At 36.3% G+C, this 70,849-nt stretch overlaps 5 protein-coding genes, 1 long non-coding RNA gene, 1 other non-coding gene and 1 pseudogene across 8 annotated transcripts; 2 read left to right on the top strand and 6 right to left on the bottom strand.

Annotated features, from left to right (window-relative positions):
• Positions 1–14,591: 14,591 nt before the first annotated feature.
• Positions 14,592–14,695, bottom strand: LOC130942361 (small nucleolar RNA R71). Its single transcript, XR_009070934.1, has one exon. It is a non-coding gene; the product is annotated as a small nucleolar RNA R71 (small nucleolar RNA).
• A 27,975-nt stretch (positions 14,696–42,670) lies between these two features.
• Positions 42,671–45,482, bottom strand: LOC130939860 (SNF1-related protein kinase regulatory subunit gamma-1-like). Its single transcript, XM_057867925.1, has 7 exons — positions 45,228–45,482; positions 44,540–44,771; positions 44,278–44,462; positions 43,783–44,052; positions 43,610–43,692; positions 43,327–43,521; positions 42,671–43,245 (listed from the first exon to the last, which is right to left on the bottom strand). The coding sequence occupies exons 1-7, from the start codon at positions 45,480–45,482 to the stop codon at positions 42,930–42,932; spliced, it is 1,536 nt and encodes a 511-aa protein (XP_057723908.1). The 3' UTR covers positions 42,671–42,929.
• A 1,341-nt stretch (positions 45,483–46,823) lies between these two features.
• Positions 46,824–49,979, bottom strand: LOC130941455 (glucose-1-phosphate adenylyltransferase large subunit 1-like). Its single transcript, XM_057869962.1, has 13 exons — positions 49,552–49,979; positions 49,305–49,439; positions 49,068–49,238; positions 48,846–48,938; positions 48,687–48,770; positions 48,545–48,600; positions 48,297–48,390; positions 47,995–48,180; positions 47,817–47,897; positions 47,594–47,680; positions 47,397–47,501; positions 47,146–47,313; positions 46,824–47,033 (listed from the first exon to the last, which is right to left on the bottom strand). Exons 1-13 carry the CDS (start codon positions 49,762–49,764, stop codon positions 46,932–46,934), a joined length of 1,575 nt encoding a protein of 524 aa, XP_057725945.1. The 5' UTR covers positions 49,765–49,979; the 3' UTR covers positions 46,824–46,931.
• A 3,585-nt stretch (positions 49,980–53,564) lies between these two features.
• On the top strand, positions 53,565–57,434 carry LOC130941435 (phosphatidylinositol/phosphatidylcholine transfer protein SFH3-like). The gene is made up of 15 exons (XM_057869939.1): positions 53,565–53,632; positions 53,719–53,873; positions 54,124–54,373; positions 54,454–54,553; positions 54,651–54,917; positions 55,000–55,077; positions 55,184–55,285; positions 55,567–55,616; positions 55,782–55,881; positions 55,979–56,071; positions 56,177–56,287; positions 56,420–56,510; positions 56,606–56,940; positions 57,046–57,132; positions 57,235–57,434. Exons 2-15 carry the CDS (start codon positions 53,828–53,830, stop codon positions 57,250–57,252), a joined length of 1,728 nt encoding a protein of 575 aa, XP_057725922.1. The 5' UTR covers positions 53,565–53,632; positions 53,719–53,827; the 3' UTR covers positions 57,253–57,434.
• Positions 57,435–59,059: 1,625 nt separating this feature from the next.
• On the bottom strand, positions 59,060–63,529 carry LOC130941377 (phosphatidylinositol/phosphatidylcholine transfer protein SFH6-like). 2 transcript variants are annotated; one of them, XM_057869855.1, is made up of 12 exons: positions 63,297–63,529; positions 62,940–63,194; positions 62,669–62,746; positions 62,487–62,544; positions 62,365–62,414; positions 62,119–62,218; positions 61,928–62,032; positions 61,680–61,799; positions 60,746–60,881; positions 60,248–60,621; positions 60,069–60,143; positions 59,060–59,321 (listed from the first exon to the last, which is right to left on the bottom strand). In XM_057869855.1, exons 1-12 carry the CDS (start codon positions 63,521–63,523, stop codon positions 59,298–59,300), a joined length of 1,602 nt encoding a protein of 533 aa, XP_057725838.1. In that variant the 5' UTR covers positions 63,524–63,529; the 3' UTR covers positions 59,060–59,297. The 2 variants fall into 2 exon arrangements, with proteins under 2 accessions (XP_057725838.1, XP_057725837.1); XM_057869854.1 differs by having other exon boundaries at positions 62,487–62,588; positions 62,828–63,194; positions 63,297–63,523.
• A 547-nt stretch (positions 63,530–64,076) lies between these two features.
• On the top strand, positions 64,077–66,607 carry LOC130939859 (profilin-1-like; annotated as a pseudogene).
• A 1,092-nt stretch (positions 66,608–67,699) lies between these two features.
• LOC130939858 (vacuolar-sorting protein BRO1-like) lies at positions 67,700–68,173 on the bottom strand. Its single transcript, XM_057867923.1, has one exon. The coding sequence runs from the start codon at positions 68,171–68,173 to the stop codon at positions 67,700–67,702; it is 474 nt and encodes a 157-aa protein (XP_057723906.1).
• A 101-nt stretch (positions 68,174–68,274) lies between these two features.
• On the bottom strand, positions 68,275–69,257 carry LOC130942055 (uncharacterized). The gene is made up of 4 exons (XR_009070764.1): positions 69,191–69,257; positions 68,936–69,075; positions 68,685–68,733; positions 68,275–68,411 (listed from the first exon to the last, which is right to left on the bottom strand). It is a non-coding gene; the product is annotated as an uncharacterized LOC130942055 (long non-coding RNA).
• Between the last annotated feature and the right edge of the window lie 1,592 nt (positions 69,258–70,849).

Below are 70,849 nucleotides of genomic sequence, written 5' to 3'. Positions count from 1 at the left end.
TTTCTATTCTTGGCTTGGGTTGGTAACTTGGGTGACCTTGAGTTGCTAATACCCAAGTGATTGATGGTTGATGTCCATTGACACTAGCTTTCACTAATTCGATTAGTGAGTGGCTAGGACTTATGGATTGGGATTGATGAAGCTCATTTGACCTTCCTTCAATTGTTAGAGGATGACTAAATGAGATTGATCCCTACAACTATCATATTGTGGTTAATGACAAGGATAGAGATCCTTAACCACTAACCCTTACCAAAACCTTTTACCATTTGAGTTTTTTTTTTACTTTCTTGCTATTTACATTTCTTGTTCCTTTTTTCAAAACCCCAAAAAGAAGTACATCATAACCAATAATAAACACTTCCCTGGAATTCCTTGAGAGACGACCCCAAGTTTGAATAATTTGGTTTATTTTTATTGGGGTTTGTACTTGTGACAACCTAATTAAACGTTGACCAAGGATTGCTTGTCGGTTTAGAACTATACTTGCAACACGATATTTTTGTGAAAATCTTTACCGATAACTTTTCTCTGTCAAAGATACCAAAAATCTATGATCTTTCACGTAGGAAATATACCCACGTCATTCTAGTATAATCATCAATGAAAAGAATGAAGTACCTGTTGTTATTGAGTGATAGGGTTTTCATTAGACCACAAACATCAGTGTGAACTAATTTAAGCATCTCATTGGCTTGCCAGGCTCTTTCAGAAGGAAATGGTTGATGATGTTGCTTGCCATGTAAGCATCTTCGCAAGGTTGATTAATCTTTGTAATGCTTGGTAGATCTCTCATTAGTTGCTTTTGGTGTAGCAGCTTTAGTCCATGAAAGTGAAAATGGCCAAATCTTTAATGCCACAACCATGAATTATCTTCTTGTGCCTTTAATGCAGTTTCTATGTTATAACTCCATTTGAGTGGAAAGCTCTTGTTTTTCATTTTGACGATTGCTAAAAGTCTTTTAGTTTTTCTTTCACTTATGGTGCATGAGTCTTTTTCAAAGTGTAATATGTAGCCTTTCTCCATCATTTGGTCAATACTAAGTAGATTCTGTGCTAGTTTAGGAACTAATAGAATATGATGAATATTCTTAGTTCCTATCTTGGTGTGGACGGTGATTGTACCTTTGTCATTCGCCTACACGATCGTTGATGAGAGGATAATTTATACGCTTTTTGGCATTGTTTTTATGTAATTTTTAGTCTATTTTATTCACTTTTTATTATGTTTTCATTAGTTTTTATGCAAAAATCACATTTCTGGACTTTACTATGAGTTTGTGTGTTTTTTTCTATGATTTCTATATTTTGTGGCTGAAATTGAGGGACCTGAGCAAAAATCTGATTCAGAGGCTGAAAAAGAATTGCAGATGCTGTTGGATTCTGACCTCCCTTCACTCGAAATGGATTTTCTGGAGCTACAGAAGCCCAATTGGCGCGCTCCGAATTGCATTGGAAAGTAAACATCCAGAGCTTTCCAGCAATATATAATAGTCCATACTTTACCCAAGATGAGATCACGCAAACTGGCGTTTAACGCCAGCTTTCTACCCTATTCTGGTGTTAAACGCCAGAACTGGCATAAAAACTAGAGTTAAACGCTAGAAACAGGCAGTTACCTGGCGTTTAACTCCAAGAAAACTCTCTACACATGGAAGCTTCAATGTTCAGCCCAAGCACGCACCAAGTGGGCCCCAGAAGTGGATTTCTGCACTATCTATCTTAATTTACCCATTTTCTGTAAACTTAGGTTATTAGTTTAGTATAAAAACTACTTTTAGATATTGTTTTCAGGATCTCATGACATTTTACATCTGACTTTGTATCTTCTACAGCATGAGTCTCTAAACCCCATGGTTGGGGGTGAGGAGCTCTACTGTGTCTCGATGGATTAATGCAATTACTTCTGTTTTCTATTCAATCACGCTTGTTTCGATTCTAAGATATTCATTCGTACTTCAACATGATGAATGTGATGATCTGTGACACTCATCACCATTCTCAACTTATGAACGCATGCCTGACAACCACCTCCGTTCTACCTTAGATTGAGTGTGTATCTCTTGGGTTCCTGGTTCACGAGTTTGGTTGATTCTCTTGACAACAGAATGTTCAAATCCGTGAAACCAGAATCTTCGTGGTATAAGCTAGAATTAATTGGCAGCACTCTTGAGATCTGAAAAGTCTAAACCTTGTCTGTGGTATTCTGAGTAGGATCTAGGAAGGGGTATCTGTGACGAGCTTCAAACTCACAAATGCCGGGCGCAGTGACAGTGTGCAAAATGATCAATGGATCCTATTCCAGTACGAGTAAGAACCGACAAATGATTAGCCATGCGGGAAATCGTAGAGGACCATTTTCACTGAGAAGATGGATGTTAGCCATTGACAACGGTGATCCACCTACATACAGCTTGCCATGGAAGGAGCCTTGCGTGCGTGAAGAAGACAACAGTAGGAAAGCATAGATTCAGAAGACAGGGCATCTCCAAAACCTCAACATGTTCCTCATTACTGAATCACAAGTACTTTTTATTTCATCTTATTTAGTCTTCTTAAACAAAATCATTTTTATCATTAATCTCCTGACTAAGAGTTACAAGATAACCATAGCTTGCTTCAAGCCGACAATCTCCGTGGGATCGACCCTTACTCACGTAAGGTATTACTTGGACGACCCAGTGCACTTGCTGGTTAGTGGCACCGGAGTTGTGAAAAGTGTGAATCACAATTCCGTGCACCAAGTTTTTGGCGCTGTTGCCGGGGATTGTTCGAGTTTGGACAACTGACGGTCTATCTTGTTACTTAGACTAGAAAAAATTTATCTTTTTGGTTTAGAGTCACTAGGATTGCATCTTATATTATTCCTTTCAAAAATATTATTTTTCTTCATTAATTTTTAATTTTTCTTTGAGTCTTTTGTTTGAGTCTAGTTTCATGTTTTAAGTTTGGTGTCAATTGCATGTCCTCATTTGTTCTTCATATTTTTGAATTTGTGTTCATTGTTCTTTCTTGATCTTCAAGTTGTTCTTGTTTATTTTTTCTTGTTTGATCTTTAGTTTTTCTTATTTTGTGTCTTTCCTTGTTTTTCTTGTGATTTTTGAAAAGTTCAAAAAGATTTTTCAAGAAAATACTTTTTCTTTCATAACTCAGTTGGTTAGAGTGTTGGCTTATGTTTTTGGTATCTTCTTTTCAAAAATAATTTTTCTTTGATTAAATCTTGTGTCAAATTTTAAGTTTGGTGTTCTCTTGTTAATTTTTCTTTAATTTTTGAAAATTTTATTTTGGTTTTCTAAAAATTTTAAGTTTGGTGTTCTTTCTTTTTATGTTCTTGAGTCTTTTAATTTTGTTCTTCTTGTTCTTGTGAGTCTTTAAAGTGTTCTTGAGTCTTCTTTGTGTTTTGATCTTAAAATTTTTAAGTTTGGTGTTCCTTGGTGTTTTCCGTCCAAATTTTCGAAACCAAGGAGCATTAGATCTAAAAATTTTTAAGTCTTGTGTCCTTTGTATGTTTTTCTCTTTCCTCATTAAATTCAAAAATATCTTTTCTCTTAATTTTTATTGAATTTTCGAAATTACCTTTAAAAATTCAGATTTTTATTTTAAAATTTTTATTCTATCTTATCTTAGTTTTTAAAATTTCAAAATTTAAATCTTTTTCAAAAATCATATCTTTTTCAAAACCTTATCTTATCTTTTCTAATCTCAAATTTTAAAATCATACCTTTATCAAATCTTTTATTTTATTTTATTTTATTTTATTTTATTTTATTTTATTTTATTTTTTACAAGTATCTTTAATTTTAAGACATATCTTTTTCAAAACTTCCTAACCATTTTCTCTCTCCTCAATTTTCGAAAATCATATCCAAATTTTTTCAAATCTTTTTAATTAATTAATCATTTCAGTTTTCGAATTTATTTTCCTTTTCTTTTAGTTTTTGAAACTTATATTCTATTTTTCAATTATTTTATTTTATTTTCTTTTAATTTGGTTTATCCTTAAAAAATCATAATAATAATAATAATAATAATAATAATAATAATAATAATAATAATAATAATAATAATAATAATAATAATAAAATAAAAAACAAAAATATATTTTATTTGCAATCCACATCATCTCCCTTCTCCATCATGGACCTAAGTGGAAATGAACAGTCCAGAAGGACTCTGGGGTCATATGCTAACCTCACTACTGTTTCATATGGGAGTAGTATCTGTATACCCTCCATCAGAGCCAGTAGTTTTGACTTAAATCCTCAGCTCATTATCATGGTGCAACAAAATTGCCAGTATTCCGGTCTTCCATAGGAAGAACCTACTAAGTTTCTGGCACAGTTCTTACAGATTGCTGACACAGTACGTGATAAGGAAGTAGATCAGGATGTCTACAAATTATTACTATTTTCATTTTCTGTAAAAGATCAAGCAAAAAGGTGGTTAAATAACCAACCTACAACAAGCAAAAAACATGGAAACAGTTGTGAGAAAAATTCCTGAATCAATATTTCCCTCCAAAAAGGATGACACAGTTAAAGCTGGACATCCAAGGCTTTAAACAAGAGGATAATGAATCTCTTTATGATGCCTGGGAGAGGTACAGAGAGATGCTAAGGAAGTGCCCCTCTGAAATGTTTTCAGAATGGGTGCAGTTAGACATCTTCTACTATGGGCTCACAGAAAAAGCTCAGATATCTCTAGACCACTCAGCTGGTAGATCTATACACATGAAAAAAACAATTGAAGAGGCTCAAGAGCTCATAGATACAGTTGCTAGAAATAAGGATATGTACTTAAGTAATGAGTCCTCCATAAAAGAAGAGGCTAAAGCAGTATCCACTGACCTTAGTCCTCTAGAACAAGTTGCGAAACTCAACCAGCAAATACTTCTTCTAACAGAACAATTAGCCGAATTCAAAGAAATGTTACAAGATACTAAAAATGCTAACAAAAATATAGAAGCACAGAATGAGTGCCAAGCTATTCATTTGAGGTGTGGAAAGGCATTGAATGCCTCAACTCAAAGCAGCAGAAAGCCAAAAAAAGAACAACTGACAGAGGATGACCAAGCCACTGCCCAAAATCCCTCTGAGGACAGTAAGAGCCCAGAGAGGAATGATTCTGGCATTCAAACGCCAGAAAATAATACAAAATTGGTGTTAAACGCCCGGTGGACAGCCAACTCTGGCGTTCAAACGCCAGAAAAGAGTGGAAAAGTGGCATTAAACGCCCAAAAAGCACTCAGTTCTGGCGTTCAAACACCAATAAGGGATCAGACACCTGCAAGTGCTGATAACAACCCCCTTAAGCAGGCTTCTCCAACCACTTCTGTAGGTAATAAACCTGTAGCAACTAAAGTTGAAGAATATAAAGCCAAGATGCCTTATCCTCAAAAACTCCGCCAAGCAAAACAGGATAAATAATTTACCCGCTTTGCAGACTATCTCAGGACTCTAGAAATAAAGATTCCGTTTGCAGAGACACTTGAGCAAATACCCTCTTATGCTAAGTTCTTGAAAGAGATCTTAAGTCATAAGAAAGATTGGAGGGAAACTGAAAAAGTCTTCCTCACTGAAGAATGCAGTGTAGTCATTTTAAAGAGCTTACCAGAGAAGCTTAAAGATCTTGGAAGCTTTATGATACCATGCACATTAGAGGGTACTTGTACCAAGACAGCTCTATGTGATCTTGGGGCAAGTATCAACCTAATCCCTATATCCACTATCAGAAAGCTTGGCTTGATTGAAGAGGTCAAACCAACCCGGATCTGTCTTCAACTTGCTGATGGCTCCATTAAATATCCATCAGGCGTAATTGAGGACATGATTGTCAAAGTTGGGCCATTTGCCTTTTCCACTAACTTTGTAGGGCTGGAAATGGAGGAGCACAAGAGTACAATTTTCATTCTAGGAAGACCTTTCCTAGCAAGTGGATGAACTCTCATTAACGTTCAAAAAGGGGAATTAACCCATAGAGTCAATGAGGATGAGTTTAAGTTGAATGTTGTCAAAGCTATGCAGCATCCATACACCTCAAAAGATTGCATGAGCCTTCATATTATTGACTCCTTGGTAGAGGAGATCAATATGGCTGAGCGTCTCGAATCAGAGCTAGAGGACATCTTTAAAGATGTTCAGCCTGATCTGGAGGAACCAGAAGAAACAGAAAAGACTCTGAAAACTCTTCAGGAAGAAGATAAGCCTCCTAAACCTGAGCTCAAACCACTACCACCATCCTTGAAATATGTGTTTCTGGAAGAGGATGGCACTTTTCCTGTGATCATAAGCTCTGCCTTGGAGCCACAGGAAGAGAAAGTACTACTTCAGGTGCTAAGGACACACAAGACAGCTCTTGGGTGGTCCATAAGTGACCTTAAGGGAATTAGCCTAGCCAGATGCATGCACAAGATCCTATTGGAGGATGATGCTAAGCCAGTGGTCTAACTACAAAGGCGGCTGAATCCAGCCATAAAGGAGGTGGTGCAGAAAGAGGTCACTAAATTACTAGAGGCAGGGATTATTTATCCTATCTCTGATAGCCGTTGTGTGAACCCTGTCTAAGTTGTACCCAAAAAGGGAGGCATGATAGTGGTTCATATGAAAAGAATGAACTGGTTCCTACAAGAACAGTTACAGGGTGGCGTATGTGTATTGACTAAAGAAGGATCAATACAGCCACCAGAAAGGATCATTTTCCTTTACCATTCATAGATCATATGCTAGAAAGACTAGCAGGTCATGACTATTACTACTTTTTTGATGGCTATTCGGGCTATAACCAAATTGCAGTAGATCCTCAAGATCAAGAGAAAATAGCATTCACATGTCCATCTGGAGTATTTGCCTACAGAAGGATGCCTTTTGGTCTGTGCAATGCACCTGCAACCTTTCAGAGGTGCATGCTCTCTATCTTCTTTGATATGGTAGAAAAATTTCTGGAAGTCTTCATGGATGACTTCTCAGTATTTGGAGACTCATTTAGCTCCTGTCTTGACCATCTAGCACTTGTTCTAAAAAGGTGCCAAGAGACTAACCTGGTTTTAAACTGGGAGAAATGTCACTTTATGGTGACTGAAGGAATTGTCCTTGGGCACAAAATTTTGAACAAGGGAATAAAGGTGGATCAAGCTAAAGTAGAAGTAATTGAAAAATTACCACCACCTGCCAATGTTAAGGCAATCAGAAGCTTTTTGGGGCATGCCGGATTCTATAGGAGGTTTATAAAGGATTTTTCAAAAATTGCAAAACCTCTAAGTAATCTGCTAGCTGCTGGCACGCCATTTGTCTTTGACACAAAGTGTCTGCAGGCGTTTGAGACTCTGAAAGCTAAGCTGGTCACAGCACCAGTCATTTTTGCACCAGACTGGACATTACCATTTGAACTAATGTGTGATGCCAGTGACCATGCCATTGGTACAATATTGGGACAGAGGCGTGACAAGCTTCTGCACGTCATTTATTATGCCAGTCGTATTTTAAATGACGCACAGAAGAATTACACAACCACAGAAAACGAGTTGCTCGCAGTGGTCTACGCCATTGACAAGTTCAGATCCTATTTAGTAGGATCAAAAGTGATTGTGTACACTGACCATGCTACTCTTAAATATCTACTCACAAAGCAGGATTTAAAACCCAGGCTCATAAGATGGGTGTTGCTAGTTTGATATAAAAATAAGAGATAAAAAAGGGACAGAGAACCAAGTAGCTGATCACCTGTCCCGGATAGAACCAGTAGCAAGAGCGTCCATCCCTCCTACTGAGATCTCTGAAACCTTCCCGGATGAGCAATTGTTTGCCATTCAGGAAGCTCCGTGGTTTGTAGACATTGCAAACTATAAGGCTATTGATAGTAAAGAAGCGCTTATTAGGAGGCAACCCAATCTTAATTATCTATGTTAATTATTTTTTCATTTTATTTTCCATTATTATTTTATGTTTTCTTTAGGTTGATGATCATGTGAAGTCATAAAAATAGCTGCAGAATTAAAGCAGAATCAAAACCAGCATAAAAAATAGCACACCGTGGAAGACAGACTTACTAGCATTTAAACGCCAGTAAGAGTAGCAGAATGGGCGTTAAACGCCCAGTCTGGCACCATTCCAGGCGTTTAATGCCAGAAAGAATAAAAAAGCTGGCATTTAACGCCAGAACAGAGCACCAAGTTGGCGTTAAACGCCAGAAAGGGAAGAAGAGTTGGCGTTAAATGCTAAAAACAAGCTGCAACCTGGCGTTTAACGCTAAAATTGCACTCTAAGGGCGTTTTGCACGCCTAAATGGAGCAGGGATGAGAAGCCCTTGACCATTCAGGATCTGTGGACCCCACAGGATCCCCACCAACCTCAACTCATTCTCTCTCTCCCTCACACCTTTTCATAACACTCTTCCCTAAATACCCTTCACCAATCACCTCATTCTCTCTTCCCCAGGATCCCCACCTACCTCACTATTCAAATTCAAACCATTCACTTCCCAAACACACCCATTCACAAACCTCTATCTCCTCCACTTTTCCTTCTACTCCCTTCTTTCTTCTTTTGCACGAGGACGAGCAAACCTTTTAAGTTTGGTGTGGAAAAAGCGTTGCTTTCTATTTTTCTATAACCATTTATGGCACCTAAGGCCAGAGAAACCTCTAGAAAGAGAAAAAGGAAGGCAGTTGCTTCCACCCCTATAGTCCAGTGGTAGAGCATTTGACTGCAGATCAAAGAGCCATGAGGGAGGAGCAACAAAGGCAAGGAAGAGACGCAGAGGAGCTCAAGAGCACCATTGGTTCTTCAAGAGAAAGAAGACGCCACCCTCACTAAGGTGGACACGTTCCTTAATCTCCTTGTCTATTTGTTTTTCTATTTTTAGTTTTGAGCTTTATGTTTGACTATGTTTTCTGTCTTTACTACATGATCATTAGTGTCTAGTGTCTATGCCTTAAAGTTATGAATGTCCCATAAATCCTTCACCTTTCTTAAATGAAAAATGTTTCTAATTACAAAACAACAAGAAGTACATAAATTTCAATTTTTATCTTGAAATTAGTTTAATTATATTGATGTGGTGGCAATACTTTTTGTTTTCTAAATGAATGCTTGAACAGTGCATATTTTTTATAGTGGTGATTATGAATGTTAATTTTGTTGGCTCTTGAAAGAATGATGAAAAAGAGAAATGTTATTGATAATCTAAAAAATCATAAAATTGATTCTTGAAGTAAGAAAAAATAGTGAATAACAAAGCTTGCAAAAAAAAGGGAGTGGCAAAAATTAAAAGAAAAAAAGAAAAAGAAAAAGCAAGCAGGAAAAGCCAATAGCCCTTAAAACCAAAAGGCAAGGGTAAAAAGGATCCAAGGCTTTGAGCATTAATGGATAGGAGGGCCCAAGGAAATAAAATCTAGGCCTAACCATGTGCTTGTGGCATGAAGGTACAAGTGAAAAGCTTGAGACTGAGTGGTTAAAGTCATGATCCAAAACAAAAAGAGTATGCTTAAGAACTCTGGACACCTCTAACTTGGGACTTCAGCAAAGCTAAGTCACAATCTGAAAAGGTTCACCTAGTTATGTGTCTGTGGCATTTATGTAACCAGTGGTAATACTGGAAAATAAAGTGCTTAGGGCCACGGCCAAGACTCATAACGTAGCTGTGTTCAAGAATCAGCATACTAAACTAAGAGAATTAATAACACTATTTTAATTCTAAGTTCCTATAGATGCCAATCATTCTGAACTTCAAAGGAAAAAGTGAGATACCAAAACTGTTCAGAAGCAAAAAACTACAAGCCTCGCTCATCTAATTAGAACTAAGCTTCATTAATATTATGGGATTTATAGTATATTCTCTTCTTTTTATCCTATTTTGTTTTCAGTTGCTTGGGGACAAGCAATAATTTAAGTTTAGTGTTGTGATGAGAGGATAATTTATACGCTTTTTGGCATTATTTTTAGGTAATTTTTAGTATATTTTATTCACTTTTTATTATGTTTTCATTAGTTTTTATGCAAAAATCACATTTCTGGACTTTACTTTGAGTTTGTGTGTTTTTCTGTGATTTCAGTTATTTTCTGGCTGAAATTGAGGGACCTGAGCAAAAATCTGATTCAGAGGGTGAAAAAGGACTGCAGGAGCTGTTGGATTCTGACCTCCCTGCACTCGAAATGGATTTTCTGGAGCTACAGAAACCTAATTGGCGCGCTCCCAATTGCGTTGGAAAGTAGACATTCAGGACGTTCCAGCAATATATAATAGTCCATACTTTACCCGGGATGAGATCACGCAAACTGGATTTTAACACCAGAACTGGCATAAAAACTAGAGTTAAACACCAGAAACAGGCAGTTACCTGGCGTTTAACTCCAAGAGAACTCTCTACACATGGAAGCTTCAATGCTCAGCCCAAGCACGCACCAAGTGGACCCCAGAAGTGGATTTCTGCACTATCTATCTTAGTTTATCCATTTTCTGTAAACCTAGGTTATTAGTTTAGTATAAAAACTACTATTAGAGATTGTTTTCAGCACCTCATGACATTTTACATCTGTCTTTGTATCTTCTATAGCATGAGTCTCTAAACCCCATAGTTGGGGGTGAGGAGCTCTGCTGTGTCTCGATGGGTTAATGCAATTATTTCTGTTTTCTATTCAATCATGCTTGTTTCGATTCTAAGATATTCATTCGCACTTCAACATGATGAATGTGATGATCCATGACACTCATCACCATTCTCAACTTATGAACGCGTGTGATGAGCGGATAATTTATACGCTTTTTGGCATTGTTTTTAGGTAGTTTTTAGTAAGTTCAAGCTACTTTTAGGGATGTTTTCATTAGTTTTTATGTTAAATTCACATTTCTGGACTTTACTATGAGTTTGTGTGTTTTTCTGTAATTTCAGGTAATTTCTGACTGAAATTGAGGGACTTGAGCAAAACTCTGAAAAAGGCTGACAAAATGACTGCTGATGCTGTTGGAATCTGACCTCCCTGCACTCAAAATGGATTTTCTCGAGCTACAGAACTCTAAATGGCGCGCTCTTACTGACGTTGGAAAGTAGACATCCAGAGCTTTCCAGCAATATATAATAGTCCATACTTTATTTGGGAATTGACGACGTAAAGTGGCGCTCAACGCCAAGTACATGCTGCTGTCTGGAGTTAAACGCCAGAAACACGTCATAACCCGGAGTTGAACGCCAGAAACACGCTATAACTCGGCGTTCAACTCCAAGAAAAGCCTCAGCTCGTGGATAGATCAAGCTCAGCCCAAGCATACACCAAGTGGGCCCCGGAAGTGGATTTATGCATCAGTTACTTACTCATGTAAACCCTAGTAGTTAGTCTAGTATATATAGAACATTTAACTATTGTATTAGTCGTCTTTTGACCACCTTTCATCTTTGGTCTTAGTTTTATTTTATTCTTCATCTTAAGAGGCTATTGATCACGTTTTAGGGGGCTGGCCATTCGGCCATGCCTGAACCTTTCACTTATGTATTTTCAACGGTGGAGTTTCTGCACACCATAGATTAAGGGTGTGGAGCTCTGCTGTACCTCAAGTTTCAATACAATTACCATTACTTTATATTCAATTCTCTTTTATTCTTATTCCAAGATATACGTTGCACTTCAACTTGATGAATATGATGATTCGTGACACTCATCATCATTCTCACCTATGAACGCGTGTGACTGACAACCACTTCCGTTCTACTTTAGGCCGGGCGCATATCTCTTAGATTCCCCAACAGAATCTTCGTGGTATAAGCTAGATAGATGGCGGCATTCATGGGGATCCGGAAAGTCTAACCTTGTCTGTGGTATTCCGAGTAGGATCCCGGGAATCCGGAAAGTCTAACCTTGTCTGTGGTATTCCAAGTAGGATTCCGGTATTGAATGACTGTGACGAGCTTCAAACTCCTGAAGGCTGGGTGTTAGTGACAGACGCAAAAGAATCAAGGGATTCTATTCCAACCTGATTGAGAACCGACAGATGATTAGCCGTGCTGTGATAGAGCATTTGGACCATTTTCACTGAGAGGTTGGGATGTAGCCATCAACAAGGGTGATGCCTCCAGACGATTAGCCATGCAGTGACAGCGCATAGGACCATTTTCCCGAGAGGATGAAAAGTTGCCATTGAAGACGGTGATACCCTACATACAGCTTGCCATGGAAAGGAGTAAGAAGGATTGGATGAATGTAATAAGAAAGTAGAGATTCGAGAGGATTCTAGCATCTCCACACGCCTATCTGAAATTCCCACCATTAATTTACATAAGTATTTCTATCCTATTTTATTTTCTATTTATTATTAATTTTCGAACTCATCATAAACCAAGTTAATCTGCCTAACTGAGATTTACAAGGTGACCATAGCTTGCTTCATACCAACAATCTCTGTGGGATCGACCCTTACTCACGTAAGGTATTACTTGGATGACCCAGTACACTTGCTGGTTAAGTTGAACGGAGTTGTGTCCACACATAGCCAATAGCCATTAAATAAATCTCATGCAAATACAAAGAGGGTCACAATTTCGTCCACCAAGTTTTTGGCGCCATTGCCGGGGATTGTTCGAGTATGGACAACTGACGGTTCATCTTGTTGCTCAGATTAGGTAATTTTCTTTTCAAAAATCTTTTTCAAAATTTTTCTTTTATTTTCCGTTTTTCCAAACTTTATTTTCGAAAAAAATTAATAAAAATCCAAAAAATTAATAAAATCATAAAAATCAAAAAAATATTTTGTGTTTCTTGTTTGAGTCTTTAGTCAACTTTTAAGTTTGGTGTCAATTGCATGCTTTGAAAATTTTTCTTGCATTTTTTGAAAAACTCATGCATTCATAGTGTTCTTCATGATCTTCAAGTTGTTCTTGACAAGTCTTCTTGTTTGATCTTGATGATTTCTTGTTTTGTGTTGTTTGTTGTTTTTCATATGCATTTTTAGTTTGTTAGAGTACATGCATTAAAGATTTCTAAGTTTGGTGTCTTGTATGTTTTCTTTGCATAAAAAATTTTTCAAAATTATGTTCTTGATGTTCATCATGATCTTCAAAGTGTTCTTGGTGTTCATCTTGACATTCATAGTGTTCTTGCATGCATCATGTGTTTGATCCAAAATTTTCATGTTTTGGGTCATTTTTATGTTTTTCTCTCTCATCTTTAAAAATTCAAAAATAAAAAAAATATCTTTTCCTTTTTTCTCTCCTAATTTTCAAAAATTTGAGTTGACTTAGTCAAAATCTTTTTAAATTAGTTGTTTCTTACAAGTCAAGTCAAATTTTCAATTTTAAAAATCTTATCTTTTTTCAAAATCTTTTTCAAAAATTATATCTTTTTCATTTTTTTCTATTTTTTGAAAATTTCAAAAATCTTTTTCAAAATATTTTCAAAATCTTTTTCTTATCTTTATATCTAATTTTCGAAATTACACTAACAATTAATGTGATTGATTCAAAAATTTGAAGTTTGTTACTTTCTTGTTAAGAAAGGTTCAATCTTTAAATTCTAGAATCCTATCTTTTAGTTTCTTGTTAGTTGAGTAATTAATTTTAATTTTAAAAATTAAATCTTTTTATCTTTTATCATATCTTTTTCAAAAAAAATTTATCTTTTTCAAAATTTGATTTCAAAATATCTTATCTATCTTCTTATCATCTTATCTTTTCAAATTTGATTTTAATATCTTTTTCAACTAACTATTTGACTTTTTGTTTGTTTCTTATCTTTTTCAAAACCACCTAACTACTTTTTCCTCTCTAATTTTCGAAAATATCCCATTTTTTTACAAAAATTCTTTTTTGTTTTAAATTTTAATGTTAATCTTATCTTATCTTTAATTTTCGAAAATACTAACCTCTTTTTCAAAATTATTTTCGAAATTCTCCCTCTCTTTTCTTATTCTATTTAATTATTTATTTACTAACACTTCTCTTCACCTCTCTTCATCTAAATATCAGAACCCACTCTTCTACATTCTTCTCCGCTTTCTTCTTCTACTAACATAAAGAAATCTCTATACTGTGACATAGAGGATTCCTCTTCTTTTATTGTTTTCTTCTCTTTCATATGAGCAGGAACAAGGAAAAAGGTACTCTTGTTGAAATTGATCCTGAACCTGAAAGGACTCTGAAGAGAAAACTCAGAGAAGCTAGACTACAACAATCTAAAGGTAACCTTTTAGAAACATTAGAGCAAGAGAAGGAGATGGCAGCCGAAAATAATAATAATGCAAGGAGAATGCTTGGTGACTTCACAAAGCCAACGTCCAAATTTGATGGAAGAAGCATCTCCATTCCTGCCATTGGAGCCAATAATTTTGAGCTTAAGCCTCAACTAGTTGCTTTAATGCAACAGAACTGCAAGTTTTATGGACTTCCATCTGAAGATCCTTACCAGTTTTTAACTGAGTTCTTGCAGATTTGTGAGACTGTTAAGACAAATGGAGTTGATCCTGAAGTCTACAGACTCATGCTTTTCCCTTTTGCTGTAAGAGACAAAGCTAGAATATGGTTGGATTCACAACCTAAGGATAGCCTGGACTCTTGGGATAAGCTGGTCACAGCCTTCTTGGATAAATTCTTTCCTCCTCAAAAGCTGAGCAGGCTTAGAGTGGATGTTCAGACCTTCAAACAAAAAGATGGTGAATCCCTCTATGAAGCTTGGGAAAGATACAAGCAGTTGACCAAAAGGTGTCCATTTGACATGTTTTCAGAATGGACCATATTAGATATATTCTATTATGGTCTATCTGAATTTTCGAAAATGTCATTGGACCATTCTGCAGGTGGATCCATCCACCTAAAGAAAACACCTGCAGAAGCTCAAGAACTCATTGACATGGTTGCAAATAACCAATTTATGTACACCTCTGAGAGGAATTTCGTGAATAATGGGATACCTCAGAAGAAAGAAGTTCTTGAAATTGATGCTCTGAATGCCATATTGGCTCAGAACAAAGTGTTGACTCAGCAAGTCAACATGATTTCTCAAAGTCTGAATGGATGGCTGGTGCACGAATTTGCAATCTAACTCTTTGGCAATTCGCACAACTAACCAGCAAGTGCACTGGGTCGTCCAAGTAATACCTTACGTGAGTAAGGGTCGATCCCACGGAGATTATTGGTTTGAAGCAAGCGATGTTTATTTTATTATTCTTAGTCAGGATATTAATTAAAATTATCAGCTGGAATTATTAGATTGGAAAAATAAAAGAGAATAATAGCGTTACTTGTTGTGCAGTAATGAGAAATATGTTGGAGTTTTGGAGATGCTTTGTCCTTTGAACTTCAACTCTTCCTTGAAATCCTCTTCTCACACGCAAGGTCCCTTCCATGGCAAGCTCTATGTAGGGTGTCACCGTTGTCAATGGCTACCTCCCATCCTCTCAGTGAAAACGTTCCTATGCTCTGTCACAGCACGGCTAATCATCTGTCGGTTCTCAATCAGGTCGGAATAGAATCCATTGATCCTTTTGCGTCTGTCCCTAACGCCCAGCCTTCAGGAGTTTGAAGTTCGTCACAGTCATTCAATCCCAGAATCCTACTCGGAATACCACTGATAAGGTTTAGACATTCCGAATTCTCATGAATGCCGCCATCAATCTGGCTTATACCACGAAGATTCTGATTAAGGAATCTAAGAGATACTCATTCAATCTGATGTAGAACGGAGGTGGTTGTCAGGCACACGTTCATGGATTGAGGAAGGTGATGAGTGTCACGGATCATCACCTTCTCCATAATTAAGCGCGAATGAACATCTTAGATAAGAACAAGTGTGCTTGAATGGAAAACAAAGTAATTGTATTAATTCATCGAGACGCTGCAGAGCTCCTCACCCCCAACAATGGAGTTTAGAGACTCATGCCATCAAAAAGTATGTAATTCAGATCTGAAAATGTCATGAGATACAAAATAATTCTCTAAAAGTTGTTTAAATAGTAAACTAGTAACCTAGGTTTACAGAATATGAATAAACTAAGATAATTGGTGCAGAAATCCACTTCTGGGGCCCACTTGGTGTGTGCTGGGGCTGAGACTAAAGCTATCCACGAGTAGAGGCTTTTCTTGGAGTTAAACTCCAAGTTATGACGTGTTTTGGGCGTTCAACTCCGGATCATGACGTTTTTCTGGCGTTTAACTCCAGACAGCAGCATGTACTTGGCGTTCAACACCAAGTTACGTCGTCTATCTTCGTACAAAGGACTATTATATATTGCTGGAAAGCCCTGGATGTCTACTTTCCAACGCCATTGAGAGCGCGCCAATTGGACTTCTGTAGCTCCAGAAAATCCATTTCGAGTGCAGGGAGGTCAGGATCCAACAGCATCAGCAGTCCTTTTTTAGCCTAAGTCAGATTTTTGCTCAGCTCCCTCAATTTCAGCCAGAAAATACCTGAAATCACAGAAAAATACACACACTCATAGTAAAGTCCAGAAATATGATTTTTGCCTAAAAACTAATAATATTTAACTAAAAACTAATTAAAACATGCTAAAATCTACATGAAATTACCCCCAAAAAGCGTATAAAATATCCGCTCATCACAACACCAAACTTAAACTGTTGCTTGTCCTCAAGCAACTAGATAAATAAAATAGGATGAAAAGAAATTAAGAAACAATATCTCAGAGTTTCAAGTGAAGCTCAGATTCTAATTAGATGAGCGGGACTAGTAGCTTTTTGCTTTTGAACAGTTTTGGCATCTCACTTTATCCTTTGAACTTCAGAATGGTTGGCATCCATAGGAACTCAGAATTCAGATAGTATTATTGATTCTCCTAGTTTAGTATGTTGATTCTTGAACACAGCTACTTTATGAGTCTTGGCCGTGGCCCTAAGCACTTTGTTTTCCAGTATTACCACCGGATACATAAATGCCACAGACACATAATTGGGTGAACCTTTTCAGATTGTGACTCAGCTTTGCTAGAGTCCCCAATTAGAGGTGTCCAGAGTTCTTAAGCACACTCTTTTGCTTTGGATCACGACTTTAACCACTCAGTCTCAAGCTTTTCACTTGGACCTGCATGCCACAAGCACATGGTTAGGGACAGCTTGATTTAGCCGCTTAGGCCTGGATTTATTTCCTTGGGCCCTCCTATCCATTAATGCTCAAAGCCTTGGATCATTTTTACCCTTGCCTTTTGGTTTTAAGGGCTATTGGCTTTTTCTACTGCTCCTTCTTTTTTTTTTTTTGACTGCTTTTTCTTGCTTCAAGAATCAATTTCATGATTTTTCAGATCATCAATAATATTTTTCGTGTTCCTCATTCTTTCAGGAGCCAACAATTTTAACATTCATAAAATTCAATATCAAAAATATGCACTGTTCAAGCATTCATTCAGAAGACAAAAAGTATTGCCACCACATATAAATAATTAGAATTTTCCTTATTAAGAACTCGAAAAAATTAAATTGCCTCTTTATTCTACAAATCTACTATTTTATTCATGTTTGATGATGATGAGAAAAATAAGTTATAACTTAATTGGAAATAAAGCCAAAATAGATATGCTAATTACTACTACTCCTATATAACTTCTAAGGTAAAATCCTATAATAACACTATCACAGAGTTAAAGCTAGAATTAGAACTTAACAACCTGTATTTTGGGAAGTGGATGTTCCTCTAGTCTGTGGGGTGCCTTCAAGAATTAATTTCTGACGCTTCAGCTCCCTTAAGTTCACATCCTTGCTCTTCCTGTTCCCTTAGGTGCCATGATCTTAATGAGTTTTAGCTCAGTGATCATGGCAAATCACACCAAACTTAGAGGTTTGCTTGTCCTCAAGCAAAAGAAAGGAAAAGAGAGGAGTAGAAGGAGAGGCAGTTTCGAAAAAAAAGATAAGATGAGTTGAAAAAGATATGAGAAGAAATTAAAAAGATTTGAAAAGGAATTGGATTGGAAAAAGATTTGTGTTTATGAATTAAGATACATTTGATATTTTTGAAAAAGGGATTTTAGAAATTAGCGTTTTTAGAAAACTAATTTGATTTTGAAGGATGACATTTTGAAGCATGTTTATGCAAGGAATCATGAATTGAAACATAAAAATTTAGAAAAATTGTAAAGAAAACGAATTTTTCCTCCTCCCCACCATCCTGGCGTTAAACGCCCAAACGCTGCATGTTTTGGGCGTTTAACGCCCAAATGTTGCTTCTCCTGGGCGTTCAACGCCCAGCTGATGCTTCTTTCTGGCGTTGAACGCCAGGAAGTCCTTTGTCACTGGGCGTTTTTCTGAACGCCCAGGACGCTGTCAATCTGGCGTTAAACGCCCAGAAGGTGCTTCTTTCTGGCGTTCAACGCCCAGAAGATGCTCCTTTCTGGCGTTTAACGCCCAGATGGCTACCCTTACTGGCGTTGAACGCCCAGTGGGTGCTTCTTTTGGGCGTTCAACGCCCAAAATGTTTCTTACTGGCTTTTTCACGCTAGTGAGCTTCCAAATTTCCCTGTAACTCTGTGAATTCAATTAATTGCTATTTTTACCCTTTGAAGATACTTGGACACATACCTGTAAAAAAAGGAAATTTATTTAATTAGTAAATAAACTTTGTAAATGGCTGGGTTGCCTCCCAGCAAGCGCTTCTTTATTGTCTTTAGTTGGACTACCACTGAGCTCTAATCAAGTCTCAGTTTTGAGCATTCTTGCTCGAAGTTACTTTCAAGATAATGTTTAATTCTCTGTCCATTAACAATGAACTTTTTGTTAGAGCCATTATCCTGAAGCTCTACGTATCCATATGGTGATACACTTGTAATTACATATGGACCTCTCCACCGGGATTTTAATTTTCTGGGGAATAATTTGAGCCTAGAATTAAATAGTAGAACTTTCTGCCCCGGCTCAAAGACTCTGGATGACAATTTCTTATCATGCTATCTTTTCGCTTTCTCTTTGTAAATCTTTGCATTCTCGAAAGCATTGAGTCTAAATTCCTCTAGCTCATTTAACTGGAGCAATCGTTTTTCTCCAGCTAACTTGGCATCAAGGTTTAGGAATCTGGTTGCCCAATAGGCCTTGTGTTCCAGTTCCACTGGCAAGTGACATGCCTTTCCATACACAAGCTAGTATGGAGAGGTCCCTATAGGGGTCTTGAATGCTGTTCTGTATGCCCACAGAGCATCATCCAAGCTTCTTGCCCAATCCCTTCTACGGTTAATTACAGTCCGTTCTAGGATTCTTTTGAGTTCTCTATTTGAGACTTCAGCTTGCCCATTAGTTTGTGGATGATATGGAGTAGCTACCCTGTGGCTAACTCCATAACGAACCAGAGCAGAGTAAAGCTGTTTATTGCAGAAATGAGTACCCCATCACTGATTAACACTCTAGGGATACCAAATCTGCTGAAGATGTGTTTCTGGAGGAATTTTAACACTGTTTTAGTGTCATTGGTGGGTGTTGCAATAGCCTCCACCCATTTGGATACATAATCCACTGCCACCAGAATATAAGTGTTTGAGTATGATGGTGGGAAAGGTCCCATGAAGTCAATACCCCATACATCAAAGAACTCAATCTCCAAGATCCCTTGCTGAGGCATGGCATAACTGTGAGGCAGATTGCCAGATCTTTGGCAACTGTCACAATTAAGTACAAATGCTTGGGAATCTTTATAGAGAGTAGGCAAGTAGAAGCCACATTGGAGGACTCTTGTGGCTGTTCGCTCACCTCCAAAATGTCCTCCATACTGTGATCCATGGCAGTGCCATAGAATCTTCTGTGCTTCTTCCTTAGGCACACATCTACGGATTACTCCGTCTGCACATCTCTTGAAGAGATATGGTTCATCCCAAAGATAGTACTTTGCATCTGTGATCAATTTCTTTGTTTGCTGTCTACTGTACTCTTTGGGTATAAATCTCACTGCCTTGTAGTTTGCAATGTCTGCAAACCATGGCACTTCCTGGATGGCAAAGAGTTGCTCATCTGGAAAGGTTTCAGAGATCTCAGTGAGAGGGAGGGACGCCCCTTCTACTGGTTCTATTTGGGATAGGTGATCTGCTACTTGATTCTCTGTCCCTTTTCTGTCTCTTATTTCTATATCAAACTCTTGCAGAAGCAATACCCATCTTATAAGTCTGGGCTTTGAATCCTGCTTTGTGAGTAGATATTTAAGAGCAGCATGATCAGTATACACAATCACTTTTGATCCTACCAAATAGGATCTGAATTTGTCAATGGCGTAAACCACTGCAAGTAGCTCTTTTTCTGTGGTTGTGTAATTCTTCTGTGCGTCATTTAAAACACGACTGGCATAGTAAATGACGTGCAGAAGCTTGTCATGCCTTTGTCCCAACACTGCACCAATGGCATGGTCACTGGCATCACACATCAATTCAAATGGTAATGTCCAGTCTGGTGCAGAGATGATTGGTGATGTAACCAATTTAGCTTTTAGAGTCTCAAATGCCTGCAGACACTCTTTATCAAAGATAAATGGCGTGTCAGCAGCTAGCAGGTTGCTCAGAGGTTTGGCAATTTTTGAAAAATCCTTTATAAACCTCCTATAGAATCCTGCATGCCCCAGAAAGCTTCTGATCGCCTTAACATTGGCAGGTGGTGGTAATTTTTCAATTACCTCTACCTTAGCTTGATCCACCTCTATCCCCTTGTTCGAGATTTTGTGCCCAAGGACAATTCCTTCAGTCACCATAAAGTGACACTTCTCCCAGTTTAAAACCAGGTTAGTCTCTTGGCATCTCTTTAGAACAAGTGCTAAATGGTTAAGGCAAGAGCTGAATGAGTCTCCAAATACTGAAAAGTCATCCATGAAGACTTCCAGGAATTTTTCCACCATATCGGAGAAAATTGAGAGCATGCACCTCTGAAAGGTTGCAGGTGCATTGCACAGGCCAAATGGCATCCTTCTGTATGCAAATACTCCAGATGGACATGTGAATGCAGTTTTCTCCTGATCTTGGGGATCTACTGCAATTTGATTATAACCTGAATATCCATCCAGAAAGCAGTAGTATTCATGACCTGCTAGTCTTTCTAGCATCTGGTCTATGAATGGTAAAGAAAAATGATCCTTTCTGGTAGCTGTATTGAGCCTTCTGTAATCAATACACATACGCCACCCAGTAACTGTTCTTGTAGGAACCAGTTCATTTTTTTCATTATGAACCACTGTCATGCCACCTTTCTTAGGGACGACTTGGACAGGGCTCACCCAGGGGCTGTCAGAAATAGGATAAATAATCCCAGCCTCTAGTAATTTAGTGACCTCTTTCTGCACTACTTCCTTCATAGCTGGGTTCAGCCACCTTTGTGGTTGAACCACTAGCTTGGCGTCACCTTCCAGTAAGATCTTGTGCATGCATCTAGCTGGGCTAATGCCCTTAAGATCATTGATGGACCACCCAAGAGCTGTCTTGTGTGTCCTTAGCACTTGAATTAGTGCTTCCTCTTCCTGTGGCTCTAAGGTAGAGCTTATGATTACAGGAAAGGTATCACCTTCTCCCAAGAATGCATATTTTAGGGAAGGTGGTAATGGTTTGAGCTTGGGTTTAGGAGGTTTCTCCTCTTCCTGAGGGATTTTCAGAGGTTCTACTATTTTCTCTGACTCCTCCAGATCAGGCTGGACGTCTTTGAAGATGTCCTCTAGTTCTGATTCGAGACTCTCAACCATATTGACCTCTCTTACCAGAGAGTCAATAATATCAACACTCATGCAGTCATTTGGGGTGTCTGGATGTTGCATGGCTTTGACAACATTTAACTTGAACTCCTCCTCATTGACTCTCAAGGTTACTTCCCCTTTTTGGACGTCAATGAGGGTTCGGCCAGTTGCTAGGAAAGGTCTTCCTAGAATGAGAGTTGCACTCTTGTGCTCCTCCATTTCCAGCACCACAAAGTCAGTAGGAAAGGCAAATGGCCCAACCTTGACAATCATGTCCTCAATCACACCTGATGGGTATTTAATGGAGCCATCAGCAAGTTGAAGACATATCCTGGTTGGTTTGATTTCTTCAGTTAAACCAAGCTTTCTGATAGTAGATGCAGGTATTAGGTTGATACTTGCCCCAAGATCACATAAAGCTTGCTTGGTGCAAGTGCCCTCTAATGTGCATGGTATCATAAAGCTCCCAGGATCTTTAAGCTTCTCAGGTAAGCTTTTCAGAATGACTGCACTGCATTCTTCAGTGAGGTAAACTTTTTCAGTTTCCCTCCAATCCTTCTTATGACTTAAGATCTCTTTCATGAACTTAGCATAAGAGGGTATTTGCTCAAGTGCTTCTGCAAACGGAATCTTTATTTCAAGAGTCCTGAGATAGTCTGCAAAGCGGGCAAATTGCTTATCCTGTTCCGCTTGGCGGAGTTTTTGAGGATAAGGCATTTTGGCTTTGTATTCCTCAACCTTAGTTGCTGCAGGTTTATTACCTACAGAAGTGGGTTGGGAAGCCTTTTTAGAAGGGTTGTTATCAGCACTTGTATGTGATTGATTCCCACTGGCATTTGAATGCCAGGGGTGGAAGCTAGAGTGGCGTTAGACGCCACCTCCTTGTTTGTTACTGGCGTTTGAACGCCAGAACCATGCTCCCTTTGAGCGTTCAACGTCGGATTCATGCTTGTTTCTGGCGTTGAACGCCAGGAATGAGCATGGTCTGGGCGTTCAGCGCCAGCTTTATTCCTTTCTGGGCTCTAACTGTCCTCAGAGGGATTTTGAGTAACCAATTGTTCATTTCTTGGTTTCCTGCTGCTTTGAAGTGAGGTATTTAATGTTTTCCCACTTCTTAATTGAACTGCTTGGCATTCTTCTGCTATTTGTTTTGACAGTTGCTTTTCTGTCTGCCTTAATTGCACTTCCATATTCCTGTTAGCCATTCTTGTTTCCTGTAATATTTCCTTGAATTTGGCTAGCTGCTGAGTTAGAAAGTCTAATTGTTGATTGAATTCATTAGCCTGATCCACCGGACTGAGTTCAGCAATTACTGTTTTAGCTTCTTCTTTCATGGAAGATTCACTGCTTAGGTACAGATGTTGATTTCTGGCAACTGTATCAATAAGCTCTTGAGCTTCTTCAATTGTTTTTCTCATATGTATAGATCCACCAGCTGAGTGGTCTAGAGAAATCTGAGCTTTTTCTGTAAGCCTATAGTAGAAGATGTCTAATTGCACCCATTCTGAAAACATTTCAGAGGGGCATTTTCTTAGCATCTCTCTGTATCTCTCCCAGGCATCATAAAGAGATTCATTGTCTCCTTGTTTGAAGCCTTGGATGCTTAGCCTTAGCTGTGTCATCCGTTTTGGAGGGAAATAGTGATTCAGGAATTTTTCTGACAGCTGCTTCCATGTTTTTATGCTGTTCTTAGGCTGGTTATTTAACCACCTCTTAGCTTGATCTTTTACAGCAAATGGAAACAGTAATAATCTGTAGACATCCTGATCCACTTCCTTATCATGTACTGTGTCAGCAATTTGCAAAAATTGTGCCAGAAATTCTGTAGGTTCTTCATGTGGAAGACCAGAATACTGACAGTTTTGCTGCACCATGATAATGAGCTGAGGATTCAACTCAAAGCTACTAACTCCAATGGAGGGTATACAGATACTTCTCCCATATGAAGCAGTAGTGGGGTTAGCATATGACCCCAGAGTCCTCTTGGACTGTTCATTCCTACTTGCTTCCATGATGGAATACAAGGGATAATTTATATGTTGATATTATTTTTTTTTGAATTAATTTTTATAAAATAAAATAAAAGACGAAATAAATAAAAGAAATTGGAAATATTTTGAAATTGAAATTTGAATTTTTATATAAAATTTTCGAAAAAAATAGTTCAAAATTAGTTAGAGAATATAATTTTTTTGAATTTTGAATTTTGTGATGAAAGAGAAAAACACACAAAAGACACAAGACTTAAAATTTTTAGATCTAATGCTCCTTATTTTCGAAAATTTTTGGAGGGAAAACACCAAGGAACACCAAACTTAAAAATTTTAAGATCAAGACACAAGAAAAACTCAAGAACACCTTGAAGATTCACAAGAACACCAAGAACAAAAGGAAGAACACCAAACTTAAGATTTTTGGAAAACTTTAATAAAATTTTCGAAAATTATAAAAAGATTAACAAGAAAACACCAAACTTAAAGTTTGGCGCAAGATTAAATCAAGAAAAATTATTTTTGAAAAAGGATTTTAAAAAGAAAGTGCCCAATTGTTAAGAACATAAACCTCCGCTATAACCAACTGAGCTAAAAGTGAAATGTATTTTAAAGATGTGTTATTTTTATGGATAAAAGTATAATTTTTGAAAGTTAATGTTTTGAAAAAGCACAAGAAAAACAAGAAAAGACACAAAACAAGAAAAACTTGAGATCAAACAAGAAAAATAAACAAGAACAACTTGAAGATCAATGAAGAACAAAGAACACAAGTCGAAAATTTTAAAGAAAAATATGAAATATGCAATTGACACCAAACTTAGAACAAGACACTAAACTCACAAAAATTAGCAATTAATTACGAAAAGTGATAAATTTTGAAAAGAAATTTTTGAAAAGAAACTATCCTATCAAGATTTAATGACTCTATAACAATAAAACTAAATTATTCCTAATCTAAGAAATAAAATAAGCCTTCAATTGTTCAAACTCGAATAATCCCCGGCAACGGCGCCAAAAACTTGGTGCACGAATTTGCAATCTAACTCTTTGGCAATTCGCACAACTAACCAGCAAGTGCACTGGGTCGTCCAAGTAATACCTTACGTGAGTAAGGGTCGATCCCACGGAGATTATTGGTTTGAAGCAAGCGATGTTTATTTTATTATTCTTAGTCAGGATATTAATTAAAATTATCAGTTGGAATTATTAGATTGGAAAAATAAAAGAGAATAATAGCGTTACTTGTTGTGCAGTAATGAGAAATATGTTGGAGTTTTGGAGATGCTTTGTCCTTTGAACTTCAACTCTTCCTTGAAATCCTCTTCTCACACGCAAGGTCCCTTCCATGGCAAGCTCTATGTAGGGTGTCACCGTTGTCAATGGCTACCTCCCATCCTCTCAGTGAAAACGTTCCTATGCTCTGTCACAGCACGGCTAATCATCTGTCGGTTCTCAATCAGGTCGTAATGGAATCCATTGATCCTTTTGCGTCTGTCACTAACGCCCAGCCTTCAGGAGTTTGAAGTTCGTCACAGTCATTCAATCCCAGAATCCTACTCGGAATACCACGGACAAGGTTTAGACTTTCCGGATTCTCATGAATGCCGCCATCAATCTGGCTTATACCACGAAGATTCTGATTAAGGAATCTAAGAGATACTCATTCAATCTGATGTAGAACGGAGGTGGTTGTCAGGCACACGTTCATGGATTGAGGAAGGTGATGAGTGTCACGGATCATCACCTTCTCCATAATTAAGCGCGAATGAACATCTTAGATAAGAACAAGCGTGTTTGAATGGAAAACAAAGTAATTGTATTAATTCATCGAGACGCTGCAGAGCTCCTCACCCCCCAACAATGGAGTTTAGAGACTCATGCCATCAAAAAGTATGTAATTCAGATCTGAAAATGTCATGAGATACAAAATAATTCTCTAAAAGTTGTTTAAATAGTAAACTAGTAACCTAGGTTTACAGAATATGAATAAACTAAGATAATTGGTGCAGAAATCCACTTCTGGGGCCCACTTGGTGTGTGCTGGGGCTGAGACTAAAGCTATCCACGAGTAGAGGCTTTTCTTGGAGTTAAACTCCAAGTTATGACGTGTTTTGGGCGTTCAACTCCGGATCATGACGTTTTTCTGGCGTTTAACTCCAGACAGCAGCATGTACTTGGCGTTCAACGCCAAGTTACGTCGTCTATCTTCATACAAAATATGGACTATTATATATTGCTGGAAAGCCCTGGATGTCTACTTTCCAACGCCGTTGAGAGCGCGCCAATTGGACTTCTGTAGCTCCAGAAAATCCATTTCGAGTGCAGGGAGGTCAGGATCCAACAGCATCAGCAGTCCTTTTTTAGCCTAAGTCAGATTTTTGCTCAGCTCCCTCAATTTCAGCCAGAAAATACCTGAAATCACAAAAAAATACACACACTCATAGTAAAGTCCAGAAATATGATTTTTGCCTAAAAACTAATAATATTTAACTAAAAACTAATTAAAACATGCTAAAATCTACATGAAATTACCCCCAAAAAGCGTATAAAATATCCGCTCATCAATGGCAAAATGCATCCAACAGTACTAAAGAGTCAGCTTCTGAAGAAGCTTATGATCCTGAGAACCCTGCAATGGCAGAGGTTAATTACATGGGTGAACCTTATGGAAACACCTATAATTCATCATGGAGAAATCATCCAAATTTCTCATGGAAGGATCAACAAAAGCCTCAACAAGGCTTTAACAATGGTGGACGCAATAGGCTGAGCAATAGCAAGCCTTTTCCATCATCTTCTCAGCAACAGACAGAGAATTCTGAATAAAACACTTCCAATTTAGCCAATCTAGTCTCTGATCTGTCAAAAGCCACTTTCAGTTTCATGAGTGAAACAAGATCCTCCATCAGAAATCTGGAGGCACAAGTGGGCCAGCTGAGTAAGAAAGTCATTGACACTCCTCCCAGTATTCTCCCAAGCAATACAGAAGAGAATCCAAAAGGAGAGTGCAAGGCCATTGATGTAATCAACATGGCCGAATGCACAAGGGAGGAGGAGGACGAAAATCCTAGTGAGGAAGACCTCCTGGGACGTCCCTCAAGCAAGAAGGAGTTTCCTATTGAGGATCCAAAGGAATTTGAGGCTCATATAGAGACCATAGAGATTCCATTAAATCTCCTTCTACCATTCATGAGCTCTGAAGACTATTCTTCCTCTGAAGAGGATGAAGATTTGACTGGAGAGCAAGTTGCTCAATATTTAGGAGCTATTATGAAGCTGAATGCCAAGTTGTTTGGTAATGAGACTTGGGAAAGTGAACCTTCCTTGCTCATTAATGAACTAGATACCTGGATTCAGCAAATTTTACCTCAAAAGAGACAAGATCCTGGCAAGTTCTTAATACCTTATACCATAGGCACCATGACCTTTGAAAAAGCTCTATGTGATCTAGGGTCAGGGATAAATCTTATGCCACTCTCTGTAATGGAGAAGCTGGGGATCATTGAGGTACAACCTGCCTTGTCCTCATTACAATTGGCAGACAAGTCATTGAGACAAGCTTATGGAATAGTAGAGGACGTGTTAGTAAAGGTTGAAGGCCTTTACATCCCTGCTGATTTCATAATCTTAGACACTAGGAAGGAAGAGGATGAGTGCATCATCCTTGGAAGACCTTTCCTAGCCACAGCAGGAGCTGTGATAGATGTCAACAGAGGTGAATTAGTCCTTCAATTGAATGGGGACTACCTTGTGTTTAAGGCACATGGCCATCCTTCTATGACAAAAGAGAGTAAGCATGAAGAGCTTCTCTCAGTTCAGAGTCAAGAAGAGCCCCCACAGTCAAACTCTAAGTTTGGTGTTGGGAGGCCACAACCAAACTCTAAGTTTGGTGCTAAGACCCCATATCCAAACTCTAAGTTTGGTGTTGGGACTATACAACATTGACCTGATCACCTTGTGGCTCCATGAGAGCCCACTGTCAAGCTATTGACATTAAAGAAGCGCTTGTTGAGAGGCAACCCAATTTTATTTATCTAATTTTTATTTTATTGTTATTTTGTGTTTTATTAGGTACATGATCATGTGGAGTCACGAAAAAAATATAAAAATTAAAAACAGAATCAAAAACAGCAGAAGAAAAATCACACCCTGGAGGAAGGACAGACTGGCGTTCAACGCCAGTAAGGAGCATATGGCTGGCGTTCAACGCCAGAACAGAGCATGAATCTGGCGCTGAACGCCAGGAATGTGCCTTGAGAAAAGCTGGCACTGAACGCCAGTAACAAGCATGGAACTGGCGTTCAACGCCAGAAACATGCTACACATGGGCATTGAACGCCCAGAACATGCTTCACATGGGCGTTGAACGCCCAGAACGTGCATCACCTCGGCGTTTAAACGCCAGAATGGTATGCAAAGGCATTCTACATGCCTAATTGGTGCAGGGATATAAATCCTTGACACCTCAGGATCTGTGGACCCCACAGGATCACCTCAGGATCTGTGGACCTCACAGGATCCCCACCTACCTCGCCCTCTCTCTCTCCATTCATGGTCATCCCTTATGTTTTCCATTCACCACTCACAGCCATCCAATCTTCCCCATACACCCCACCTACCTTCAAAATTCAAAATCTCTTTCCCACCCAATCCCACCCATATAGCCGAATACACACATCCCTCCATCTCCTCCATATCTTCTTCTTCTTCTTCATCTTTTCTTTCTTCTCTTGCTCGAGGGCGAGCAATTTTATAAGTTTGGTGTGGTAAAAGCATAGCTTTTTGTTTTTCCATAACCATTGATGGCACCTAAGGCCAGAGAAACCTCAAAAAAAAAAGAGAGAGAGAAAAGGGAAGACAAAAGCTTCCACCTCTGAGACATGGGAGATGGAAAGACTCATCTAAAGGGTTTATAGCTCAGTGGTAGAACATTTGACTGTAAATCAAGAGATCTCTGAGATACCCCAGGGGATAAATTGTCCTCCACACAATTATTGGGAGCAACTAAGGATAGGAGCACCAAAATTACTAGGAATCATTCAACAGAAGCAAGGAAGAGACATAGAGGAGCTCAAAGAGCACCATTGGTTCTTCAAGAAAGCGCCACCCTCACTAAGGTGGACTCATTCCTTGTTCTTATTTCTCTGTTTTTTTATTTTTATGCTTCATTTTTATTTATGTTTTGTGTCTCTACTTCATGATCATTAGTGTTTAGTAACTATGTCTTAAAGTTATGAATAAATTCCATTAGTCCTTCACCTCTCTTAAAAGAAAAATGTTTTTAATTCAAAAAGAACAAGAAGTACATGAATTTTGAATTTATCCTTGAATTTAGTTTAATTATATTGATGTGGTGACAATACTTTTTGTTTTCTGAATGAATGCTTGAACAGTGTATATTTTTGATCTTGTTGTTTATGAATGTTAAAACTGTTGGCTCTTGAAAGAATGATGAACAAAGAGAAATGTTATTGATAATCTGAAAAATCATGGAATTGATTCTTGAAGCAAGAAAAAGCAGTGAAAAACAAAAGCTTGTGAAAAAAAATTGGTGAAAAAAAATAGAAAGAAAGAAAGAAAAAGCAAGCAGAAAAAGCCAATAGCCCTTAAAACCAAAAGGCAAGGGTAAAAAGGATCCAAGGCTTTGAGCATCAATGGATAGGAGGGCCCAGGGAAATAAAATCCAGGCCTAAGCGGCTAAATCAAGCTGTCCCTAACCATGTGCTTGTGTCATGCAGGTCCAAGTGAAAAGCTTGAGACTGAGTGGTTAAAGTCGTGATCCAAAGCAAAAAGAGTGTGCTTAAGAGCTCTGGACACCACTAACTGGTGACTCTAGCAAAGCTGAGTCACAATCTGAAAAGGTTCACCCAGTTATGTGTCTGTGGCATTTATGTATCCGGTGGTAATACTGGAAAACAAAGTGCTTAGGGCCACGGCCAAGACTCATAAGTAGCTGTGTTCAAGAATCAACATGCTTAACTAGGAAAGTCAATAACACTATCCGAAATTCTAAGTTCCTAGAGAAGCCAATCATTCTGAACTTCAAAGAAAAAAGTGAGATGCCAAAACTGTTCAGAAGCAAAAAGCTACAAGTCCCGCTCATCTAATTAGAATTAATATTCATTGATATTTTGGAATTTATAGTATATTCTCTTCTTTTTATCCTATTTGATTTTCAGTTGCTTGGGGACAAGCAACAATTTAAGTTTGGTGTTGTGATGAGCGGATAATTTATACGCTTTTTGGCATTGTTTTTAGGTAGTTTTTAGTAAGTTCAAGCTACTTTTAGGGATGTTTTCATTAGTTTTTATGTTAAATTCACATTTCTGGACTTTACTATGAGTTTGTGTGTTTTTCTGTAATTTTAGGTAATTTCTGACTGAAATTGAGGGACTTGAGCAAAACTCTGAAAAAGGCTGACAAAAGGACTGCTGGTGCTGTTGGAATCTGACCTCCCTGTACTCAAAATGGATTTTCTGGAGCTACAGAACTCCAAATGGCGCTCTCTCAACGGAATTGGAAAGTAGATATCCAGAGCTTTCCAGCAATATATAATAGTTCATACTTTATTCGGGAATTGACGACGTAAAGTGGCGCTCAACGCCAAGTACATGCTGCTGTCTGGAGTTAAACGCCAGAAACACGTCATAACCCGGAGTTGAACGCCAGAAACACGCTATAACTCGGTGTTCAACTCCAAGAAAAGCATCAGCTCGTGGATAGATCAAGCTCAGCCCAAGCATACACCAAGTGGGCCCCAGAAGTGGATTTATGCATCAATTACTTACTCATGTAAACCCTAGTAGCTAGTCTAGTATATATAGAACATTTAACTATTGTATTAGTCGTCTTTTGACCACCTTTCATCTTTGGTCTCAGTTTTATTTTATTCTTCATCTTAAGAGGCTATTGATCACGTTTTAGGGGGCTGGCCATTCGGCCATGCCTGAACCATTCACTTATGTATTTTCAATGGTGGAGTTTCTGCACATCATAGATTAAGGGTGTGGAGCTGTGCTGTACCTCAAGTTTCAATACAATTACCATTACTTTATATTCAATTCTCTTTTATTCTTATTCCAAGATATACGTTGCACTTCAACTTGATGAATATGATGATCCGTGACACTCATCATCATTCTCACCTATGAACACGCGTGACTGACAACCACTTCCGTTCTACTTTAGGCCGGGCACATATCTCTTAGATTCCCCAACAGAATCTTTGTGGTATAAGCTAGATAGATAATGACATTCATGGGGATCCGAAAAGTCTAACCTTGTCTGTGGTATTCCGAGTAGGATCCCGGGAATCCGAAAAGTCTAACCTTGTCTGTGGTATTCCGAGTAGGATTCCAGTATTGAATGACTGTGACGAGCTTCAAACTCCTAAAGGCTGGGCGTTAGTGACAGACGCAAAAGAATCAAGGGATTCTATTCCAACCTGATTGAGAACCGACAGATGATTAGCCGTGCTGTGACAGAGCATTTGGACCATTTTCACTGAGAGGATGGGATGTAGCCATCAACAAGGGTGATGCCTCCAGACGATTAGCCATGCAGTGACAGCGCATAGGACCATTTTCCCGAGAGGATGAAAAGTAGCCATTGAAGACGTTGATGCCCTACATACAGCTTGCCATGGAAAGGAGTAAGAAGGATTGGATGAATGTAATAAGAAAGTAGAGATTCGAGAGGATTCTAGCATCTCCACACACCTATCTGAAATTACCACCATTAATTTACATAAGTATTTCTATCCTATTTTATTTTCTGTTTATTATTAATTTTCAAACACATCATAAACCAAGTTAATCTGCCTAACTGAGATTTACAAGGTGACCATAGCTTGCTTCATACCAACAATCTCTGTGGGATCGACCCTTACTCACGTAAGGTATTACTTGGATGACCCAGTACACTTACTGGTTAAGTTGAACGGAGTTGTGTCCACACATAGCCAATAGCCATTAAATAAATCTCATGCAAATACAAAGAGGGTCACAATTTCGTCCACCAGCGTGCTTGACAACCACTTCCGTTCTATCTTAGATTGAGTGTGTATCTCTTGGGTTCCTAGTTAACGAGTTTGGTTGATTCTCCTAACAACAGAATGTTCAAATCCATGAAACCAGAATCTTCGTGGTATAAGCTAGAATCAATTGGCAGCACTCTTGAGATCCGAAAAGTCTAAACCTTGTCTGTGGTATTCCGAGTAGGATCTAGGAAGGGGTGACTGTGACGAGCTTCAAACTCATAAATGCCGGGCGCAGTGACGGTGTGCAAAAGGATCAATGGATCCTATTCCAGCACGAGTAAGAACCGACATATGATTAGCCATGCGGGAAACCGTAGGGGACCATTTTCACTGAGAAGATGGATGGTAGCCATTGACAACAGTGATCCACCTACATACATCTTGCCATAGAAGGAGTCTTGCATGCATGAAGAAGACAACAGTAGGAAAGCAGAGATTTAGAAGACAGAGCATCTCGAAAACCTCAACTTGTTCCTCATTACTGAATCACAAGTACTTTTTATTTCATGTTATTTAGTCTTCCTAAACAAAATCATTTTTATCATTAATCTCCTGACTAAGAGTTTACAAGATAACCATAGCTTGCTTCAAGCAGACAATCTCCGTGGGATCGACCCTTACTCACGTAAGGTATTACTTGGACGACCCAGTGCACTTGCTGGTTAGTGGCACCAGAGTTGTGAAAAGTGTGAATCATAATTCCGTGCACCAATCATTCTGTCTCCAAGTCTGATGCCAGATCGAACAGATTTATTGATGTCACTAAATAGGTTTTACTCACCTGTCATGTGATTACTGCAACCACTATCGAAATACCATATGTCATCTTTCTTCTTGCACTCTTCTTGAGATGATGCATAGAAGAGACACTCTTCTCCCTCTTTTTCTTTAGAGAAGTTTGCGCGATGATTGATCTTCATCCTACAGTCTTTCTTCATATACCCAAACCTTTTACAATTACGGCATTGTGATTTTCCACAATGCAAATAACCTTTTTCTAGGTGGTTGGTCTTCTTGCATATACCATGTAGACAATATGTTTTCTATAATCAGATTTATTTTCTATTTTTTTGAAGTGGCTGAACTTCTAGAATTTTGTTTCTCTGCTTTTATTTAGATTATGAGATTTTATATTGATCTTAGACTGAAATTTATTTTCTATTGAATCTTCATCATCTTGACTTGCTAGTCTTTATTCAAAAGTGTGTAATGAGCTTATTAACTCTGATATTATTAGCGTTGATAAATTCTTAGTTTCTTTAATTGTAGACACTTTATGATCAAATTTGGAAGGCAAACTAATAAGTAATTTTTTCATTATCTTTTCATCGGGCAAATTCTCCCCAAAAGCTTTCATTTTAGTTACTAAGCTCATTAATCTTGTATCGTAATTTTTTATTTTCTCAGAATCTTTCAGTTTCATATTTGCAGATTTCTTCCTTAGAGATTGGAGGAGGATTGTACGTACTTTTGTGTCACCTCTGGACACTTGCTCCAAGTTTTTTCACACTTTCTTAGCTGACGATATTTCTCTTATCCTTGGGAAGATTTTCTTCATTACAGCTTATTAGAGGAAGCATAGAGCAATATAATTTTTTTCTTGCTCTTTGATGAGCGGATAATTTATACGCTTTTTGGCATTGTTTTTAGGAAGTTTTTAGTAAGTTCAAGCTACTTTTAGGGATGTTTTCATTAGTTTTTATGTTAAATTTACATTTCTGGACTTTACTATGAGTTTGTGTGTTTTTCTGTGATTTCAGGTTATTTCTGGCTGAAATTGAAGGACTTGAGCAAAACTCTGAAAAAGGCTGACAAAAGGACTGCTGATGCTGTTGGAATCTGACCTCCCTGCACTCAAAATAAATTTTCTGGAGCTACAGAACTCCAAATGGCGCGCTCTCAACGGTGTTGGAAAGTAGACATCCAGAGCTTTCCAGCAATATATAATAGTCCATACTTTATTCGGAAATTGACGACGTAACTTGGCGTTGAACGCCAAGTACATGCTGCTGTCTGGAGTTAAACGCCAGAAAAACGTCATGATCCGGAGTTGAACGCCCAAAACACGTTATAACTTGGAGTTCAACTCCAAGAAAAGCCTCAGCTCGTGGATAGATCAAGCTCAGCCCAAACATACACCAAGTGGGCCCCGGAAGTGGATTTATGCATCAATTACTTACTCATGTAAACCCTAGGAGCTAGTTTATTATAAATAGAACTTTTTACTATCATAATCGCATCCTGGATTGTATTTTGAATCCTGTGATCACGTTTAGGGGGCTGGCCACTCGGCCATGCCTGAACCTTTTACTTATGTATTTTCAACGGTGGAGTTTCTGCACACTATAGATTAAGGGTGTGGAGCTCTGCTGTACCTCAAGTTTCAATACAATTACTATTACTTTTTATTCAATTCTATCTTATTCTTATTCCAAGATATTCATTCGCACCCAAGAACATGATGAATGTGATGATTATGTGACGCTCATCATCATTCTCACCTATGAACGCGCGTGATTGACAACAACTTCCATTCTACAAGCAACCGAGCTTGAATGTGTATCTCTTAGATTCCCCAACAGAATCTTCGTGGTATAAGCTAGATAGATGGCGGCATTCATGAGGATCCGGAAAGTCTCACCTTGTCTGTGGTATTCCGAGTAGGATCCTAGAAATCCGGAAAGTCTAACCTTATCTGTGGTATTCCGAGTAGGATTCCGGTAATGAATGACTGTGACGTGCTTCAGACTTGCAAGTGCTGGGCGTTAGTGACAGACGCAAAAGAATCAAGGGATTCTATTCCAGCAGGAGCGGGAACCAACCAGTGATTAGCCGTGCTGTGACAGAGCGCGTGAGCGTAATTTTCACTGCGAGGATGGGATGTAGCCTTCGACCAGTGTGATGCCTCCAGACGATTAGCCATGCGAGTGACAGCGCAGAGGACCATTTTCCAGAGAGGATACAAAGTAGCCATCGTCGAACGGTGAACCCCTATACATAGCTTGCCATGGAAAGGAGTAAGAAGGATTGAGTTGAAGCAGTAGGAAAGTAGCGTTCTTGAGCCATACAGTATCTTCATTCACTTATCTGAAATTCCTACCAATGAATCTGCATAAGTATTCTATCCCTTTTATTATTTCTATTTTATTATTAATTTTCGAAACCATAAACAAATTTAATCTGCCTAACTGAGATTTACAAGGTGACCATAGCTTGCTTCATACCAACAATCTCTGTGGGATCGACCCTTACTCACGTAAGGTTTATTACTTGGACGACCCAGTACACTTGCTGGTTAGTTGAACGGAGTTGTGTCCACTCGTGCCAATTTCAAATTCCATAAAAGTACAAGGAGTACAACTTAAAGAATATGGATCACAATTTCGTCCACCACTCTTCCTTCAACTTCTTCTTTTCTGTAGCAAAAGTGTGATTGATTCTCTGGCATGATGAACCCCTCGTGGACAACATCCCACAAGTCTTATACTTATAGAAAGGTTTTCATTTGAGAATTTCAGTCCTCATAATTATCTTCTGATAATATGAAAACGGAATATTTATAGTTAAAATTTTCATGGTTAAGGATAATTTTTTTAGTGGATTATATAGTTGATAGGTTAGGAAGAAAGATTTTATGTCCAGTAGATGACCAAACGTAGCTCTGATGCCACTGTTAGTTTTATGAAATAGTTTGATGTTGGTTTAGTGTATTATGGATTTGAATATTATAACAAGGATAGTTTTGATGAATAAGTAGTTTGGATGAATAGTTTGAAAAATTGATAGTTATATTATTGTTGGGTTAAGGAGAGAGTATAAAGACTAGTATAATTTGTGTTTGTTAGTTAGTTACAATGAGTTTAATGATGGCTATTCATAGGCTTCACAAGTTGGGTTCATTACAATTTTTAGATAGTTCTAGTTCTTGGATATTATAGATATTTCTAGATATTATCTTCCTAGATCTTTCTAGTTACTTAATTTATTTACTTATTTTCTAGAATTTTCCATTATAATATCTAAATATTTATTTTTATGAAACAAGATAAAAATTCTAGAGAATTCTATAAATATATAGTATAATCAATAATTCCAAAACTAAAATCAAATTTGAAAATTCAATTATTATACAATAGTATTATAATATATGTTTTTTGTCATTCAACTTTACAAATTTCACTTGAATATTAAAAGAAAAAAAGTTTGTATAAAATATAATTTGATGTAATCTCAATCTTATCCTTGGTAAATGATTTTTCGCATAAACAATATTGCAAAGAAACTTTAAAAACACAATGCAATGAATAGAAATGTCTACAAATAATGTAGATTATGTAAATGAAAATCAATAGGAAAATGTTGGACAACGATAAGAAATTTGTCGAATGCCGTTAGATTTATCGGCGGATTTATCAAAAATATCTGACGGTCATATGTTTACCATCGATTTAGTGGCAGAATAAATTCGACGATATAAACCTCGCCGATAATTATTTACCGACAAATTTTTTTGTTTGTCGCTAACTACCAGCGAATTTAGCTGCAGATATAAATTTTCATTTGGCAAAATTGAGCTTGTTACCGTTGGATTAATCCCCTAGTGAATTCGATGGTAAACTTAAATTTTAAATTTTTTTAAAATTTTTTGAATGGTAATATTTTCTTAGATGGTAACATTTCTTTTGTAATCTTAATGTAAACACTGAGTAATTAATGAATAATTAACTAATAAATTAATTATTATTCGAAAAATTAAAAAATTAAATTTTATAGTTTAGAAAAGTAAAAATAATTAAAATACAAATTTTAACATTAATTTTAAATTTTTTGGCCTAAAATTAGGCTGTCAGGCTAAATCGATTAGACCAGACCCACTTTGGGCCCAAGGCCCAACGCAAACTCACCCTCACTTATAGCCTCAGTCATTTCCTCTCTCCATTCAAGCACACATACACTAAACACAAGGAAATGGGGGAGAAAAGACTCCAAACCCTAACCACACATTCAAATTCATATATCTTTCTATCTGAAGTTCTAATTGACGAGTCGTCAGTGGCCACCCGTTCGTATCAAAATCCTCTATAACAATTTGGTAAAAAAAAACTTGAGTTTTCTCACCCAGATCTTCTCATCTCAATTTCGAAAGTTGTTGAGCTTTGGTTTGAGAATTTGTTAAATTTTGGTGTTTAAGAGCAAATTAGCTTTGTGGATTTACTGGGTTCTGTCCCTAGCTTCTGTTGGTAAGATAAGAAACCTCTAACCCTTTTGAAATTATTCATATAGAATATGGAGTGTTGATTTAATGATATATATGTGATATTAGATTGAATTATATGTTATGGAGGAAAATTGATGAAATTGGTGGTCAATTGACGATGTTAAAAGCTTGAGGTCAGACAATTGTTGTTGAATTTCTGTTTGAAAGAGGTTTGGAGCTTTGGGTATTTGCAAAACGACGATAATTTGTGGTGTTCCGAGCATTAGGGAATAGGAAGAAATCGGCCAAGGTATGGTTTTGGTTTCTCGTAACTAAAATGTAATGTGTCGTGAAAATTTAGGTTAGTTGACCGCAAGATAAGATTGAATTATTTGTGTTGTTGATGCTTGAAATTGGTAAGTGGTAATGATGATGTTATTGGAATGTTGATGTTATTTATGATTTGGATTTGGTTTGTATTTATGTGGCTTAGCTAATTAACGGTGTTGTTGGAGAAATAATGCAATTTTATGGAGAATGATGAAGTGTATATGCATGTTGTTGATAACTTTGTATAAAGATGCTTTGGATATGAATTATTGTGTGGAAATGATTGAAATTGTGAAATTGGTGTAGTATGGAATAAAATGGTGTATTGAGGAATGATTGGAGTTGGCTTGATGGGGTTATGGTAAGCTTTGAAAAGATTGAAATAGAGGTGTTTTAAAAATTGAGGTTTAGTATTTCCAATGAAAACTCTGATTTTTTGACCAACTTTGGTAGAGCATAACTTGACCTCCGAACTTCCAATTTTTATCACACTTGTCTAGAAAGAAAATTTAATCTAAAATGTTTATACCGTTCAAAGAACGGATGAAAAATATTTTAAAAAGAAAAAGTTATGCGCGTCGAAAGTTTGATGTGTAAAACTAAAATTCTGCAGCACTTACCATTTTGGCCACCCTGTATAACTCGTGTACGCGAGCCTCGCATGCAATGCGGCCATTCCCTTTGGGTTTGGTGTCTCGCATATGCGAGCAAGGAAAAACGCACCCACGCGTACACGTGACCCTTGTTTTCAGCAAAGTGAATTTTATGTTTTGAAATCCCTATTTTTATTCTTTTAGCCCCTTGATAAACCCCGTTTTGACGGTTTATCTTGTATTGATTTTAAGAGATTTTATCACTTTTTACCCACATTTATTCAATGAAATAGCATGGTTTTGTGATTGTCTCCTTATTTGTGCTTAGATGTGAAAACATGCTTTTTAGGCCTTTAACTTGATGATTTTGATTCACCTTTGATTCCACTAGATGCCTTGATGTGTTTGTTAGTGATTTCAGATTGAAAATGCTAGGAATGGATCAAAGGAGTGAAGAGGAAAGCATGCAAAGTGGAGAAATCATGAAAAGGAAAAGAAGTTGAACTCACCCATGGACGCGCGCGCGCACCTGGCGCTTGCGCGCGCCTTGCGAATTACCCCATGGATGCGTACGCGTGCTGTGCGCGTACGCGTCGATGTTGGTTTATGATTTTTTAATAAAAATGTGACCAGCGAATTCAGAAGGGTTGTGGGGCCCAATCCCAACCAACTTTGGCGCCAAAAATGCTATTTAAAGCCAAGGATTGAAGAGCAAAGGGGAGGATCCCACTTTAGTTCATTTTCACTCATTAGGATTAGTTTAGAGGTAGTTTCTAGAGAGAGAAGCTCTCTCTTCTCTCTAGAATTAGAATTAGGATTAGGTTTAGTTCTTAGATCTAGGTTTCCATTCATTCATTCTTCTACTTCTACTCTTCAATTCATTGTAGTTACATTCATTCTTCTTCCATTCTTTTGTTGTAATTTCCTTTGTGTTGTTCTTATGTTTTGTTGTAGATCTACTATTATTCCTTCTATTTTCTTTCAATTCAATAAAAGGTAATTCATGTAGATCTTGTTTCCTTTAATTGTTGTTGTTAATTCTTTACATTTGATTGTTGTTAGAATTAATTCTTGTTGTTGATTTACTATGCTTTTCTTTTGTGCCTTCCAAGTGTTTGATAAAATGCTTGGTTGGATTTTAGAGTAGAGTTTTATGTTCTTGGTTTGGAAAGGTAACTTAGGAACTCTTGAGTTGCTAATGTCCAAGTAATTGATGATTGGGATCCATTGACTCTAGTTCTCACTAATTGAATTAGTGGAGAATTAGGACTTATGGACTAGGATTGATATAGCTCATTTGACTTTCCTTTACTACTAGTTAGAGGATGATTTAATGAGATTAATCCTTGCCAATTCTCATATTGTGGTTAGTGATTAGGATAGAGATCCTTGACTACCAACCCTTGCCAAGACCTTTTTAGCCATTAGTTTATTTTCTTGCCATTTATCTTTCATGCCTCTTATCAAAACCCCAAAAATAACTCATAACCAATAACAAGACACTTCATTACAATTCCTAGGGAGAACAACCCGAGGTTCAATACTTCGGTTTATTAATTTTAGGGGTTTGTACTTGTGACAAACAAATTTTTGTATGAGAGGATTATTGTTGGTTTAGAGACTATACTTCAACAAGATTTCATTTGTGAAATTCTAAACCGTCAAAAATCCAATCATCAAAATGGCGCCGTTGCCGGGGAATTGCAATGTTGTTGTGTTATTGGTTATTGTATATATTTGAATATTGTGAATATGTTTACTTTCTGCTTCTTTATTAGTTTTTAGTTTGTTCTCTTTATTTGTTACTTTTTTTTGTTTTTGCCCTCTCTTGCTATCATGAATTCTCACTTTGGCTATGAGTGTAGTTACAACTATGTTGTAGGTGATGAGAACTATAATGAGATTGTGTATCAAGGATGGGATAACCAAAGGTGGGAGGAGCCATATGCATATGATCAATCCTCTTGGCAACAACCTCCACCAATGCACTATGAAGAAGAGACATTCTATGATGCATATCAATCCAATGGCTATGGTGAATCTCCTTGTGACTTTCAAGAACCACCACCATATGCCTATGAACCATATCCTCAACATAACTCTCAACCATACTCACAAGCCCCTTCTTACCAACCACCTTCATATGACCCTAATCCATATCCATCCTACCAACAACCATATGAGCCATATGAACCACACATAGAGCCACCACCACTCCAACATCAACATTTTCAAGAGCCACCCCCTCCATATTATTACCAAGATGAACCACCTCCAATAAATGAAAATTTTCAACCACAAGATGAATACTACTTTCCACCACAACCTCCCATGGAAGAATACTCATATCCTTCAATCCAAGAGCCATATGATCCCTATCATGATATCCAAGAGGAACAAGAGTCAAGGGATCGTCTCAAGGAAACATTGGATCAATTTCAAGCAACCATGGAGTGTGTTGTGCAACAAGTAGAAAGAGTGGAAAACATAGAACCACCACAACTCTACCAAGAAGAACCACCTTCCTACTATGAACCCTCCCCCCAATTTGATGAACCCTTCCACCCACCCCAATCTCTAATGGATAAAACCCTTGGTGTTCTTGTTCAAGGGCAAGAAGAGATGAAAAGGGATGTGCAAAATTTCATGACCGCCTTGGATGCAGTAACAAATCAATTAGCCTCCCAATGCTTGAACACTCAAGGAACTCCCATGGCTACATGTGGAGAATCAAATGAAGAACATAGCATGAAGGAGAGATTGGAAACTCCGGTTGGAAATGAGAGAAATTGCTTTGTATTGGAACAATTGGAGGAAGCTTTAATTGTTGAAGACAAGGAAGAAGTGGTAGAAGACTTAGGAGATGCGGAGCTTCCATGGGAACATAGAGTTGAAGAAAACCCCTCCAAGATGATTGAAATTGATGCTAGGGAGGAAAGTGCACACCTTCCAAGGCATACTTCATATGAAGACTTGGATGGGATAGAGCAAGGATTGAGTTTCCTTGGTGATGAAGATCAAGCATCAAGTCTTAGTGGTGAAGAATCCTTTGAGCATGAAGAACCTTCTCCGGTTGGATTTGAAAGCGTTGAGGAGGTAAATTTTTCTCACCCTCCCTATTATGATTTGAGTAAAGGAAAAGGTGGGGTTCGTGGTGGTGTACCACCCACCAATTTTCAAGAGGATAATATCCGGGTTATTTACTGGATGTGTCAGATTCTGGCAAAGTAACTGACACATGAGCTCACGGCCAGTAGGGAAGGCAAGCATCATATGCATTTGAGTGACTTGTTTGGTTTTGCATTCTTGGGTTTGCGTAATTGATATTCATGCTTAACTGTTATATGTTCTGTTTGCTGTAACTATAAACTACTTGTATTTTCTTTGTATGCATGGTTTGTCTGTACATCGGTATTTCGGAGGATTGGAAGAAAGGTGATGAACTTAGGGGTTAAGTTAGAAATTGAGATGGAATCTAGAATCCTTAGATACCTCACCCTGTTTATGGTTTCAAATGTTAGTTTTAAGTTTGAATCTATTGTCGGAAGTTCTAGGATTGTCTCTGCCTTTTCTGGGACATTATATGTTAATTATGTGGGCACATTACCATGCTTGGACTTCTGGTTCTTACCCCATACATATTTTGTGGTTTTTAGATGCAGGACGTGAGACACCTCGTTGAGGCATACTGGGAGCTTCTGAAAGCGAAGATCTTTGTGTTTTGGAATTTTATTTTTGTTTTGATGTATATATAGATACTTTAAATCTCCTTTGTATATATTATGTTTTATCCCTCTTAGAAATTGATTCGGAGAAACAGGTTCTATAAACAAGTTCTATATGCATATATGTTTATATGCTCTGTCCGGTTTCAACTTCGCGAGCGGGGTCAGAAGCTGTGTTATTTGTATCTTGAAACTCTCTTATATATATTCATGCTTAGTTTACTCTTAGCTTGCTTCAGTTACGTTAACGTTTACGTGAGTACTGTGAGTACTGTGCTTCTCGGTTTAACGCTTTTGCTTTAGCTTTCCTTCAAAGGCTCCTAGATAAACTTCTTTTCAACTATATATATATATATAGCACTTTGTTACTTTCATTTTACATCTTAGGTGTAAAGTTCTATAGAGTAGGGTGTTACAAGAATCAATTTTAACAATAGATCCCTTCTTTTACATAGCCTTGCACTACAATTTTAGCCAAATTGCATAATTAAAAAAAAATCAAAACTCTACTATCAAAATAGAATAAAAAACACAATAAAAACAGAAAAAATAAATTTAAAAAGAAAAAACAGAGAATGAAAATTGAAATTATGATATTATCAAAAAAAATAGAACGGCTCAAATGAAGAGAATCACACTCTTGATGAGACTCGATGATGATTCATAATACATTGAGAAGAGAAGATAATAAGATACGATGAAGAAAATTCAACGTGATGAGAAGTGAAAAAAGCACGATACAATGAATCAGGATTGATAATGCAACTAGAGTGATTTGAATTTTTGATTGAGCATTAGATGAGTGTGCATCTACAAAAGTATTTACTGGAATTAAAAAAGTGATTCGACGCACAGGTAACATATGAGATGAGTGACTAATTTATATCAGACTTGTATATATATAAAAATATAAAAATACACTATGATTGATTAAATAACTAATTTTTGTTTTATAAACAGTGTGTGACCCTACGAATAATAAACTAATAATAATAATTTACGATATTGCTAAAAAAAAAAGTCAAAATTTACTTTATTTAATATTAAATAAAATAAATTTTAAATATTTTTGATTAATTATTTTTTGCTACCAAACATTTTTGAATAATTTAATGGTAGTAAGGAGGACAAAAAGTAAGTAATGGATGAACTTGGCCTTAAAATAATGTGGTAAGAAGTTACAATAATAAAAAAAGGAAAAGTCTAGAAGACCAGCAGTTTTGTTGAATTTTGGCCAGCATGTAACCAGCAGAGGAAGGTGAGCCATTGGATGAAATCTCACACCAATCTCACACCAATCTCACACCATCAAATCATCATTGATGGCTAATTGATGGCTAACAATCACAAAAATTGCTGGCCCCTTAGCATTGCTCATAAAAAAAAGGTTCCGTTTGGCGAGGGAGGCAAGTGGGGGCATTATTGGCATATTGCGTCGTCAATTAGTATTACTTGAATTAGGAACAATAGTTCCATTTTTAACACAACAACCACTCTGTTCCAACGCCAATTCGAAGAAACCACCTCCACCAATGCTAGAATCCACGCACGGTGGTGCAAACTGCAAAATAATGTCTCTCAGCGTCACTAAACCTGCGACTTGTTCCTTCTCATTCACGAGAAAGCTGAAACTGCTGTTCCTCTCAATCATGTGCTCCATTATTTGCTTCATTGTTTCGTTTTCCCTGTTGGTTACTGCTGGTTCCATTCTTGCTTCACTCTCCATGTGAATGAATTCTTTCAAAGTTAAAACCCTGTCATACAACAGCGCACAAGCCCGCGTTTTTTCACGTTGAGAAAGTAAGAAAAAGAAACAAGACAAGTTTTGTACTCACGTTCTATTTTTGAGGATTTCATCACTCTTCAGGAGATGATAAACGTCACTGTTCCTCACATTACCCATAATCTTCTTAGTTTGTTGATCTACAACTGCAACTGCACAAGTATTATGGTTCTCCCATAGCAACTTGAAAGCATCTGCAACAGTTTGGTTCCCATATACACAAATAGGAGGTTCTTGATCTTCAACTCTGTGGACCAAAATAGCAACATACAACATGATGGACCAATCCATTTCACTTAAAGAAGCATATATGCGTGTAAGGACTGTGAGAGTACCGCAAATCTGAAAACTTGTTATCTGCAATGCTATCGAACCACTGTAGTCCACTCGATTGAAGAAGAAATTGGACTAGAGCATTCTAGCACAAAGCCAAACATGCCCTTCATCATCAACCATAAGTATCTTAAAACAAAATTCACAGCACAAAAGTAGGGAGATAGATACATACCTGTGTAACAAGAGCGATGAGTGTAGGATCAAAATGCTTTTGCTGAATGACTGGTAAAACATGGAGGCGATGTTTCGAAAGAAGCAGCAGCGCGTGCATAACGGAGTCATCCATGCGCACTGGGAAATATGGTTTCCATAGGAATGACTTGGCCAACTCGCCAATCTTGGTTTGACCAATCTCATGAATTTGCTCTAGAATGATGGAGAAAAACCCACCGCTCTTTATATCCTTTTGCGTGGGATTTTCCATCATCTTCTTGTCGTATTCCTATGACATTCTATGTATGAGGGACGAAGAGAGCAGATATGTTGGGATTAGTGTTTTATTTACAGTATTAAGTTTATTTATGATTATTTACAATTCGTATACACCAAAATAATAAGCACTTACGAAAAATTTCCGTATAAATAATAGGTTAGTTAATTTTAGAATTAAATTTATCGAAAGAAAAATATTTTCTATTACTAATGAATGAATGAGTGAATAGGCTACCCGGAGACACCAGAGAACCATGCTTGGGAAATCAATGAAACCGATGAAGCGATCAGAGAATCTCATGGTAGAGCAGCCCTCTGATTGTAATACATGATCATCCACAATGACTGCACCCAACACGTCCTTTTCGTACAGCATATGAATCGCGTCTTTTAGAGTGTTTTCAGCTTTCACTTCCAAAACTAATAATAATTCCTAAGTAAAGGATACATGGTATTGTATTGCTTTCAAACAGAACACGCATATGAAGCTAAAGTACCATGTGAATCTGTTATGCCGGATATAGAGCCAACGGGTACGCGATCAAGAAATTGTTGGAGTGCTGAGGCTGAATCATGTTGTTTCCGCTCACCACTCTTGTTGAGGAATGAGCAACTAGCAGTGTGCTCGTTTTCCGACAGGCTCAACACCTCTGATATTCGCCTTGATTGCATTTTGCATATTCCACTCTCACGCTTCCAATCACCGCCATTTAAGGGGCCAAGATTACTCTTCAAAGTTCAAACTTTTATTCAAAGGCAAAAGTAGTACGTGTCAATCTTTTTAGTGCAAGTTACCCTCATCATGACACGAGGCATTTTTATGGCCATTGAGAAGCATTCACGTTTCAACCATTGAACTAATCGCCTTTTCATTATAAAAAAGCATTTCATAATGTAGCGCTATGTGGATATTGTGCTATAGAATATGGGATTCCGGCAAAGATGGAAGAGTTGGGTGAAGGAGTGTGTGAGTATAATCACTATGTCAGTCCTAGTGAATGGATTACTATTCAAGTCGTTTAAGATAGAGAGGGGCCTAAGACAATGAAATTTTTTGTCTCTTCTTCTGTTTGTTTTTGTGGTGAATGTGCTGCACAGGATGTTGGGAGAAGTTGTAAGAAATGTGCGTATTACTCTTTTACTAGTTGAGAGAGATCATATTGAATTGTCACATCTACAATTTACGGATGACTCTATCTTGTTTTGTCTTCCGGAGACAGACAATTGTGAATTATAAGAGGTTGTTGCACTGTCTTGAGCTAATGTCGAGTTGAGCATCAACTTTGATAAGTCGAATCTGATCTCAATTAACTGTGAACAGGAGTGGGTGGAGCAGGTGTGTGGCCTCCTAGAGTACAAGCAAGCTGTTTTACCTGTTAGGTATCTCGGAATTTCTCTAGGAGCGAACCCGCATTCGGTAAAGACTTGGAAACCAGTCATAGATAAGGTGGAAGAGAAGCTCAGCTTATAGAAAGCGAAGGTTCTAAACAAAGCAGGCAAGCTAGTTCTTATTAAATTGGTGTTGAATAGCCTGCTGGTATATTACCTTAGCCTGTACAAGATGTCGAAGGCGGTCGCTGACAAGTTGATTGCCTTACAGAGGAGATTCCTGTGGTGTAAGGAGAATGGTAACAATGGTATACCTCTAATGAAGTGGGAAGTGGTTCAAGCACCTAAAAAGGCTAGGAGTTGGGGGTCGAGGATGCAGTGCTCAGGAACACAGCGCTGCTGTTTAAGTAGTGGTGGCGGTTTTTCAAGGAAGATTGTCCGTTATGGAAGAAGATTGTCTGTTCGTGTAACAATTTGAATCATAAGGTTATGCTTTTTAATTAGACTCTATCGGTAAAAGGTGGCCCCTAGAAAGACATCTGTCAGTTGAATATAAAAGCACATCAGGTAAAAGAAAAAATTATTAGTGGGCTGGCAATGGAAGTTGGTAATGGACGAAGGACACTATTTTGGGAAGATAACAGGGTCTAGGGTGGTCCTTTGAAAGCGAGTTTTCCAAGGCTCTTTTCTGTTTCAAACCAACAAGAATTTGTGATAGAGGATTGTGGGTTCTGGGATGGATTAGAGTGGATTTGGAATTTTCATTGGAGGAGAGAGTTGTTTCAATGGGAGTTGGAACTAGTTCACCAACTTCATGATAGGTTAAGACCAGTGAAGCTATCAGCTGACAGAGAAGATAATCTTGTTTGAAAATTTGATAATAAAGATATTTTTTCTACTAACTCTTTTTTGCAGGTGTTGCAATCGAAGACTCTTTCGGAGGAGATTACGAGTTATAGCTTCACAAGTTCGACCTGAAAAGAGTTGGTTCTACCTAGAATTGAGTTGTTTGGTTGGTTTGTTTTAGTGAGTAGAGTGAATACTAAAGAAAGGTTGAGTAGATTAGGCGTAATTCACCAGCATGATACTATTTATGTCTTGTGTAAAACGTCTGGTTGAGATGTTTTCATAGAGTTTGGGCTATCTCAGAAGAAGTGGCTGACTGGATTCTTTGTAGTTATTTGGAACGTCTGGTTAGAACACAATAACAGAATTAGGTAAATGTTGATGTCATACAAAACAGGACGTTTTTTAGCTATAAGGAGTGGACTGATATTGATTCTACTGGTTGTTGATAGCAATACCGGAGATGACATAAGATTGTTAACCTTTGTGTTTAGATTTGTTTTTGTATCTGTTTGTTTTATGCTCCACTCTCATGTGTCGAGCTTCCTTTGTTTCAAAAAAAGAAAAAAAAAAGCATTTCATCAAACTACTTAACTTGAACGCATCATGATTTTCATTCATTGCTTTTATTATTAATTTTACATGGTAGGGAGTGGGGGAAAGGGGAAGCTTCTATTTACATGTACAGCAGCACTACCATCCCCCAAACTCTGTTCATATGACGGTGCTATCTTGTATTGTTGCCTTTTCCATTACAACGGTGATTCCTGATCGAATGTAGAACCCATCTGCTGACCTATCTGCTTCTTCAACTCCCTATACAGAGAAAGCAATGCATTGGTTCGGTTAGGCATATACACACACACACACACACACACACACTGGACCGGAATAACTGCTAAGTGATCAAAAGGGTAGCTATGCTTACTTCTCTGTTTGCAATGATGACATCTTTCCCGATCTTTACATTCTTGTCAATAATGCAGTTCCTAATTTTGGTGTTCCTTCCAATCCCAATTGGGACTTTCCCTTCTGCCATCAAAGAAGCAATTTCGGCTTCTGTTTGGTAATAGTCTGCTCCCATCATTACAGTGTCCTGTAAAACATGGTTTCATCATAAAATGAGTGTTGTGCTGCATGGACTGGACCGTCCTTGGTCAAGAATTTATGGTAACTTACCTGAAGCTCAACGCCATAATCCAACCGCGAACGTTCACCAACAATGGAATGTTGGACTGTAGATTCTCTAAGGAAACATCCGTGAGAGATAATTGCATCCACAATCTGCCAAAGAAAAACTCAAATACAATGAGAGAGAGAGAGATCTTATGATGATGTTTTTTATACTTAAGATTCTATAAGATAGACTATTGTACCTTGCAATTCTCAATCTTTGTTGGTGGTAGGAATCCTGGAGATGTGAAAATGGGTTTCTTGGGATCATAAAATTCGAACTTTGGATTCTGCAAGATAGTAGCACAAAGCAGATATTAGCTCTAATAAACTGAACTACAACAAACAAATTTTGTCATTCTAGCAGGCTCATTGTATCGCAGAATGAGGATAAGAAAATGAGAAAAATGGCTTGGCCAAACCCACCTCTTTGGTAAGAGCAAGGTTAGCATCAAAAAAGGATTTTATTGTTCCAATGTCTTCCCAATAGTCTCCAAAAAAGTATGACTGCAAAAATTCAACTTTACATTATTAGCTCCTGATAAATGGTAGATAATGTTCCTTGTAGAATGGATAGAAAAACATTTCGTAGAATTTCTCTTACATGGACATTGTAATCCTCCACGGCTGCAGGAATGATTTCAGATCCGAAGTCATTGGATGCAGGATATCTCCATTTCAGAAGATCGAGTAAGACATCTGTTTTGAATACATAGACCCCCATAGAGGCAACGTATGGTGACATTGATGCATCTTGAGGTGACAACCCAAGAAAAGAGGTATCTACATGCTGCAAAGAATCAAACATAGATACAAATGAAAGTTTAAGATTGCAAGTGATGCCCATATAATCTGTGTATGTTTTAAGTCAATACTAGCAAAGCTTTGCCATGTTAGGTGCATTACCATTGCTTTTAGATCATCATCCTTTGGTTTTTCTGAAAATTGAATGACTCGGCCTGTGTCATCTACTTTGACCAGTCCATAATCTGATGCACGGCTGAACAGAAAGCAGGCAAATGGCAATTAAACAGAAAAAAAAAATAACAAATTTGGAATTTTTATTTTGAAAAAAAGTAGTTGCTTATATTCACTTTAGAGTGAAATTTAAGTAAAATACTTGTATTATAATAGCAGCAAAAGACTCAAAATACCTTTCTCCCACAGCAGCGCAAGAAACTGTGATATCAGCATTTCTATCAACATGACTCTGTTTATTTGTTGTAGACACATCAGAAAAGTTTGGAAAATGATATGAAGTAATTATGAACCTGATATAACAATCTGAATATATACCTGCACGAGATCCATGTAATCCATTCGGTATAGATGATCTCCGGCCAAGATCAATACATTCTCAACATTTCTGTTCTTGGCATCCTACAAAAAATATTCTATTAAAATACAAAGAAGAGAGGGCATATAATCAATTGACAAATAAAATCAGTTCCCCACCTCAAACACCCATGTAAATTGCCTCACAGCATCTGCAGTTCCTTGGAACCAATTCTTTCCAGCTTCTCCTGGTGTTTGAGTAGCAGCCAAAACCTGTTTGGCACTTAGTTGAATTTGATTAGTCCTCATGAATAGAAACAAACTCTAGTGGCTTCTACTTGTCTATCAATAAAAGCTAGTAGAGTTGCCGCCCAATGTCCATGTTAAGGGGTGGTGACATACCTCCACAAAGCCATCCCCAAAGCTGATGCCATTTCCAAAATAGGTGCGTGCAATGTGACGATTTAGAGAAGCAGAGTTGAACTGTGTCAGCACAAATATCTTGTTAATGCCACTGTTGATGCAGTTACTCATTGGAATATCTATGAGCCTGTAGCATCCACCAACAGGTACCTGCAAAATGCACACAAAATTAACGTTGTACCGCCAAGATTAAAAGGGTAAGATTGTTGCGCTTACAGCAGGGGTTGCAGCTCGTTTGGTGAGAGGAAAAAGATGAGCCCCTGATCCTCCTCCAAGTATGATGGAAACAACATTGTTTGGGTCAGCCCCAACCTTTTTCTTAAGGAAAGATGGCACTTGTAGTGTCTGATTCTGAAATTGAAGTGCATAATAAAAATAAAAATGCAGCCAAGGAAACAAAGAACATAATTCTACAATCATTCAAAAGAATAATCTTTTTTTCCCGTTCCAGAACTGATCATACCAGGGTTTGTTTGGTGGAATTTTTTGAAGTAAGAACAGCAGAAACACCGCCAGGCTTGACCCACTTGTGGGCAGCTTTAACGACACAGAGGCTGCTATTGAAGCTCCTTTTGATTCTTTCACCGAAGAAGCCATTCTCTTGATGAAAGATATCACCTTTCTCTGTGTTTGGTAAATGGGTATTGGCTTGGAAGGTCACACATGCAGACGCCATTGCAGAAAAGAAACCTCCAGATGAAACAAAAACCAAACAAATGAAGTAGGAAGAGTTTGATACAACGAAAAAATGGGGATCCCGAGAAGCAATCAGAAGAGGTAATAGTTAAGAATTTTGAAGGTAAATTATTGGAGGGAATGTGAATGTGAACGATCGAGTGGTTTTGAAGGCTAGTAATGGCTGCCTTTATTGGCTTGTGAGCCAGGGAGAGAGACCCTAATTTATTATGACTAATGAATGAATGAATGACTTATTTTTATGATATAATACGGTTGGGGAAAAAAATCTTCTGGTTTTGGTAACGCGAAATCCCCTAAAAGAAAAGACAATAGTAGAAAAATAATGAATGACCCGTATTGATTGTTTTTTCCACTATAGCCCATGGCTCTGAATTCCCTTAGTCCAATTTTCTAGGCGTCTCTTACACATGGCCAACCCATTAACCGACGAAATGCAATGCCATTTTCGTATATAAATTAATCTTTATTCTAATTCCTACGGTTGTTATTTGGTTTTACTCGTTCGCGTGTCACCATTTCCATTGGAAAGTGGGGTTTGTACATGTCACATGTGCAAGTATGCAACAGTGCATGCTAGCTAGAGCTATGCATTGATAGATTGAGATTTTTTACTTTTGTTGAGCTTGATTATGAACCAAGCTAATCATATGTTAGATGTAAGATTGGTTGTGATGTTGATTGATATTTAAGTTAAAAGTTTTTTTTGTTATTCATGTTATCTTTCGTTTTAATATATTGTCATATGAATTCTATTTAATAATTAATGGTTGGCTAATAGATGGTAGGGATCACAATATATAAGGTAGAATATGATTTAGATTTAATTTTAATTTTATTCGTAGGAACTAATTTTTATAAAAAAAAATATATTAAATTATTAATTAATAATTTTTTATTGTTAAAATTTTTTTATATTTATTGAGATATTTTTAATTCAACATCTATTTAAAACATATTTTTTATATAAATATATAATATATCTATATAGAGTTATTGCATGTCCAAAGTAAAATTTAAATCCTCCGCACTTATTTAACTGAACAAATAAACTAATCACTTGATCAATTTAAATTAATTATTTAAGTTAAAAATTAGTTATTTAACTAGACGAATGTATATGTTTAGGCATATATGTTAATCCTTAACACAAGTATAATCATTTTCATCCAACCAGATAATTTATTGTAAAAATGTTTGATAATAAAAAAATCAGTTAAAAACAATTATAATTTATCTTATTTAGTATAATGCATGAAATTAAAATAAAGATTTTTTCTTAATCTTAATTTTATTTGAAAAATATTTTTATTATAAAATATTTGTAATCAAGCAATTCAATTAAAACAATCAACTGTTTAATAAATTCGATAATACTAAAAAAATAAAATAAACCGTCAAATTTTATTTTATTTAATATTTAATAAAATAAATTTATTTAATAAATATTAAATAAAATAAATTTTTATTATTTATTTTGTTTTCTTAGTATTATCAAATTTATTGAGCGGTTAATTGGCGTGATCGAGTTGCTTGATTGCAAGTATTTTATAATGGAAGTATTTTCAAAATAAAATTAAGATTGAGAAGGAACCTTATTCCAATTCCGTGCATTTGAATTGAGCATTTGAGTTGATCATAGTTCGATTTTTTTTCCTATTTTAATGTTTTTGTCCCGGTGGGGCCCAAATCAAGTCGTTAAAGTGAGTGGGCCCATGATAGTATCTGTGTTAGTGTGTTTATGGTTCTGGATCCCCTGCAACCCACCATCCCATGCATCACTAATGCTCTAACTGGCGACCTTGATCATTTAGCACGGTTGAATACAAAATTTCAAATAGTTGAATAATTAAAATTAACTAATTAATAGATTTTGTTGAAATAAATTTGGATTGATCGATTGGTCACTTCATTTGTTCGTTTAAATAAGTATTGAAGATTTAAATTTTGTCCTGTGCATACTGTAACTTATTAGTCAATAGTAAATTTTTAAACAGAGCTCAAATTAATAACAAATTAGTCCTTAACTTAAAAAATAATGTGGTTAACCAAAAAAATAAATTTTGTTCGAAATTAATAGGAGTTTAACTATCTTATTAGTATATTTTATTTTTAATTTGAATTGCATTGGATTCAAACTATATAGTTGACAATAGAATAAAGAAAAGATGATGGTAATGGTTAATTTTTTTTATTATGAAAGTAAAAGTGGTGATATACTTTAACATGGTAATTTTTGGTGTTTTTTAAAATTGTGGAAGTACACAAATCTCTGAATCCGATTTCTGTACTTAAAATTTTTTAATTTTTTTAACACAAATCCCTGGACCGATTTGTGTACCTCTCACAAATTCTTGGGACCGATTTGTGTACCTCTCAGAAATCGGACAGTCCGATTTCTGTACTTCTAGAAATCGAACAGTCTGATTTGTGTACCTCTAACAAATTGGACGGTCCAATTTCTGCTTCTTTAGTTAAACGATCCCACATTTAAATATAACACTCCAATAATCCACATTTAAAAAAAATATCACTACCACTCCAATATTAAAAATAAAAAATTCAATGGTAATAGCTCTGGGGAGAAAGTAAATGGTTGGGATGAATGAAAACAATGAATGAATATACGAGAATAATATGAGGATCGCGTGGAAGGAGGCATGGGCCCATGATGGAGGGATGGGCTTCAATGCATTTTAAGAAAGAAAGAAAGAAGCACATGGTTGGTACTTGGTAGTCATTTGAAGAGTGAAGCACCACCGTACACGTGTCATGACTTTCCCAAAATAGCAGAGCATCCTACCTGATTCTTTTGTTTGAACCTGTTATGGAAATGGAATGGGTTTGATTTGAATGTTAGGCTTGTTATCAAGCTAATCAGCCTAGGCCCAAGTGTGTAGTGACATTCATATAAGTTAACTTCTACATCTTTGTCAAGACCACAAAACAAAAAAAAGAAATACTTCTACATCTTTGTGTGTGTTTTGTTTTGTTGTGCCTTTTATTTATTTTTCCACTAAACTAAAAGCATGTGAAACACCCATTTCAAGAACTTATTCTAATTCCACCTTATAGCCATTGAAAATGTGATGTATGCGTTGCGTTCTGCGTGCATTATTGCCTGAATGATGGATCCCACACGATTAACACAGATCTTATTGCATCTCACTCCACCTCTTAAAAGTTAGTACGTTTTTTGTGTTTTCAACTGTCCTCTTTGGAATTATTCAGACACATTTGGAACCTTCTTTTAATGAGAAAAATAATAATTATGACTAATATGATTTGCTTAATTTATTAATATAATGATAAATGCTCCAAAATTTCAACAAAAAATTTTGTTTTTAGCATTTTCTAATTAAAATTACATTATTTGGACAAGTTATACTCTAAGATTTTAGCTGGCTAAAAAAACCTATACGTGCTTAGCATAAATGTGCAATGCAATGCAATGGAAAGTATAATAATTAATTAATGATGATGATATGATGAGTTGGTCATTGTTCAAGAAAGAACTGAGTGCCATGCATCTCGCTCGCCAATGCCAACGCCAACGCCAACTCCTTCTAAAACAGTTTTGCCTTTGTTCAAACTAACTAATTAATTTTGTTATTACACTGATGACTTTGTCAATATTTATAGTATATCAGATGAAATCAAGAGTCAAACACACATTAAATGATATCAATCAATAAATATAATTATAAGTCTAAAATTGTCTTGTGTGTGGTTCAACCAACCTGGCTCCCCGTTTTGGCCAACTATCCTTTCAGATTTGTTCGGATGATCATGATCTTAAATTTGTGTTTTTCTCTTCATTTGCAACTCCTACATTCTGGTAGGGAAAGGTATCTATCTCCTATCATTCTATCTTCTTCTTCTTCCTCCTCATCTTTGTTGTGTTTCTGAAAACATGTGATTCATGGCTATGCAGGTGCACGCGAGGGCTCACATATTGTGGGGGCATTTGATAGTTGTTGTGCCTTAGGGGCTCTCATCCGTGTTAAGCTTATCAATTATCATATTTTCATAGAACCCAAATCATGAGCAACACTATAGTATGCCCTTCTGATCAATCAATCAAACAGGGTGAGTCTAAATTACATTTCTTGCATTTCCATACCAACAATGTTTGTGGCTTGATCATTAATAGATTGATTTACATAATGGAATTTCTGGTTTGTAGATCCATATATTATATCATAGGCATATGAAGATCTTTAATTAGCTTGTGAATTTCTTTCTTTCAAGTTTCAATAAATGAATCCTGTCTTTGATTAAGAAACACAATAAAAAAATAATTTCAAATTGTTTTTTGTTTCCCTTGCTGCATTCATAGGTCCAGAAAGTGAGTATTCTGATGAAGAAAGGAAGAAAAAGCTTGGTTCCGTGAAGAAGTTGGCAATTAGTGCCTCAAAAAACTATAGGAATTCCTTGAAGAAGGGACGACGACACAGCAGGGTGATGTCGGTCTCTATCGACGATGAACTTGATGCAGAAGAGTTGAAGGCGGTCGACGCCTTTCGCCAAGTACTTGTTTTGGAAGAGCTCTTGCCCTCAATGCATGATGATCATCACACAATGCTAAGGTAGCGACATGGTTTCTTGTGCTTCAAGTTATTTATTTTTTTTAGTGAACTACTTATAATTTTCTTGCATGATGATTCAGATTCTTGAGAGCAAGAAAGTTTGATGTGGAGAAAACAAAACAGATGTGGGCAGATATGCTTAAATGGAGGAAGGAATTTGGAGCAGACACTATCATGGAGGTATTCTTATATATGCAAAAAAATTAAAATATCTTTCTACTATATGTAATTTATTTGTGTATACTTTTCTAAACAAAAACATTTTTATGTTGCTAAGAACTTTGAATTCAAAGAAATAGATGATGTTCTGAAATACTACCCACAAGGGCATCATGGAGTTGATAAGGATGGAAGACCTGTTTACATTGAAAGATTGGGTCAAGTTGATTCTACAAAATTGTTGCAAGTAACAACTATCGACCGTTATCTTAAGTACCATGTAAAAGAGTTTGAGAGGACCTTCAGAATTAAAATGCCAGCGTGCTCTATTGCTGCAAAAAAGCACATTGACCAAAGCACAACAATTTTGGATGTGCAAGGAGTGGTATGTATAATAGTAATTGCTACATATGTTCTGCTCTTCTGAACAAGTTTCATACAATAGCTAACTTAGCATGCTTTCTCAGGGACTCAAAAGTCTGAACAAAGCTGCAAGGGATCTCATTCAGCGTCTTCAGAAGATTGATGGTGACAATTATCCTGAGGTATTGCTTCATTTACATAGACATGTTATTTGTTTTATATTCCCTTAGCTTAAATAAATAGCCTTCTAAAATTTTCCTCTAACTAAATGTTTCTTTTCACATATAGTCCCTGAACCGTATGTTCATCATCAATGCTGGACCAGGATTTAGGCTCCTGTGGAATACCGTTAAGACATTCCTTGACCCCAAGACCACCTCAAAAATCCATGTAAATATTTTTAATATATTTAATTTATACCAAAATTGATTTTTATAACATCCTCACTATCAGAATACCATGCTTGAGTCATGATATTGCTGATGGCGATGATATTACGGTGACTTACCTGTATAACTACTATATATATGTATATAATTATATAAGTGAATATGCGTAATACCTTTGCTATTAGTGATACCATGACTTAAACATTGTCTTCTGATAGTAAAGATGTTACAATTTTAGCTAAGCTCATGAAAACTCAAACATGTTTATGATGCATTGTTTAGGTGCTAGGTAACAAATACCAGAGCAAATTGCTTGAAATCATTGATGCCAGGTTAACCCCTTTTTTCTTTTATTGTTTTTTCATTTATCATTTCATCCCATATTCATTTCTACAGAAAACAAGCTAAAGGCAATCTCTGTCACATATTTTAGAATTTAGAAGTACTAACTCACTTCCATGAATAACACACGATTGTTTTTCTGTTGTATTTGCCAGTGAACTTCCAGAGTTCTTGGGTGGCACTTGTACTTGTGCTGATAAAGGTGGTTGCATGCGTTCTGACAAGGGACCATGGAATGATCCAATGATCTTTCAGGTATAGTTCACTGCTAAAAGATCAATTTCTTTACTCATATTTCATTATAAAGGGGTGGGGGAAAAAACAATAAAAACTGTTCCTTTCAATGACTTAGATGGTACAAAATGGCAAGGGCAGATACAATACAAGAACCTTATCTGGGATAAATGAGAAACCACTTTCAGAAAATGCGGTAACACAAGAGCAGGTACTGAAAATAATTTGTTTTGAAAACTCTATGTATTTATTTCATTTGTGAGAACCGTTTTTATTACTTTGAACTCTTTGTGTTTTCGCCAAAACAATCTTAAAGGGATTCAAAGAATCTATCTTAAAGGGATGCCAAGAATCTGTTCTTGTAGCTCCTACTGAACACGCTGCATACTCAAAAATAGTGGAATCTGAATACACTGCTTTTCCAGAAGTAAGTTTCCTATGCTTATATCAGTAATTGCTTCCGTGATCCTATCGGAAAGTAAAAGGACAGTGTAGAATACATGATAGAATGGAAAATAAATTTCTATCATATTAATTAATTTCACTCTATATATGACAGGCCTTAAAGCAGTACAGTGTGTATAAGTATGAAGACCTTGATCCATCTTTGAAGAAGTTAGTAGACACTAATAAATATACACTTTCCACAGGTATTCATTCTTGATAATATAAGCAGCAATTTTTTGTCATTAACAGGCAAGCTACACAGAGATTATGCATTGTTTTTTTTCTCCTCCTTAAACAGCTGAGAAAACTAAACTTACTAGTCAGTTAGTTGGTGGACTAATGGCCATTTTCATGAGTTTTATAACAATGGTCCGCTTCACGAGGAACATGCCAAGGAAAATCACAGAAGCAGCCCTATATGGTGGCGCAGTATACTATGATGGTGCTATGATGAGAGCCCCCAAAGTATCAATTAACGATCACATGACCATGATGAAGCGCATGGCTGAACTAGAAGAAAAAATGAATGCTCTCAGCATAAGGCCAATCATGTCACCTGAAAAGGAGGAACTACTAAACAGTGCTGTAAGCAGAGTTAGTACTTTGGAACAAGATTTAGCTGCAACCAAAAAGGTGATTATAGTCTTTCCTTTATAGTTTATACTACTTGAATTGAAATGACATGTTTAGTTAGATGGATAGCTTCATGTGCTTTACTTCCTTTGTTGCTGGGTTTAGGCACTTGATGAAGCCCTTGCTAAACAAATTGAGCTCCAATCCGAAATAGACAAGAAAAGGAAGAAGAAAAATAAGTTGAAGAAGTTGGTACGTCTTATTATATGCTTTAATTTATATAAACGTATAAAGTCCTCTCTATTTTAGTGCTTTCACTTACACATACACATCTTTTGGGTTTTTTGCTTTCAGTTTTGCTACCGTGAGTGAGGTGATGCCTTATGGGGTGGTGTTGCTCTGAGAGCTCCAGAGCTTTAAAGTTAGGGGCTTCGTTACGTCATAGGATGTCTTCTTTGATCAGTTTACTCCTTTACCAATATTTTCTCTTGAGCTTTATACATTACCTGACCAGCTCAAATGTCTGTACATTATGAAGTGTGCCTATTCCTTGACAGTTGTGTATGTGTTGTATAAAAATAATAATATAAATATAACATAAACAAAATGTCCAATTTTTAGGTGAAAAAGAAAAAAGATTAGTTTTGTTTGCTTTCCAAGTTATTGTGGAAAAAGATCAAAACAAATAACGTGTAAGTTAATATATAATAAGCGGAAAATTTTTTATAGAGTAACAAAACATGATTTCACAGATTAGGTAAGACTAGACTGCATAGCTTCATAGGTTAGTATAAACAACTATTTCTAGATGTACATTTTGTATTCAAGTTTCAAGTGGATAAGGAAAAGTATAGGAAACAATTCTCCTACAAGCTAAGAAGTACGGACATTTTAATGAATTGTCGCGTTCGTATGTTGGACATATTTTAGATATGATATTTATCGATATGTGTGTCTGCTGTATTCAATCGTGTCTTAATAAAAAAATAAAAAATTTTTTTTGGACACGCCTAAACACACTTAAATACCATCACATGTCAGCATGTCCCGTTTTATTTTTAATATATATTCTTAAAATAAATTTAGATATAGTATATATTATTATTTATTAAAAACAAAAAATATTTTAAATATTTGATATAATTAAAATAAGACATTAAAAATAATTAAAAATTTTAATTTATATTTTAATATCAATAAAATATCAAAATATTATTACGATTTGTCTAAAAAATACTTTATATTTTATATGTATGCGTGTCCCCGTGTTATATAAGATTTTAAAATTCACATGTCGGCGCGTCCCGTATCGTGTCGTGTCCCGTGCCCATATTAGTATCCGTGCACGTGCATCATAACCTACAAGCCAACATAAGCCAACTCTATTATAGTTTAAATTTTATAAATAAATAAAAATTTAAAAATCAAAATTCAAAATTAAAAAAAATCTTTTTACATTTATCCTAATCACATTTATAATACACAATAATAACAATTCATAAAAAACCTAATCTCTTTCCATTCACTTGAAAACAGTCAAATCTCTCCATCCACAAACCCACTGTCTCCACGCAGTTTTCGATGCTGCCACCCACCGACCACCGCCGCGGCCCCCATCCGTTGTGACGCAGCCACTGGCGGATCCCATTCGCAACGTGCGATCAACTACTCCGATACATGGCGACTCCTCCATTAGCGATACGCAACTTCCATGACTTCCTCCTTGCAACGCGCCACCGCGAGTCCCTCACTCTATACGCAACGTTGTCCAAGATGTCATTCGGTCACCCTACGGCTCTTCTTCTTCTCCTCCTCTTTTTTGATTTTGAATGACTTTTTAACTAATTTTTTATGTTTCTTTTTTTTAAATTTCGGATGATTATTTTTATTAGTTTTAAATGATTCTTTTTTGTATGTTTTTTTTCTTAGGATTTGAATGATTCTTTTTTTTATGTTTTGTATATTTTTTTTTAAGATTTGGATGATTCTTTATATTATGTTTTAGTGTTTTTTTTTTAAAAAGAAAAATTAGAATTTACATAATAAATAGTAAAAGATGAATTAGAGTAAGAAGAGATAATTGATAATCATTAATTTTGTATTTGTTAAAAAATAAAATTTAAATAATCAATAATTAATAATAATTAATTAGTATAGAGTGCAATTTAAACATGTCTGTTAACTTGTTATTGTCTATACTTCTGTTAGTTGCTTAGCAGAATTGAGCGGATAAATATACATATAACTGAAGCCATGCATTTTTGATTATTTACTCCATGGTACACTGGAACAAAAATAAGTGGTAACTAAGAGTAGTATACAAAGATTTAAATCATGTGCAAGGTCAAATACTCCTTATATGCTTAAACAAGTGTGTGCTCAAAGAAGCATCTGGTTTGGCGGAACGTCTCTTTCTATCAGCACCAACAAAACTTCTTTTTCTGATAAAAGACAATAAAACAAAAGAAATAATTATATGCATGAGGTAACTCAGATGAATTATTATTTAGATTGCAATAAAATAAAGAATAATAATCTAAATCAGTTTATCTAGTTTTTAATATCGGATACTTTACTTTTTTTCAATTTCACAATAAATAAGATAGTTTCTATAGTTTATCTTTATTAGACAACACAATCTATTTTAATTTGATTCATTAAATTGAAATGACTATTTTAAAATTGAATATCATTATGGAGCTAATAGAGTATTTATATAATGTGTACAATAAATTATTTATTTGACTCAATATAAATTAAAAAATGAACATCCAGGATAAAATACTACTAATTTCTCAAACACAATACACTCCTATTATTCAGAATAACCATCCGAGTACCATGGATAATAAACATCTGATATCTTACTAAATCGAATATTTCTATACCTCATTATACATATTGTACAAATATTCCAGTGGCTTCCTATACTTCCTCTTTAAAATTTTATTTTAAAATTTTTTAGAAACCATTTTATTACTTTCTAAACTTTTTAAAAATTATTATGTACTTCACCCTTTCAATTAAATTAAAAAATGATTACATTGTCTAACAAAAATAAATGTTAAAAATTATTTTATATATTTTAAAATATGAGAGACTAAAAGTATCCAATTTTAAAAACCCTTTGGATAATTATCTCTAATAAAATTGACTTATTAACGAAATGCATGCCATTGCCAACTTACCTGAAACTTGGCTTCAACTTGACGATCAATGTAATCAAGCAACTCTTGTTGCCTAATTAACGCTTCATCCAGAGCCTATGAAAAAGTCCATTCAATCCAAATTCTTAGCACAAACAAGCCTGCTCTACTGATTCTTTTGTCCTTGTATCTTTTATATATATAGCAACATAGAGTTGTACCTTTTTAGTAGCACTTAACTCTGCTTCCAATGTATCCACGTTGGAGACAGCAGCATTTAAAGATTCTTCTCTGTCACGAGGCATCTCAACCTTGTCTTCAAGCTCACATGTCCTCTCCAACATGGAAGGAAGAACATTTTCCTTTGTATCTGTGGAACTTGATGGTGTAATAGGAAGCTCCTTGTTTGTTGCATCAAGAGTGGACTCTAAACTACTATGATCAACATTATTAGATGATGATATATGAGGAAGTCTCTTGTTCAAACGGAGTGCAATTGAACGGAAGCAAGTAAATAGAGTAAACAACAACACAGTTATTAGCTCTATCCAAATCTGAGCTTCATTCCTTTCTGGAGCTCCATCTGTACCTCTACCTGTATCCCAAATTTTAGTTTGGTTTCTATGTACATTTTTGCACTCTACATTTTTAAAATGTGTAATTCATAGTGAACAAGTAAAATGAATTCTATTTTTAAATCAAGAGGTTTAATTATAAACCTTTTAAAGTATAAGAACTTTGTTGAGATGGATTCTTCGAAACTGCATCCACGAGTTTGTCCACCATTGGAATAATGCAATCATCATACCCAGACAAGTTATTTATGCCATGGCTTGACGTTCCAGCTACCTTAGCCTGGCCAAATTAAATTTTTTGGAATATGGCAAAAACCATATTAACTTATCTGTCTATAATATATATTTATATAGTATATAACAGCTAAAATCAAATATTGTTATATTATTAAGAGAAAGATACATAATATTGTGAGGTATTGCTGTATCATTTTAATAATGAAGTTGGTATATATATTTTTTTATTTAGTATTTTCTTCTTCCTCCTTTAATTTATACATAGTACGTAATATTAACATTTTTTCCTTTATTTATTCCTTCTAAGGTGATTAACTGATAATAGGTTACGAAAGATAAGTTAACAGTAATAATATTTATTAAAATCTAATTTAAAAGATAATCATTAAATCAATTCTAAAAAATCATAAAAAAAATTCATAGGTACTAATTTGTTCCTTTGATACGAATAATCATTGTTTTATAAAGTTCTAAACTTAAATTTATTATAAAGATAGAAAAAACTCAAACAAAAGATAAGAAATTTAACCTTTTGTAATTCTAAAATTTCTCAACAAAAGAGTGTATTATTCTTTTAATAAAAATTACCACAAGTAAATAATTAGTTAATATATGTAAGTAGTATTTTTTATTAAACACTAAGTTTTTTAAATAACTAAACAATAATAGTTTTAATACTAATTTTTAAATGTTTTTTATTAAATAATTTCTTATTATATACAAAATTTAATTTATTTTAGTCCTGTGTAAAGGGAAGATGTAAGTTGAGTTATGCATTTAAATGAATACACAAATATAGAAAGTTAATGGAAACTTGCATTTACAATTAGTGAACACTTACTTCTTCATGAACAGGTTTCAAACTAAGGTTCGAGTAGCAGTTATTCATGGCATTTGGACAAGTTATATCTTCATCCTCTGAGCTTGATTCAACTATGGTTGTATCGTTGACTTTTACATGCTATAAGGTTGTAGGTAAACAAAAAAAAAATTAAAAATAACTATATACAATTAAAGGAGATAGTGAGAAAGAGTTTATTAGAAAGCATGCTTCAAATCTTTTTGGATCCTCTTAGTACAACCAATTACCAATGGAGGTCGAGTTTTGGCTTTGGCATATGTAATGACTTTATCTTCACTATTTATAACCTTGACTACTTGTCTTGCCAATTGTGCTTCTCCATTGAAAATCATCTGCAATTAACTGTTAGAATAATTACAAAAGAATAGTAAAATATTTCTCAGTGACTAAAACGTATATATGTACAGCTATAAATAACCTTCAATATATCAGGGTTTCTCCAAGGGCCTTTATCTGATTTAAGGCAACCTCCATGCTCAACACAACTGCAGGTCCCCCCTAGAAATTCTGGCAATTCGCTTCATCAAGTGCACAAAATATTGAGTATTATATATATATGCTATAAAGGATACGTAAAGAAAAAAGAACAATATAATAATGAATTGATTATAGAAAAGAATAATTAATTACAAAGATTCGAATGGAGCGAGTGAGTATAGTATACCTGGCATCAATTACTTCAAGTAATTTGCTCTTGTACTTGTTTCCAAGAACCTAAATATGTTTTTATAGAATTGAATCAACAAGCAGTGATCAATGAAGTCATCAGCAACTTTACAAACTTACTTGAATCTTTGAAGTTGTTTTGGGATCAAGAAAAGACTTGATAGTGTTCCATAACAGCCTAAATCCAGGACCAGCATTTATAATAAACATTTGGCATAGTGTCTGTATCATGAACAAATTAATATAAATAATAAAGATAGTTTGAAATTCCAATAACTAGCTAGCTACTACTGGTGTGAAACCTCAGGATAATAATCAGCATCAATCTTGAGCAATCGTGTAATGAGGTCTCTTGCAGGCTTGGTAAGATTCTTAAGGCCCTGAAAATTATTGAAAGTCTCATGTTTATTATGAGTATGGTAATAAGCAGTGAATTTCAGATCATCATAAAAGGAACATACGAGGCCGTGAACATCCAAGATGGCAGTGCTTGAATCTATGTGGGTGTTAGCAGCAATGGAGCAAGCAGGAAACTTGATTGCAAAAGCTTTCTCAAACTCGTAAACGTGATACCTGAGATATCTATCGAGAGTTGTGACTTGCATGAGTTTGTTTGGATCAACATTTCCGAGTCTCTCAATGTAAACAGGTCTTCCCTCCTTATTAACACCGTGATGGCCGTGTGGATAATACTTCACTACTTCATTTAACTCTTTGAATTCAAAATCCTCCATGATGCTATCAGCTCCAAACTCCCTTCTCCATTCCACCATATCCCTCCACATCTTCTTTGCCTTTTCAATATCAAACTTCCTTGCCTTTAGAAATCTGTAATATGTATGCATATGTAGTATGTCAAATAAATTAAATAATTATTTAAGTTCATATCTCTCTCTATATATATTCATAGTAAACGTATATTTGCAGCACCTTAGCATGATGTGGTAGTCATCATATTTTTGAGGAAGCAATTGGTGAATAATCAAAACTTGGCGAAAGGATTCAACGGCATGCAGCTCCGAAACCTGACGAACATCTAGAATGTTGACGGAGCTCTTTCTCTTCTTGTTGGACCTTGAAGACGCCATATTATCCATTAGAGTAGTTGTCACGTCAGATTGAGAGCTCTGATATTCACGATTATTATATATATGCATGGATCCGAATGGAATGATAATTAAAATTTATAAAATAATTGTACAAGCAACTCTATCTCGTTTGTAGGGTTTTTCTTCTTGCATTCTTTTTTGAATTTCTTGGCTTTCATTCCACTGGAAGGGACGGGGTAGAGACTTTGTCATATTCTGAAAGGGTTTTACTCTTGTGCAAGCAAACTACTCATCACCATTATTTTATGGGCGCCGGATAAAGACCCAAGAAATTATTTTCAAGATATATAATTTGCAAGATATACACATAATTATAGGGCTCAATTTTTTAGTTATGAACCCGTGAGTGTGCTTTGCCCGGAGATGGAAACAGGGAGTGCTAGACGAGAAGGGGGGACAACTATATATATATAGGTGAATGCTACCCTACCCTCTCTAAAGTAACATGTAAGTTACCCTCTCTCATATGTCATATTTTAATTGGGTGTTTATTTTAATCTTAGTTACTTTAATCTCATGAGAGTTAATAATATCTTGAAAGACGGTGAGACAGAAAAAGAAAATGGAACACCCAATAAGACGGTGATACTTAAGAGACACAATGACGACGACAAATGAGTGGGGAGGAGTAAACGCAATTAGAGAGGTTGGAATATCTTTTCTGAAAGAATGATTTGGAAAGAGAAAATAAGACACCCAATGAGACGGTGATACTTGGAAGGCGTAACGTCGACGATGAAGGAGTACAATGGGAAGGAGTAAACGCAATTAGAGGGAGTTGGAGTACCTTTTCTGAAAGAATGATTTGGGACGATAAAATAAGATACCAACGAGACCGTGATGCTTGGGAGGCATAATGAGAACGACGAAGGAGTAGGGAGGAGTAAACGCAATTAGAGAGAGTTGGAGTACTTTTTCTAAAAGAATGATTTGGGAAGAGAAAACGAAACACTAATGAAATGGCAACGCCGATGAAAGATTGGAGAAGGTAACTCAGGTTAAAATAAACCCCCAATTAAAATGTAACACATCAGAGAGGGTAACTTACATGTTAATTTAGAGAGGGTAGGATAGCATTCACCATATATATATATATATAGAGAAGGGTAAATTCTACTTTATCCTTCCTATAATAACATGTAGGTGATTGCTACGGTACGATAATAAATTCATACGTACCGATACGTTTAAAATATGGACAAATAACAATAAAACATGTGGAATTTATTTTCCACGTCAGCATTTAATTTTTTCTTTTCTAAATATATAGTATATCACCATTTTTACTAAAATACCCTTTTAATTAAATAAAAATAAAAATTATTTATTTATTTAATTTTATAAAAAGACTTAAACATCCTTACTTACTTTATTTGATTAGACAAAAATATCCTTTTAAATTAATCAAATTTTAAAATTCAATTAATAATTAATCCTAATTTTATAATTTTAAATAATTAAAACAACAAAACAAAAATATATTAAAAAAACAAAAAATCAAAATTGTTCTTCATCTTCTCCAATTCTCTTTAACTCTTGATTATTGGTGCCCCCTAAAGAAAAGCAGTTAAAGACCCAAACCAAAGCGACAAAACCCTAGCCCGGCCGCTGTCTTCGGGTTCTCAGCGCTTCCGCTTCTTCCTCTTCCCCTGTCCGAAACCAGGTAGCTCGGCACGTCGTACCCATTCTCGCTGGCTTCTCTGTTCGTGGCTTGGAGCAGTTCGCCGTCGGATCACCGCTTGCCGTCGTCTCGCCGGTTGCCGTCGTGGCAAACCTACGTCGATGACCACCTTCTCTGCGAAATTGAAGGCAACCACCTCTCCTCCGCCGCAATCGTCGGCCAAGACGGCAGTGTTTGGGCTCAGAGCTCTAATTTCCCTCAGGTTATCTTTAATACTTCTCAATTTCTCTCTCCAAAACTCTCCTTCTTTCTTAGTGCTTTGTTTTCCAGATTCATCTGTTCTTTTTTTTTTCGTTAATTTTCCTCCGATTTATCAGATTTGATTTGCATGTGACATACTGACATATCCTATGGTTTTGGTGTTAATTTGATACATTCGCGCTTTAACCATAGCTGTTTAGTTGTATCAACTGGAGCTAATTGATTAATTTTTCAGTTTCTTAATGTTTCACTTGTTAAGTGCAATTTATGCTATAAATTAAAGCTTGGAGAGAGTCATTAGGAATGACTTGGAGTTTGGACTATGTGATTATCTGATATGAGATGCATTCCTTTTTATTAGTATGTAACAACATAAGATCAATCATACACTCGTTATTGTTATATATGAAATCGGATATTCACATCACTTGTGCAAGTAACATGTGGCTGGGGATTTCAAGTGTGTTTGGTTCATAGCACAAGTCAAGTGATCCTTGCAATCTGAAATAGTTTTAGTTGATCTGTTCTTGATTGGGCTTTTGTGTTGTGCAGTTCAAGCCTGAGGAAATTACTGCTATCATGAACGACTTTGCTGAGCCTTGATCGCTTGCCCCCACCGGGTTGTACCTCGGTGGCACCAAATATATGGTTATACAAGGTGAACCCGGCGCTGTCATTCGAGGGAAGAAGGTACTAACTGTTTCTAATTATAGCTTGAATTTTGATTGCACAAGTTCATCAAAGAAAATACAACAATCTATGATAATGTGAATCTGCTAATCTGATTGAGTAAATTTATGATGTAATCATGGATTCAAATTGTGGTATGTGACTGCTTTAGGCCATAGCTCACAATGAATCAGCATCAGCGTAAAACTCATTGCTGCACCATGTCCATACCGTTGTTACCTTGATGCTGGTTTTGGCCATTGGTTGTTAAAATCTCAGCTTGTCCTTGTCATGCAGGGTCTTGGTGGTGTTACCATTAAGAAGACGAATCAGGCGTTGATCATCGGAATCTACGATGAGCTGATGACTCCAGGGCAGTGCAACATGATTGTTGAAAGGCTGGGTGATTATCTCATTGATACGGGTCTTTAAGTCTTCTTTGTTATTTCATGTTATCTGCTTGCTTATTTCACTGGCTCCTATACAAGGCTTCGCATCGATTTGCCAAGAGAATGCTCGATTGTAGTGTAATAATATTAATTAATGGTTATTCAAAGTCATGGGATCTGCGTCTAGGGAAGAAGTTATGGTGCTTGAGAAGTGAATGATAAATATAATCTCTGTTGTTGTGCTTTTTAGCGGGTATCTGTATACATTTTACAAGTGGTTTTAATGCTACGGGCATAGATTGGCATAACTTTCTAAAACCTTATATCTCCCATCCTTTTTCTTCTCAATTTTATCTATGCCCAAGGAATATAATGTTATTATCATCACTGATTCACGGTTCTGTTAGCATCATAGTATATTTCCTTTTACTCTTGGAAGAAATGTTACACCTAATAGTTCTCATCAATTTTGAGATTTCTAAACTGTGTTCTTGGGGTGTCAAATTATGAGTGGAGAAAATGGAAAGGGATAGAAAATAGGGACAAAGAATCTCAATCCATTGGCTATGGACTTTTGATTAAAGTCTTATGTCTGCATTGTGTCTCCATTTAAAATTTGACACATGCATAAATTTCATCTCCGTTTTCGCCAAGAATTTGGCACTCAGAAACAAATAGGATAGAAACAAATATTTGACTATCCACAAGTACCAAAATATTCATGGCTTGACGCGCACAAGTTTTCTTTAACCTCAAGAACCAGATGAATTTTTTATTAAACAGGGTTCAAATAAGATGTTCCCCTTAGGCCTTAACAACATAGTCTTACGATCCAACAATTTCCTTTGTTGAGTTTACGGAAATATACAACATAAAAGTTCACAAGGGACAATCCACATAGTACATTCTTTTAGAGACAAATAATCCCGAACATGATACTACTCATCACCATAAAAGAGGGTAAGAAATCTTTGAATATGTAGTGATACAAGTATATGTTTTCTGACGAGTTGGCATGTATAAATGGGGGAACCCCACTCTGCATAAAGTAGAAAATTGGAAATAAACCAACTGTACTTACAACATTTTTTGTATAAACTATTCACAAACCAATGACAATGCAAACTAACAAAATACAAATCCAGAAACGACCCAAAAAGTACATACCAATTCTCCACGCTGGTCTAAAGCTTCAAGATAACAGTTATATCTAAATTCAATTTGTTGAGGAGATAGCTGACGGAAAGAATAATCTCTCTTATTATAGAAGACGGTTGGATAACACTATTGCTGCTTATAGTATCCACCTTGATGAGGTGGAGGGTATGGAGATGGAACGGTATATGGAGGCCTGGGAACAGAACCAGGTTGCTGAGCCGGCGCATTATAGTATGGACCACGCCATCCAGGATATGCAGGTTGGCCATACTCTGCTGGTGCCTGCTGATGAACCTGATGGGGTTGGTATGGAGCGGCAGATGTTGGTGGAATGTGGTATGGAGGTGGAGGCTGATGCGCTACTGAACCATATGAGGGAGGGGGATGTCCGTAGGAAGAAACCGGAGGCTGCTCAGGTGGTTGATAATAAGGTGTTTGGGGACGAGGATCTGTTTGTTGTGTACTGGGTCTTTGGTTTTGGCTTCCAACTGGTGGGTAGCTACTACTAAAAGCACCTGAGTTTTTATCTTGGAAACTCAGACCAGCCACTTGTCTTTGAACATCTTCAATCATTTCTCTGCACTGGATGTTCCTTGTCATTACGAAGTCATTGCTCTACTGCTTTACATTTGTGATCGCATCCTATCGAACAGAAATTTGCATAAATAGCAAGTACTTGTTTTCAACCATATATTTAATCATACTCAGATAATTTCTTGCATAATAGAATTCAATCAACACATAGTTGATAAGTTCTAACCTGCAGAGTAACATAGAATTTTAACCCTTCATTAATGTTGTCTTTTATCTCTCGAAACTTGGCTATGGCAGCTTCAATCTGCTTATTCACGTGAAGCTGAGATATTATAAGGAAACCATGAAAAGATCAACCATCAGACAAGTAGGGTGACTACACCAAAAAAAAAAAAAAAGAAAGGGTAGCATTCTGTATGAAATAATAAGAGCCATTTCAACTATTACCACTGAAATAGAAAAGAAGGTCCATTAATTAATGCATCAGTTTAAACAATTTTCTGTTGCTGGTTAATATTCAGTTTTGTGTACATTAAAATCAGATTCAATATTGAGGAGAACAACCAAATAGATATACCTTTATAGTCTTCAAGATTGAAGAGAGCCGAGAATTCATCATTCTGAGCCTGTAAACAGAAGCAAACGGTTGTTAGAATCACATGATTGAAGATTGTTGCTTGCTCACAATAATCAATGTAGTAAGTAAAAAAGGAACCCCAGAAAATTTTGTATTAAAAAAAAAACCACCAAGACAGTTTGGGAAATATTTCTCTTAGAAAGTTCTAATATGCATCAATTCTTTTTAAGCGAGCGCACATAATGCAATACCTGGATCTGCATCAACAGTTGCTCCTGTGCCTCAATATTTGAGCTATTTCTTCACAAATATGGTCATATTTTGCTATTTCCTTCTTAAAGAGATCCTCATGAGAGCCAGTGGATGTCATCAACTTTGGTAATATATCATCCTGAAGATATTTTTAGAAATACAAGCAAAGATAAATAGTACATGTTATAGATTCATGAATCACGGATTACATAGGATGGAAAAAATTCCACAAGAAGCATCCTAATCAGGTGTACCTTTCTTTTCATCTCTTTAAGCATGTCTTCAAGACCAGCCCTTTGGGCTCCAAGAGTTTCTACTTGCCTCTGAAATAGCGAGCACAAAATTTGATAAGAATTATAAACACATCTAATGCCAATGTTGTAGTCATTTTTTAAAATTATAACCCTATGAAACAATTAGAACATGTATTACTAATATTCCTTTTGTAAACTGAAATCCCTTTTCCTACTGCTAACTCTAATCAATACTCCATTGTCCCACAATATGACACAGATAGGATGAACTGAAGGACTGTAAAACAAAAATATTACTGAAATTGCCAATATAGAAAAAAATTTGTCACATATACCAGAAAATTCTAAGAGAAAAATAACAGTCATATCAATTATTGATTCAAGAACTGGTAGTGAATCTTATTCTTTGAAAATCATAATACACAATCATAAAATAACCATAACAGGACCAAAAACAGCAACTAACCAGGCTCTGCTTGAGAGATCCCACAATAGCATCTTCATTTTGATCTAAAGACATAATCGGCCTTGCCAAGGTTGGAAGTGCGGATTCAATCTGGTAAAGTGCATAGGAAGTTCAATGACTGAGCAACATGTCCTAGCCACACCAAGAGCCAAATGAATCATAACAAATAGTACAACAATTTACCGGGCGGGCATCAAGGATTGACATGAATGCCGAATTTTCTCTAACCGAACGCTCAGGGTTTAGGGTTGGGTTTTTGAGTTCTATACTTCTTTCCAAGTTTTCAGAGGGAGAAAGGGCCAAAGGGTATCTATCGAAGAGGGGTTTTTGATTTCTGAATCTGTTTTTTTTTTTTAATGAAGAAATAAAAACGACGGCGTTTGGAGGCCTTTCGTTTTGAACCGGTAACACTCCAAAAGCCGGGCTGGTCTAACAACTGTTAATTACTGGCATAGGGCTGGTCTAACAATTGTTATTTTATACTTGTAAATAAGGTTCTAAAAACCGGACCGATCATCAAATTGCTCTAGTTACTGGTTTATTGGTTTATTGATCCAACCGGTCCAACCGATGATTCAACCGAAAAAATTGCTATAGAATAAAATAATAAATAAATTATAAATAAACATCTTAAAATATCTTCCAAATTTAAAACACTACACAAAAAATCATCAACCAAATTCATATGATCTTATCAAAATACAAACTCAAAAGTTAAATAGTAAAAAGAAATATCTAAATATTAAATTTTGACTTTGAGGGTTAACAGGATCACTTAACAGTTAACACTTCAGATTCTAATTTAAAAATGTCAGGAGATAAAGGATTATCAATTTCAAAAGAATGTTGAGATAGAAAATGTTGATCATTCTATGGTATTATGCTAACTGAACATGAACCTGAACCTTACAAGATGACCTTTTCGGTTTAATCTTAGGCAGCGTTGCGTTCATCTATTGTAAAAGAGCTCTCTTAGCAACAGATTCTTCTTGCTGAGCAAGCCATAAATGGGATCTAGTGTTGTTTCCAAGTTGAGGTATCAACATAACAAGTAGTCATTGAATAAGAAAGCATAACATATCACCAACTACCTATACACTTTGGCATTTATCTTTATGAACTGATCTATACCTTTTATTTAAAAAAAAAATTGTATCTAGTACTATTCTAATACGTGAAAGTTGGTGCTAGAT

Source organism: Arachis stenosperma, chromosome 7 (assembly GCF_014773155.1).
Source record: "Arachis stenosperma cultivar V10309 chromosome 7, arast.V10309.gnm1.PFL2, whole genome shotgun sequence".
Classification (NCBI taxonomy): Eukaryota; Viridiplantae; Streptophyta; class Magnoliopsida; order Fabales; family Fabaceae; genus Arachis; species Arachis stenosperma.
This window is presented reverse-complemented; position numbering and strand designations above follow the sequence as displayed.

Coding starts and splice junctions, on each gene's coding strand:
- LOC130939860 (XM_057867925.1), bottom strand. CDS start 45,482: ATGACTGGTTTCCAAGTCTTTACCGAATGCGGGTTCGCTCCTAGAGAA. Junction 43,693..43,782: donor TCATCGCTCTTGTTACACAG/GTATGTATCTAT, acceptor GCTTTGTGCTAG/AATGCTCTAGTCCAATTTCT. Junction 43,246..43,326: donor GAAATCCTCAAAAATAGAAC/GTGAGTACAAAA, acceptor GTTGTATGACAG/GGTTTTAACTTTGAAAGAAT.
- LOC130941455 (XM_057869962.1), bottom strand. CDS start 49,764: ATGGCGTCTGCATGTGTGACCTTCCAAGCCAATACCCATTTACCAAAC. Junction 48,939..49,067: donor TTGGGGATGGCTTTGTGGAG/GTATGTCACCAC, acceptor AGTGCCAAACAG/GTTTTGGCTGCTACTCAAAC. Junction 47,034..47,145: donor TCATCATTGCAAACAGAGAA/GTAAGCATAGCT, acceptor TTCTCTGTATAG/GGAGTTGAAGAAGCAGATAG.
- LOC130941435 (XM_057869939.1), top strand. CDS start 53,828: ATGAGCAACACTATAGTATGCCCTTCTGATCAATCAATCAAACAGG. Junction 54,374..54,453: donor GATCATCACACAATGCTAAG/GTAGCGACATGG, acceptor ATGATGATTCAG/ATTCTTGAGAGCAAGAAAGT. Junction 55,882..55,978: donor ATGATCCAATGATCTTTCAG/GTATAGTTCACT, acceptor TCAATGACTTAG/ATGGTACAAAATGGCAAGGG.
- LOC130941377 (XM_057869854.1), bottom strand. CDS start 63,523: ATGCATATATATAATAATCGTGAATATCAGAGCTCTCAATCTGACGTG. Junction 62,747..62,827: donor TCTTGGATGTTCACGGCCTC/GTATGTTCCTTT, acceptor AATAATTTTCAG/GGCCTTAAGAATCTTACCAA. Junction 60,622..60,745: donor AAGTTCTTATACTTTAAAAG/GTTTATAATTAA, acceptor TTTGGGATACAG/GTAGAGGTACAGATGGAGCT.
- LOC130939858 (XM_057867923.1), bottom strand. CDS start 68,173: ATGACAAGGAACATCCAGTGCAGAGAAATGATTGAAGATGTTCAAAGA.